The sequence below is a fragment of the Oreochromis niloticus genome, unplaced genomic scaffold (genome assembly GCF_001858045.2).
Source record: "Oreochromis niloticus isolate F11D_XX unplaced genomic scaffold, O_niloticus_UMD_NMBU tig00007510_pilon, whole genome shotgun sequence".
Taxonomy (NCBI): domain Eukaryota; kingdom Metazoa; phylum Chordata; class Actinopteri; order Cichliformes; family Cichlidae; genus Oreochromis; species Oreochromis niloticus.
This window is the reverse complement of record NW_020328614.1, coordinates 336,959-407,948: the sequence shown is the minus strand read 5'-3', so window position 1 is coordinate 407,948 and position 70,990 is coordinate 336,959. Positions and strand designations below refer to the sequence as shown.

General features: G+C 42.4%; 2 protein-coding genes across 2 annotated transcripts; both read right to left on the bottom strand.

Annotated features, from left to right (window-relative positions):
* Positions 1-8,844: 8,844 nt before the first annotated feature.
* On the bottom strand, positions 8,845-13,197 carry LOC109201515 (stonustoxin subunit beta-like). Its single transcript, XM_025904906.1, has 4 exons — positions 12,857-13,197; positions 11,381-11,553; positions 9,642-9,682; positions 8,845-9,497 (listed from the first exon to the last, which is right to left on the bottom strand). The coding sequence occupies exons 2-4, from the start codon at positions 11,434-11,436 to the stop codon at positions 8,953-8,955; spliced, it is 642 nt and encodes a 213-aa protein (XP_025760691.1). The 5' UTR covers positions 11,437-11,553; positions 12,857-13,197; the 3' UTR covers positions 8,845-8,952.
* A 10,410-nt stretch (positions 13,198-23,607) lies between these two features.
* LOC106096657 (protein NLRC3-like) lies at positions 23,608-61,654 on the bottom strand. Its single transcript, XM_019351742.2, has 12 exons — positions 60,712-61,654; positions 60,535-60,627; positions 60,282-60,383; positions 56,521-56,664; positions 56,168-56,269; positions 55,103-55,181; positions 50,183-50,387; positions 48,252-50,031; positions 44,782-44,955; positions 32,162-32,335; positions 24,292-24,338; positions 23,608-24,143 (listed from the first exon to the last, which is right to left on the bottom strand). Exons 1-12 carry the CDS (start codon positions 60,798-60,800, stop codon positions 23,608-23,610), a joined length of 3,525 nt encoding a protein of 1,174 aa, XP_019207287.2. The 5' UTR covers positions 60,801-61,654.
* Positions 61,655-70,990: the final 9,336 nt, after the last annotated feature.

The window sequence follows — 70,990 nt, the reverse complement described above, 5'->3', positions numbered from 1 at the left end:
ACTCTGACTTTTACTGTTTAAATCACCTTCATGTTTTTCTGTTTTATCTTCAGCTACTTTGACACAAAGGCATCTGCTGTGACGCTCACACCTTTGATAAGGTCTTGCGTGTGTCAGCTTCCTTTTTATTGATACAACAATATGTAAATGTACTGATCTGAATTATAATATTTCTGACTCGATTCAATTCAAATCGAATTGAATCGAATCGAATTAAATCGAATCGGAATTGAATCGATTCTAGAAATCAGTGACGATACCCAGCCCTACTGTGCGCCTACTGCTCTTTCCTATTTTAAATAGGTACGTACCCAGGGGCGGATCTAGAGAAATTTTCTTAGGGTGGCATGAGGGTGGCAAAGAAATCAAATGGGGTGGCAAAATCAAAGCCTTTTTTCCCCAAACACATATGCAGGTGGTTACATATGGTTAAAATGATTCAAATTGTCACGGACCCAGCTCCAGGGATTCGGGGTCCGTGAGCAGTGTGGACTATATTGTAATTATTATTATTGTTGTGGTTATTGTTATTATTGTTATTATGGTTGTGTCTGCTGTCCTGTGTTCCGTGTTTGTGTACTGTCAGGTGTTTATGGGTGTGTGCATGTGTGTGAGGGTGCGGTCATGGCAGGCACTTTTAGGCCTGGTGGGTGTGGCCCTGCCAGCTGACCGGTCCCACCCAGGAATCCACACACACCTGGCGCCGATCAAGCCTCATCAGAGGAGCTTCAAAACAGTGTGGCTGAGAGCTCCTCGACGCTGGATCATTGAGTGACTTCCCGTCAGTCTTAAGTTTATGTGCAAGGTTAGTGCAGGTCTGCCGTTAGGTTTTGTACTCACGGCTACCTTTTGTATGCGTGTTTCCCCAGGAGGCATTGCGGCATCCAGGAGGCAGCACACGGATAGTACACAGGGAACGGAGACAGAGCACAGAGCACGGGATAAGGGAGAAGACACGGAACGGGAGTTGGGATCGCACGGGGGATTTATTGTTGTTTGGATTTTCACCCCTGTAAATAAACGCACTGCCTTCAACGTCAAGTCCTGCATTTTGGGTCCTCATTCCTCACATCCCCACGGTCTGCCACACAGACCGTGACAGAACAATCCAGCAGATGGACCCAGCGGACTCAAGGACCGTCTCACAAGAGGAGTTGCTTGCCCAGCTCTGGAATTACTGTCGGAGCATTATCCAGGCGGCAGATCCACATCAGAGACACATACAGGTCGTATTTTTTGATACTTTCCTGTCTTCAACCACTTTTTTTGTGAGCTTTTTGGACATTAAGAGATTGATTTCGATTATAACCATACTGAGGGCAAGTTCCAGCTTTGAGCTTTTGGGTTTGGGCTGTCCGGGTAAGGAGGATGTGGCGACCTCCTTGGGAGCCCTTGCTGCCTTTTTCTTTTTTCATAGGCAGATAGCTTCCCCACCGTCGCTTGCAGCTCACTTGTTGGACCCTCCATTGCGGGGGAAACGGTTCCCACGCTCTCTGCACCTCACCACTTCTCCACTCTACGCTACGGGACTGTTTTGATCACGCGGACTGGGAAATGTTTCACGTGGCTGCTAAAGACATCGATGAATACACAGACTCAGTCTGTGGATTTATCAGAAAATGCGTGGAAGATGTCGTCCCATCCAGAACAGTTAAATCCTTCCCAAATCAAAAACCCTGGATTAACGGAGATGTTCGCACGGCGCTAGCGGCACGGAGCACCGCTTTTGCCTCCGCGAACACATCGGACTACAAACACGCACATTACCAACTCCGGAAGACGATCAAAGCAGCCAAACGTGAGTACAGGGACAGGGTGGAGCAACAGTTTGACAACCCTCGGAGTATGTGGCAGGGACTAAACACGATCACAGACTTTAGAGGGAAAACCAGCACACCGCAGACCACGGCCTCTCTGTGTGAGGATCTAAACGTATTCTACGCTAGATTCGACACAGCGAACACCAGGAGACCGGACAGTGTGCGCACCGCGGATGACGTCAGTGCGCACACTGTGTCTGAGGAGGATGTGCGGAGGTACTTCAGGAGAGTGAACCCACGCAAAGCTACTGGTCCGGACGGGATTCCCGGCCGCGTCCTCAAGTCATGCGCGGCTCAGCTGGCTGGAGTGTTTACACATATCTTCAACCTTTCCCTCTCTCTGTCTGTAGTCCCAGCCTGCTTCAAAATGGCCACCATCGTCCCTGTACCCAAATCCTCCACCATCTCATCATTGAACGACTGGCGACCTGTAGCCCTGACCCCCATCGTGAGCAAATGCTTCGAGAAGCTGGTCAGGGACTTCATCTGCTCCGCACTACCCGACTCACTGGACCCTCTACAGTTCGCATACCGCCACAACAGGTCCACTGATGATGCCATAGCCCTGACACTCCATGCTGCCCTGTCACACCTGGAGAAGAGAGACACGTATGTGAGAATGCTGTTTGTAGATTACAGCTCAGCATTCAACACCATCGTTCCCTCGAAGCTGGACAGGAAACTGCAGGATCTAGGACTGAGCAGCTCCCTCTGCAGCTGGATCCTTAACTTCCTGTCTGACAGACGCCAAGTGGTCAGACTGGGCAGCACCACCTCATCCCCCATCACACTGAACACTGGTGCTCCACAGGGGTGTGTACTGAGCCCTCTCCTGTACTCACTCTACACCTACGACTGCACGGCCACTAACAACTCCAACATCATTGTGAAGTTTGCGGACGACACTACAGTGGTGGGTCTTATCACCAACGGTGATGAGACAGCCTACAGGGAGGAGGTCAGCGCCCTGACCCACTGGTGTCAAGACAACCATCTCACCCTCAACGTCGCAAAGACAAAGGAGCTGATAGTGGACTTCCGGAGGTGCAGAGGAGTACACACCCCCATCACCATCAACGGCGCCGCTGTGGAGAGAGTGAGCAGCTTCCGCTTCCTTGGTGTACATCTGGCTGAGGATCTTACGTGGTCAGTACACATAAACAAGACAGTGAAGAAGGCGCAGCAGCGCCTCTTCTTTCTCAGGAGACTGAAAAGATTCGGCATGAGCCCCCGCATCCTCAGGACCTTCTATCGCTGTGCCATTGAGAGCATCCTCACTGGATGCATCACCACCTGGTATGGCAACACCACCGCTTACAACCGCAAAGCTCTCCAGAGAGTAGTGCGGTGTGCTGAACGGATAATTGGAGGTGAGCTTCCCTCCCTCCAAGACATCTACAGGAAGCGGTGCCTGAGGAAAGCGGGGAGGATCATCAAGGACTCCAGTCACCCCAGCCATAAACTCTTCAGACTACTTCCATCAGGAAGGAGGTTCTGCAGCATCCGGTCCCGTACCAGCAGACTGAGAGACAGCTTTTTCCACCAGGCCATCAGACTGCTGAACACGTCATAGACACCTCACCCTCACTACTGGAACTTCAACATTATGCACTCCATACTGTACATTAATGCCACTGTTTTGCACATACCTACCTCTGTATATTTTATATTTTATATATCTTATTTTATTGTTTACTCTATTTCATTTGTAAAACATGTATATACACACTCACACACACACACACACACACGTAGAAAAACATATTTAGTACACACATTCAGTAATGTATATACCTTTATATATGGTACATATATTTATTACTTTTTAGATTAACCATTTTTATATTTTGCTTGTTGCACGTTATTGTATTTTGCACAACTCTGTTGCTTGTGAAGCTTGCACACAAGAATTTCACTCGCATGTACTGTACCAGTGTACCTGCACATGTGATGTGACAATAAAGGTGATTTGATTTGATTTGATTTTGACTCACCCCCGCGGCATGTGCTGAGTCAGCAGACGAAGGACCGGCAGTTCAAAACAACACGGCTGCTGTCCTGCCCGGCCGGCACGCCTCACCGCCGCCAGATTCCCTGGCTTTCCCTCAGCCGATTGTGGTGAGTCATATGGACAATTCATCTTCACTCGCCTCATCTGTTTATTCACTGGACTGTGTGAACGCTAACCTCGTAGCACAGCCTGTAGCCCTAGCACAGTCTGCTGCCCAGCACGTAACTCAGTCTGCTGCCCAGCACGTAACTCAGTCTGCTGCCCAGCACGTAACTCAGTCTGCTGCCCAGCACGTAACTCAGTCTTTAGTCCGGTCAGCCTCTCATCCTCGTCCTCAGTTGGAGGTCGATATGCCTGCTGGACCAACTCTGCCATCATTTCACCCGTCTGTTGTTCCTGCATCACTGTCCAGTCTACCACGAGTAGCTGCCACACCATCATCACCTCCACCCTCTGCAGCTACTTCTCCGCCAGCGTCCCATCAGACTGCAGCGACCGCAGCACTCTTGGCTACACCATCCACACCACCCGCTCGACCATCATCTTCACCACCTGCAGCTACCGCATCGCCATCTTCACCTCCGGATCAACCATCTATAGCCGCTCCGCAGCCGGAGGAGCAGCTCAGCGAGCGGGAGGAGCTCAGCGAGCGGAGGAGCCAGCGCCGCTGCCGGGGGAGCTCAGTGAGCCGGAGGAGCTCAGCAAGCCCGAGCAGGAGCTCAGCGAGCGGGAGGAGCCCGCGTCGCCAGCTGTGGAGCTCAGCGAGCCGGAGGAGCTCAGCAAGCCCGAGCGAGAGCTCGGCTAGCGGGAGCTCAGCGAGCAGGAGGAGCTCAGCAAGCCCAAGCAGGAGCTCAGCGAGCGGGAGGAGCTCAGCGAGCGGGAGGAGCTCAGCGAGCGGGAGGAGCTCAGCGAGCGGGAGGAGCCCGCATCGCCAGCGGTGGAGCTCAGCGAGCCGGAGGAGCTCAGCAAGCCCGAGCAGGAGCTCAGCGAGTGGGAGGAGCCCGCGTTGCCAGCTGTGGAGCTCAGCGAGCCGGAGGAGCAGCTTAGCGAACCGCAGCAGGAGCTCGGCGAGCGTGGGGAGCCCGCGCCACAGCCGGAGGGGCTCTGTGAGTCGGAGCGGGAATTCAGCGACCAGGAGGAGCGGACACCATCAGGAGAGGGGCTCGGCGGGCCGGAGAGGCGCGCACCGCCATAGGAGGTCGACGTGCAGGATGCATCTTTACGTCCAGCGCGCCGTCCACGTCCAGCGCGCCGTCCACGCCTTCCACGTCCAGCGCGTCGGGGATCCTGGGCCTTTCAACTCTGTCGCCCGCCGGGGCTGCAACGCCGCCGCCACCGGACCCGTGGCAGGCCACCGGAGCTGTCACACTGCCGATACAAGACCCGTGGCAGGCCGCCGGAGCTGCAACGCCGCCGCCACCGGACCCGAGGCAGGCCACCGGAGCTGTCACACTGCCGCCACTGGACCCGTGGCAGGCCGCCGGAGCTGCAACGCCACCACCATAGCACCCGTGGCAGGCCGCCTGACGTGTTCTGCTGCTATTACGGGACCCGAGGTAGGCCACCTGAACTCTGGTCTTATAGTTACTGGCCGCCTGAACTGTTTAGCTCCCGCCACGGTAACTGGGGGGGTTATTGAACTATTTTGTGCCTCCGCTGGAGTCGCGGTTGAGCCTCTGGGACTTTTGAGATTGACAGTTTGGTCGTTTGGGGTTGGTTCCGGCCCTCCGTCCTGTTACCCCCGCCGCCCACCCTGGGTTGGTTTTCCTGTTTTGTTTGTTTTGTTTTGGGGTCGTCGGGAGTCGACCCTTAGAGGGGGGGTACTGTCACGGACCCAGCTCCAGGGATTCGGGGTCCGTGAGCAGTGTGGACTATATTGTAATTATTATTATTATTGTGGTTATTGTTATTATTGTTATTATGGTTGTGTCTGCTGTCCTGTGTTCCGTGTTTGTGTACTGTCAGGTGTTTATGGGTGTGTGCATGTGTGTGAGGGTGCGGTCGTGGCAGGCACTTTTAGGCCTGGTGGGTGTGGCCCTGCCAGCTGACCGGTCCCACCCAGGAATCCACACACACCTGGCGCCGATCAAGCCTCGTCAGAGGAGCTTCAAAACAGTGTGGCTGAGAGCTCCTCGACGCTGGATCGTTGAGTGACTTCCCGTCAGTCTTAAGTTTATGTGCAAGGTTAGTGCAGGTCAGCTGTTAGGTTTTGTACTCACGGCTACCTTTTGTATGCGTGTTTCCCCAGGAGGCATTGCGGCATCCAGGAGGCAGCACACGGATAGTACACAGGGAACGGAGACAGAGCACGGAGCACGGGATAAGGGAGAAGACACGGAACGGGAGTTGGGATCGCACGGGGGATTTATTGTTGTTTGGATTTTCACCCCTGTAAATAAACGCACTGCCTTCAGCGTCAAGTCCTGCATTTTGGGTCCTCATTCCTCACATCCCCACGGTCTGTCACACAGACCGTGACACAAATGCAGTAAGTATACACACTTTTCATATAAATATAGTTTATAACTTAATTATTGTCTGTAGCCCACATAATTACACACTTTAGTTACATGAAACATGTGAGTTTTGATGTTATGTACTCTATAGCCTGTATAATAAATAAATATGTAGCCCAATAAGTATAAACTCCAGAAAGCTACACAACATGGGGCGGTTCATTTACAAACACAAGTCTAACTTAAGTTTCACACTGTTTTTTGTTAGAAAACAATCACATTGTTACAGCTTAAATTACACAAAATGTCAGAAATCTGCACTGTCATGAACAAAAATTTAAACCTAATCTTTTTTTGTTGGATTAACCCACTGAGGTCTGAAATACAACTGCCCATTTTTGACTCCTTTTGAGTTTACGTTTGTATTTCACCCTCAAATTGTTTCATTTGATTTTTTCCTCTTGCCTTGTTTGGTATCATTCTTTTCAGCTCAACTGAATTCAGTTGTTTTTTTCACTGACATACTGCATTAGTATTACTGATCTGAAATCACACAAAGAACTTAAAATCTTAGTAGTATTTTTTTTACTGTAAAAAAACCCCACAGACATGTTGAGTAAATATAAATTGTATATTTTGTAAACATATACAACTATTTGTCTAAAAATGCAGCCAATACACCTTCCATTTTTTCATTTTGTGCAACCATTTAAAAATATTACTAAAACTAAAGTGAGAGAACAATCAGGTGTCACAATAAGATGCCCCACAAATGATGTGTGCCAGTAAAAAAAAAGTTTGTCCACCAAAAGACAGAGGAGAACAGCACAGGGACAAACCTGCAGGCCTGACAGCAGCAGGTGTATCACTCCGCTAGTTTTCTACGTAGTGACAGTGTTTACGTTGCAAATGTGCCTTAGTGACATTCATTAGTGCCCTCACTGACACACAAAACGACTACACAACAGAACAACTACACAAGACAACACAACACACTAAGTATTCACTCCACACTAAACGTCACAAATCTCCCACATCTAAAAACTCTCTCTCTCTCTCTCTCTCACTCGCTCGCTGCCGTTACCGTCACTCCCAAAACTTTTTCCTCTTCCTAAACAGCCAAATCCGACATGTTGACTTTTTTTTTTAAAAATTGGTCGACATGGTGCATTTTTCCACCGATAGGAAAGAGGTGGCTTTTTCCCCTTTCTTTACTGTTTTCGCGCTGTCCTTACAAAACACTTAAAACACACACACACAAAAACGTGACGACAGTATTTAGAAAAAAGCGTGGCTTATATATATTATCATAACTCTGGATTTACTGGCCTGTAATTAAAATTTAAAAACTTTGAAGTCTGAACTTTCAGTGTAGGCTGAAATAGAGACTCAGTGTGGCTGCAGCTTGTTGCTATGTCAGCTTACATCAGTCGTGTGATTTGGAGGTGCAGCGTGTCCGTGGACCACAGAGGGTTAATAACCAGAGTGTAACATCCAACCACCTGTGTAAAATCCGAAATTCCCATGGTGTTGTTCAAAATGTGCTCTGGCACAATCATAAGCATGGCTTGCTACTGAAAACAAGACAAAAGCCGGTCCTGCTATGGGCTGAACCATTTGTTAATGGTGGAGGGGGGGAACACTATGCAATATATTCAGTTTTGCCATTTATATTCACTGTTGACTGTAACTACGCTCAAACTGTTAATGCTATTTTATTTTAATAAACAACACTGTCATATACAAGACTGGGGTGGCACTTGGGGTGGCAAGGGATCATTTTAGGGTGGCATTTGCCACCCCATGCCACCCTTCTTGATCCGCCCCTGTATGTACCACGGGTCACAAACTAACGTACTCATCACAACAGACACAGCAGTGTTTTCTCAATACACTTGATTGCAGAAATGAGTCTAAATGTGCATCACACTGAATTACTGAGCAGCTGAAACAGGTGAAAGTTTTCACATTTCATACAAACTACAGTGATACATAACATATGCACTGCTATACACACATATTTACATGTTTCTAATAATATTATAATATTATAACCATTATAACCTGCATCCTTGTTCACAATGTGCCTGAAAAAGACAAAACTAGTTTAAAATAGTTATTGCAGAAGTTGGTATTTATTATATCAACACGCATTATTGTATCTCAATAAAATCTTTTTGTGGTTATATTGGCATTAGCAATATTGAGCCAATATTTCAGCTTATATTGCAAAAACATTTAAAAAAAAATGAGTGAAGCAATAAGAGCATGTGGAGAGTTTGAAAACATCCTATTAGGAAAGAAAAATCAAACATTTGGATTCATTTTATTGAGCTCAGACTTGTTGAAAATACAGAGGAGCTGGTTGTGAACTGAGCTTCAGAGAAAGACAACATAATCATGTTTACGACAGTCGATTGTGAAGCTTTGAGTAGAAAACGATAGAAAAACAACATGTGGATCCTGGAATAATGGGAGCTTCCATCTTTAAAGGACTCAAGAGGAAGTTTACAAGGAATCATTTAGAAGAGTTTCAAACATCAACTGATTGAATCCATGAATCTGAAAACGTGTTTGTGAGTGAAAGAGACAGACATGTACAGACTGAACTATCTGTTCAACAGTCAGAGTGTTTCTCTAACAGGAGACACTCTTTACACTCCATTCAGCACAGCGACACTGAGGAACCAGAACAGACTCTAAACCCAGGATAAAGAGTTTGAGTGAATGTGGTTTTGAAGGTGTGGAGGTGGATCAGAGTGTCAGAGGAGACTCTGTAGAAGGACAGAGTGCCAGCAGGACAGTCCACATACACTGCTACTCTGTTAGGGACAGAGGAGGAGGAGGAAGAGGAGGAGGAGGAGGAGACAGGAGTGTATGTGGAATTGTGCCTGACATGACGAGGACCATCTTCAGAGCAGTACAGACTCCAGGACTGATCATTGTATCCAAACCCACATTCATCACCGCCTCCATTCCTTCTGATGCTTCTGTAACTCACTGATACATAAACAACTCCTCTCCACTCGACCTCCCAGTAACAGCGACCAGTCAGACCATTTCTACACAGCAGCTGAGGTTCCTCGTCAAATCTGTCTGGATGATCAAGATATGATTGAACCTCCCTCACACGTGTCACCTTCCTGTTGTTGTTAGACAGTTGGAGGTGTTTGTTTACAGTTTTTATGTCGATTGTGAGTTGACGGGAATCTGATGGAGAGAACAAAAACAATCCAGCTGCAGTTATTGATCCATAATATGTTCATTGATTGACACTTTGATGATGACTACTGATATCAGAGATCTGAATTTGTGCTGCTTTGTTTTCATGAATCACATTAAAAATACACTTACAGTTCCTCAGACCTGGTCTTAACCATCCAGCAGGCTCCACCCTGAAAAGAGGAGGGGGGGTCAGACCAGCACAGTCTCTTTCAGCATGCACACATTGACATTACATGGCTATTCCCCAGCTGTTGATTATACACTGCTCTTTTCCAGGAAAATAATTCACAATTCCTTTTCATCTCTTACAGGGTCACCTACAGATCATCCCTTGCCTCTTTCCCCATCCTCAAAGACATGGTTGACAAAAGGCTTCATCACCTGTGAAACCCTCCCCAACACTGTGCCTGCAATAAAGTTGACGCTGAATGACCCCCACTTCCTGTGATACAATCACCAGTTCTCACCATCCGTTTAACTGTGTGTAGTAAAGTGTGAGAAAGTCGGGAGATGTCGGCTATGATGTGTTGCGGTCAGGCAGGGGAGGAGCAGAAAAGATATATCACCTCAACCTCCTTAAAGCATGGAGAGAGCCTGATAAATTGGGCAGTCTGCACAGCAGTGGAAGGATATATCATGTTTTCAAAGAATAGAGTATTAAATTCAGTTCTTTTGAATTCTTTTGGCGGAAGAAAAAAAGACTGGACTCAGAGTGGTCAAAACTCAAAAAATGATCAATGATCAAAAAAGGGAACAAGTATAAAGAAAAACAAAGAGGACCAAGGATTGAGCCCTGCGGAATCCCACATGAAAGGGCAGGTGAGGTGGACAAAGTATTTTTCAGTATTAACAGTAAACATTCTGTTAGTCGAATAGGAATGAAGCCAGTCCAGTGATGCACCTTTAATGCCAACCCAGTGTTCCAAATGGGAGATACAAATACAGTGTACCACAGTATCAAACACTGCAGCAAGATCTAAAAGCACAAGAATCACAAAGCTTCCTGAATCATTTGATAAAATTATATCATTAAAAACCTGTAAAAGTGCTGTTTCAGTGGAAAGTAGACCTTTAAAACCAGACTGATAAACCTCCATTATACCAGCATGTATAAAACCATCAGGAACTCCACTAGAAGTAATACTGCTACTTATAATAGCAAGGGCTGAGGTTCCAATTTTTGCATCTACTACTTATTAGATTATACTTGATGGCCTGGGCCCCAGGAAGACCAGCAACCACTATGAAGCTAATGGGGTTCCTTATAAATAAATACAGCAGGTGTGAGCTGATTTTGGTAACAAGAATTGTCAGAAATGGAACAAACAATAAAACAATTCACAGAGGTAGACAGCAAGCCAGATACACCAGCGCCTTCTTTTCCCACCTGGCCGAGGGTTGACTTATCATTTTCTGTGGTTGTTTTGCAATAGTAATTTAATAAATTGCAGAATAATTTAATTAATCTGCAATTTAATAATGTTTTGATCAAGCAAAGATGATAGTCTTCCCTGCTTCCCATGTTTGTGATAAGATGAGATAAATATGTCCTATTTATCTCTACATAAAGATTCATCTAATCGGCATTAGGTTGAAAGGGAGGAAGAGCATACAGGGAACCTTTCAAATGGTGAATAAATGGTAAAGAAAAGGTCTTTTTTCATTCTTTTATAATCCTGCAAATGTCCTCCTTTAAGATTCCCTATATTAAAATCTATTTTTTTCCCCGCAAGACTACTCTTTTTGTCCCTGCACATGTTAGTTTTCATATCATACCCTCATGAAACCAACAGCAAGTGAGAGAAGGACACATTAAATGTTTCGAGCTGTTCCTTCCAGCTCTCCTCTAGTAGACATTCTCTCCATACCTGGGAGTGTCCAGTCTCCAGTGTGGATCCATCCGTCCAACCAATAGAAGAGTCATTCTTGGGTGTCCTTGATGATTGTAGCTCAGGTCAGCTTTCTCAAATGGTGGGGGTCAGAGCTCAGAGCTGAGGCCAGAGAAGTACAGCCCTTTTCTAGTACAACCCAGTGTAACAGTCTGCAGACAGAGAAAACATGAATCCATCTGTGAACACCTCTGTAGTGTAGATGATTAAAATTATCATTAACCTCCTAAGACCCAAACTCTTCTATGGTATGTATTTTAAATTTCTCTTTGATATTTGGGCTGATTGCCACCTGATGAATGTAAAAAAAAAAAAAAAAAGAATTACCAGACTTATTTTTTTTTACCTAATTTTTGTTTCTGAGAAAAATGAGATCCACATGTGAGGATATTTGTTTAAAATTTCAATAGAACAGAGGCAGTATAATGTCCTCGTACGTGGATAGGCCCTTGCAGAGCAAAATGTAGTATTTTGGTCTAGACAACCCAAAATGCGATGTCCACATATATGGACTGCAGGTCCTAGGAGGTTAATAATAATTCAGAAAGCAGCCTTACAACCCATGGTCAATGGCTCAGTTTTTCAGCCCCATGAATATGTCTTCTCTCCAGAGGGGAAATAAATAAATAAATAAATGGCTTTAAAAAAGAAAGTGTTGTTAGCATTAATGCATTAATGCAGCATTAACGATGCTTAAATGTGTTAAACACAGTCATCATGATTGAGACAACTAAAATATTTAACACACTCATCTGGAGCACAAAATGGACAAACTTTGGGCAAATGGCGTAAAATGTGTTGACAGATACATTTCAAGGATTTTGAGTCAGTCTGCACTTCAGATGGGTTAACTGTTAATCGCCTAAGTTTTTGATGACGGCATTAATGCATTTAAGCTGCATTAACGTCGAGTAACCCCTTACATGGATTGATCTGCATTAACTTGTTAATGCGGATTAGCATGTTGTAACGCGTTAACAGCACAAAAAAATTAATAAATTCTACTATATTTTATATGAATCCAAATCTGAAAAATAATGTTAAAAAAGGCTTGAAACAAACAATGTCTCATACAATTACAAGAGGTGGGGTTTTTCTGTTTGTTTGTTTGTTTGTTTGTTTTTTACAGACTTGTAAATGAAATGTACTTGTGTTTAAACCACTTTGGGTTTAAATAATTCACAAAAAAAAACCAAAAAAAAAACACCTTTCACTGATTATTTATTCTACACTGGTGTTAAGTGTTTAAAAGTTTAGTGAAATATATATACATAGTGAAATATACAAATAAAGGAGAAGAACTTAAAAAGAGCAGAGAAAAAAAGTCCTGGAGAAATTTGTAGTGATTTAAGTTACAGAAGCAGGTCCAACCTTTAAAGAACAACCTGCCTCAAACAACTGAGAGAAAAGGTTAATTTACCTGCTGCTTCTCAAATTCTAGATACAAATACTCACACAAACTAAAAGACAGAAGAGGTTGGCCTCGTTGGTCCAGCTGTAAGTCCGTTACCGTGAACTATGGAGCGGCAGATTTGTGCTGTTTGTGCTGGAACTAAGCTGCACACAGCTGATGTTTGCCAGGAAAATATTACAGACTGACTTTACTTACCTTCGCACGGAGATGGTCACCTGACACCACATTCAGGAAAGAGAAGTGAAACATTAATTCGGAACAAAATCTCCTGAGTTGTGTTTGTGGGAAAGTTTAGCATCAACAAAGTCAGGAAGTGATCCATTAAGGGAATGATTTCAGTTTCATCTTTAGAAGCTTGTGCAAATCTTAGAGGCCAGAAACCATCATTTTCTGGGGCACTAATGATGGTTTCCAGAAGCATCAGTGTCCTGTTATTGAGTGTAGCTTATGAAATGAGCTGTTTGTGGTGTATACTGATGCTTTGAATTCAAACTTGTTTCACTGGATATTAAAGAATTCACTGTTATTTGAATTGTTTCAGCTGAGCTATGTCTGAGTTTATATGTTGAAATGAAGGGACACTCAGCAGTTTTTAAGCCATTAAAGTCAAACTAATGATCAAATCTGTCACACTGAGTAAAATGGAGAAAACATTCCAACTTAAAAATTGCAGGTAAGTGAAACACTAGCAGCAGGAAGTGAGGTTTCTTCTCTCGACACACACTCAACACACTGTAAATGTGTGTGTTGGTGCTGACATGAGACATGAGCTCAGTCAGTGCTTGTATTCCTCTTTCTATCACAGCAGGCAGAAGACTGGATTTCTTCAGGTAAATGGCCTGTATTTGTATAGCGCTTTACTTCATAGTCCCTATGGACCCCAAAGCCCTTTACACTACATTCAGTCATTCAGACAGAGGCGAGGCTGCCAGACACTGGCGCCACCGGGCCCTCTGACCACCACCAGTGTCCTTGGGCAAGGACACAATGACCGAGACTGTCGGAGCCAGGACTCGAACCAGCAACCTTCCGATTACAAGACGACCTGCCAACTCCTGAGCCACAATCACCCCACAGGATCAGATTTCATGCAATTTTCAGTAAATTGTCTGTCACAGACCTTGTAGTTTATGTTTGTGTGATTCATGTGACTCTTCTCCTCCTGAAAGTGAAACTCTTACAAACACATAAGGCCACAACAATCCTTCTGTCCACAGCTTCCAGTCACAAACTGACTAAATCCAGCAGCTTTTTACCATCTAAGGAAGTCTTTGTGCTGCTGCAGACGTCAGTAAAGCTGACCCTAAATATTCCCTTTTTTTTTCACTAGCTGGGCCCATTTCCTCATTTTAGGTTTTTTATTAGATAAAGATGAATGGCTTAAACATGAATTGAGTTGCGGTTTGGGGAAGGCCTCAGAGGGAACTGCAACTGCTGTTACATGGCATGGCTTCTGGGTCCAGCGCTGACGTCTGTTGGCTTTTCAGCTAACTCATCCGGCCTGAATATGCACATGTTGTAGGCCATGATAAGACCAAGATGGCGCTGGAGAGACAGCAGCCTTTTCACGTAGCTCTGCAACATCGTACTTGTTTCTTAACTTTTAACTGTTTTACACTAGTCTTTCAAACTTTTTTTTCCCTCCTTCCTTTAGTTACTTTACTTTCTACCTTCTAGATATAGCATGGATAACACACTTTTTAAAACTTCTGGAAGCAGCTCCTTCATCTACTCAAGAGAAGAGCTGCTGGCAGTAAAGACAAAGACAGAACGGCATGAGACACAACATCACAGCTGAGCTAAAGAGGAGCTACAGAGGATGGAGTGAGGAAAAGCGTATCACTGGAGGCAATTCAAACCATCAATCCCGACAGTGATAATGGGCAATGTGAACTTGTTATGGGTAAGATTGATGAACTGTCTGCTCTGAACAACCACCGACTCTACCGTGAGTGCAGTTTGTTTATCTTCACAGAGACATGGCTAACCAAGCTAATGCTGCAGGCTAACGTAGACCTATGTGGATTCACATCTATGAGAGCCGATAGGGACACACAGACCAGCGGAAAAAGCAGAGGTGGGGGACTCATTGTCTACATTAACAACAGATATTGTAACCCTGGACACCTCAAGAGTTCAGTCATGTAAGCTGTGTGTGTGTTTACATCTCTCTGAGGGCCGACGCAACAGCTGCCTGTGAGAAAATACACACAGTTACAGCAAGACTCCAGACACAACACCCTGAGGCTTTCATTATTATATCTTGAGACTTTAATCATGTCACACCGGATTCTACTCTGGCTGCTTTTCACCAGTTTGTGAACTGTTCCACACAGAGCAACAGAACAATTGACTTACTGTATGCTTATGTGAGATGGATTGTATGCTTCCAATCCACTCCCAGTTTCACTGTGTCCAGTATCAAGAATACACTGTATTGGGACATAATCAAGACACAAGCTGACTTTAGGGACTTTCACATCGGTTTGAGGCCCATTGGAATCGACACAACCCACTGTCTGGGCCGCCACATTGGTGTCATCTAGTTTAACAATCCAGATCTAGGCTTGCTTTCATTGAACCCCACTATGTGGCCTGGCTGGGAACAAGTGTTACAGATTGGACTACCTTGTTCATCATACTTGTTTATATAACAGGTATGATGCTGCTGAACTTGGGGAGCGACTACAATGACTCTTCAACCTCAGCCTGCAACTGGGGAGAGTGCCCGCCCTCTGCAAGACATCCTGCATTGTCCCGGTCCCCAAAAACAACCAGCCATCACCTTTTCAGGGTTAATTCAGTGTTGGAAATGACCTGAATGACTTCCGACCAGTGGCACTAACGTCACATCTTATGAAGACTCTAGAGCAGCTCTTCCTCAACTTCCTTTGACCACAGGTACAACATACAAAGGACCCACAACAGTTAAGGCACAGGTGGTTTTTCTTGTGGTTTTGTTTTTTAATTTGTTGAAATGTATTTGATGTTTTGTTTTTAGTAGTAATTTTAGAAGACCACAAGCAAGTTGTGCAGCAAACATAGTAGTGAGCTGGATGTATGTTAATTTAATGTATTTGACATTAAAAAAGTATATTTATGCACTGCAATGTATCATCACCCCACAACTGAATACTTTTCCCAAAAACAGTTCCTGAGAACTGGGTGTGAGTGGAGCCCTCCAGTGGTCCCCCCCCCCCCCCCCCGAACACCCAGTAGGGTCATCCCCTAGTCCAGAACCCTTGCTTTAATCAAACATCCAGAATGGCTGAACCGGGGAGGTGGAGAACTGGTTGAGGGGAAACGAGCCTGAGGACCAGACTGGCATGGGTGGTCAGTAAAAGCTGAAGATAGCACTGACCCCGCCAGGTGGGGGGTACTCACAGAGGAAGAAGCAGAGTTGTCGGGGTTGGCGGGGAGCCTGAGCCAGCACCACTTGATCATCCAGAAGAACATGTCCACCATGTCCCGGTTTAAGTCTGTCAATGGAAACAACCTACCGCCGACCCTCAAAGTCCAAAAGGAAATGATTCCGACCCACTTGAATAACCCTAAAAGAACTGTCATACAGTGGACGCCTATGAGCGTCATGCCTGATGAAAACAAACTGCGAAGAGTCCAACAACCCCCAGAAAACGAGTTACCTGGGGGACAGAGAGACAGCACAGAGGGATCGAAGAACGCGGGTGGGCTCTCAGACAAGAATTCCCCGGGGAACCACAGGGGCTGACCGAGGAAAAGTTCAGCCAGGGAAACCCGAGGTCTTCTTTAACCGTGCAGGGCAACCCCAGTAAAACCTGCAGAAGGCGGTCAACCCAGTTGCCATCTCTGAGAGAAGCACGGAGCGCGGCCTTAAGCGACCGGTGGAAACGCTCGCACATCCCATTGGCCTGCAGGTGGTATCCAGTGGTTCGGTGGACTTTGACCCCCAGGCAGTCAGCCATGGCAGACCAAAGCTCCGAAATGAACTGGGGGCCCCTGTCTGAGGTGATGTCGACGGGGGGGCCGAAAAGCGAAACCCACGTTGACAAAAATGCCCTGGCCACCGCTGCTGCTGTAGTGGACACCAGAGGCACTCCCTCAGGCCAGCGGGTTGTGCGGTCCACTACAGTCAAAACGTGCGTGAAACCTTGTGACTGTGGCAGAGGACCAACCAGATCCACATGCACATGATCAAAACGCCTCCCTGGAACGTGGAAGGATTCAAGGGGCACCTGCGTGTGCCTATGGATCTTAACGCGTTGGAATAGGATGCACGCCGCTGCCCACTCTTTCTGTCACAATCTGGTAGTAGGAACTCAGGTGCAGAGCGGTTACACGTCTCCAAAAACAGTTTATTTACAGCACCAGTGCACAATATATACAGTGAAGGGAATCCAAAACTCCAGGGAATCACAGGGTAGCTCTCTCACACTCGCTCACGTCTTCTTGCCCACACTCACACACGTTCACACGGCAGGGAGGTCACAGGTCCGGGGAGGAAAGTCTGAAGCAGAAGAGAAGGGAAGTCACACACTAATCACGAATCTCAAATCACCAAGCACAGGTTCACAGGAGCCGTGAGAAACACTAACGTCTGTAGTACAATCATCCAGCGACGAGAGGATCTGTGTTCCAGCCTCAAATAGTGCTCCTGGTGATGACAGGTGATTGTTGTCAGGTGTGTGGGCCAAGGGCGGGAGCCCACAGTGAGCTCCGCCCAGGCAGAGAGGGAGAGAGAGAGAGAGAGAGAACCAAAACAGCACATGTAGCCTTGTGGGGCCGGCCGGGCAGGCACGGAGACCATGACACTTTCACCATTTTATGAAGGCCCGGCCAAACAAACCTAGAGCTGACCAGCTTGACCGAGGCCTGGACGCCTGGATGAGAGAAGGCGCGTACTGAGTCGAAAATGTGACTACGCTAAAAAAGGGGAACTACAGGTCGTGGATGGCCGGTGGAAACATCGCAAGGCAGGCTAGGCCCGCCGTTCCACATAGGTCTGTCTTCCAGTACAAGGCCCGTTTGCGCAGTCTGAGGGCAAGGACATCCGGGTCAGCAGCCATAGCGTCAAAGTCTATGCCAACATAAACGGGAGAAACCAGCACGCATGACAGACAGTCAACCATGCAGTTGGACTTGCCAGCCAAGTGCTGAATGTCTGTTGTAAACTCGGAAATGGCTGCCAACAGGCACTGCTGGTGCGTGCTCCATGGGCCAGAGACCTTGGACATCGCAAACGTCAACCGCTTTGTGAGGTGCAGGGCCAGGAACCCCCTGTCAAAAACACTATATTTGCACTCACTGTCCCTGAGTGTGCGAATGAAAAAGGCAAGCGGTTGTCAGACACCGGAGACCCGCTGTTCTGACACTGCGCCCACCGCCTCATCCGACGTGTCGGTGGTCAACGCAATCCCTTCTGACGGAAACGGGTGGGCTAGCAGGGCATCGTTGGCCAGTCCGGCCTTGGCCCCAGAAAATGCCTGGATGCGTTCAGGTCGCCAATCAACCAGGTACTTAGCTGTTTTACCCTCCTCATTTATTACTCATCACCACACAACTGAATACTTTTCACTCCAAAACAGAGCAACAATACTTCCTCCAGTTACCCACCACAGGGTCACCTTTTAAAACAGATTTTTTTTTTTTATTGTGGGTTTGTTTTTATCTTTACTGGGCTGGTGCAATATTATTTGGGCAATGTGCAATCCCTGAGCTGGGCTCTTACCTTTGGGAGATTAGGTCTTGCAGAGGTGCTCCGTGTGGATTTGCTGTGATTAAGTTTCATAAAGCATGATTGTAGTGCTACCAATTATTGCCTGATCTAAAACACTTAGCGCATGCGATAAGTGCTCTATTGGGCTGGTATTTATTTATGTTTATTATATTTATGGGGTAGACTTGTTTCTTTTAAAGCAACAAGCATCTGAGGCCTCTGGGAGAGAGAAAGCCCTCAGGTGATAGTTGCGTTGCTGGCAGGTTGCACCAATAAGAGTATATTGTGGTCGTTAGTGACCTTCAATGTTGAACTTCAATGTATTATGGCTGATATTGACCCTCTTGTCCTGTTTATTCTGGGTCATTCCTGCAAGACCTTTGGGCCTGAAAATTTGCACAAGTAGTAGAGGCCCTTAGCAGTTACTTGGTGGCTTTTGCTCACTACACTTTGTCCCACACGCCATCAGACTGTTTAACTCCTCACTGGAGGGGTGAGGGAGGGGAAACAGGGGGACAAAGGAGGGTGGGAATAGCTGAGCTGTAGTGCTTTTTTACACTGTGCAATATTTGCAATATTTTTTTCTTAGCCTGTGCAATAATCACTGTGCAATATACTGTGCAATCAAATGTGGAATCCTATTTATCCACATTACTATAATCTGTATTTATATATGTGTATATGTGTATATATGGTATATTTATGCTTATATCCTTACTCTCATTCCCCTTATTGTATCTGTAACATGCAACTTTTGTCGGTGCTGTGCTACTGGAAACTGAATTTCCCGGATTAACCCACCCGAGGGATTAATAAAGTTTCATCTAATCTATCTCTAATCTCTAATCTTCTGCACATTCCAGTTATTTTTCAACTCTCCATACCCAACTGCACACAGGTGAGGAGAGTATTCATCTGCTCTGAACTTGAGGTTCTCCACCATGTGCTTTACAGACTAAATCTGAAGTGGCACAGCCGCCATTTTGCTATCGTCTTTCCCTCCTACTTTCAAGAAAGGCTAAACTTTATTGGTCCAGCAGGTCTGTCCAGTCTTACTGAGCAGTTTAAAGTGCTCTCACAGGTCTGGGCTTTGGCCTTTCTAACAACTGTGCTCACACTTTCCACTATTTTTGCAGCTTTAATGGAAATGATGTGTAACATTTGTGTGACTTAAGTCATGTGATCACCTGCTGCAATGACCTCATCAGCACTCTGGGTCTTCCTGGATCATGTGACTGCCCTGGATTTCCTCCCCTGGATGTGGTGAGCCTGGCCTGTGGTGACTGAGTGAGGAGTGTGTGGGAAATATATCATTTTTATTAAGATTTAAGTAGTGTCTTTTTCTGAAAATTTTTATTAAATAAAGTAGTCATAATCATTTTCATATACACATTGCAAATGTGCTCATGAAGAGTTAGCATTCAGAGGGTTATAAGCTTCATCTGGCGAGACTGTCCAGATGACATATTGTGAAAGGTGACACAGACTGCAGAAAGGTCAATGCAAACACACTTACATACAGACAAGAGTTATATTAGTTTTTAGGTGAAAGGCATATGTGCCTGCACAGCAACAGTATGTGCTCATGATGTTCCAGAGATAAGCATGAAGAAAACAGATCAACAGGAAACACCTGGAGTGTAAGATGGTTGAAATAACTCTGAGTATGTCGAAAGGTTGTCAATAAAGGGATATATATCTAACTGTCACTAACTGTAACTGATACATGTTATTTTATCTGTTTGATGCAAGTAGGGGCGTAAACCCTGACATACAAAAGCAATTCGAAGTGTGCTTTCTAGCAGAGATCTATGCTGATGTTGCCCAGTGTTGGGAAGATTCCTTTTAAAATGTATTCCATTACAGATTAAAGAATACATGCCCCAAATGTATTCTGTAACGTATTCCATTGCGTTACTCAATAAGAGTAACATATTCTGAATACTTTGATTTACTTAATATATTATCATGCTTTTTACAACTATGTGAATGTACTATTGATGTGTGATTTATTACTGTTACCGAAGGTCCGCAGCTCCGAACTAAACTGACCTTGGCTGCAGTGGTTATTATTATATTTACATGCTTCCAGCTCCCGTGTTTGCTCGATGTCAACTCGTACTTTTCAACCCTCTTTTTTCTCCCTCCTTGCACTCACAGACACATAACGTGTATGGCAGTCCATTCTCCCTGCAGCACGGACTACACTGCCCATGAGGCTACATTCTTTAGAGCTATGCCTAATAGGCATTCTGCCTATTAGCTAAGCACAACAACAACAACAAAAAGGCGCTCACTCACCCAGGAAACACACAGTCGCAGAGAGAGAGAGAGTGTCACCCTGTAACCAGGGCAACCGTACATGTATTCCATTACTCCCCAACACTGATGTTGCCACAGTGTACATCGTCCCATGCATGTGTTTAATAAAATCATTGTCTTGACTGAACCTATCTGGATGTTTGGTGATGTGTTCTCTACCTCAAATAAAGAATTCGGGACTTATCATCTGTTCAACACCACAACAATTTGACTTCAATGTGAACGTTTGCCATTAAATAACCTTCTTCATCCAGCTGACAGCATCCTTCATTCTATGATACTAACAGTTCCTCCTGTTGATGACAAACCTCTGACATGATCTGCTTGAGGAGCTTTTTCATGTGAAGCTCTCTGAGCTCAGGGCTAAGTTGCTGTGTTTCATCTTTAAGAGCTGCTGCCTCCTCGCCGGACTTGTTCTTCTCTTCTTCTCCTAATGACACCATTTCTGCTTCAGATCTTTCACTGGGCCTAAAACAGATGAAGAGTAGATCTACTGCTGTTCACTGTTTGTGTCAATATGGAGAAATATGAAAGACAAACACAGCACATACAGAGAAATGTAGACAGAATGTGCAGCCAGTGCAGTAAATGGTCTAAATATCAGCTCTTTAGAAAATGATCCTGATGAACATGAAACTAACATCCAATGAGAAACACAGCTTCCTTGTTTCATGTCCAATAACAATAAATGAAGAGCTAATAAAGAGCTATTCTATTGTAAAATGCTGAGATGATTATTAGACAGAACCCAGCGGCTCGCCAAAAGAATATAATACAGAACAATAACAGGACATATAATCATGTAGCAAACATGATCTTCAACAGGCACACTTCTATTATTCATGATCACAAACACAAAGAACTTGTGCAGCCCTGATATCAGCCCTAATATATGAGTGTGTTTGCCCAAAGATTGAAACAGCATCAACATGACAGCTGTAAGAAATCTTCTCTCAGCCTTGTTTGGCAGAAGATCCCTGCAACAAAGATTGTAGCTGAAAGATGACGTGTGTAAAGTTTGTCTTTGGGAGGGTTGAGGCTGTTTTTAGACCTTTGATAGTTTCAATCCAGTTCTGAAAGACAGAAATAAACCAAAACAACATCATTGGATCTATAACAACTGGAGCCAAACCAGTGGCCTCTTTTCATCTTTATTCCTCTGAAGCAGCTGCATTATAACCAATCTGCTCCTTTGTGGCCTTTAAAACAGCTTAAATAACTGTTGTTATATTTGTTTCTGCTCCTCTTGGACAGACGACTCTTGAAAAGACATTTTTGAATTTCAATGTGACTTTAACTGGATAAATATGGGATATATAAACGTCCCTCTGCAACAAACTGATTCCAGCTTCTACCTCATGATAGGAATGTTTTTGTGGCTCAAGATGACCTGATATCTTTCATGATGGAGACATTTGACACGTTTCACATATTATAGACCAACAAGTTATTTATTGCAGTTTAAATACGGGGAGTCACTTTTGGGCCCAGCAGATAAAACAGAGCCAGTATTTCCTTCTTTATTTAAGTGACGTGTGTCACAGATGTGACAAAGTAAAGTGAAACTGAATATTAGTAACGTTATTCTCATCGCGTGCTTTGAAGTTAGCGTCAGCTAAAGTAATATACCAGCAAAAAACTATTTCCAGGCTTCCATCATACAGATGATGCTCGTGGCAAAAGAGTAACTTTCAGAAGCCTTTTCATTATGAAATCTGTTTCTGTTCATGAGGAAATCATATTCAAACTGATTGAATAGACATTTATCAGTAATTAGCTGCCATGCGCCCGTCTCATTGTGAAGTGAACTGGAGTCTGTCTGTACTGGATCTGGATTCATCGTCGTCCCTCCAACAGCGACACAGTGATCCAGCTCACCGATTGGTGATAGCGACCTACTGAGCTTGCTAGCAGGTGGAGGAGGGCCAATCTGAGCCACAGTTATGGGCTGATAACTGCTAATAACGCCCATTGATGGACTGATAACATGAAGATTAAATGTCTGCTCCCTCCAAAATAAGAGCTTTTTTAAAAACTCAGACTGAGGTCTTATTTTGAAAGCCAGACTTTGTTGAAGCTGTTTTCTGGAGCAGGACCCTGAACAATTAGAAAAAGCAGATTTAAAAACACTTCATGTCATCTGTGCTCATTAAATTGACATCATGCAGTTCATCTTTTCACCAGCAGAGGGCAAAAGATCACCATTAATGAAGAGTTCAAGGAGATGTTAGTGACATCAGAGCTGTACTTATTGATCTGATTAATATGGAAGTTCATGTTTCTTTGATTGGGTCAGTTTTAAAAGCAGCTGTTTTTATAGAATGACAGAAACATGAGAGATGCTGAATGTCTTTAATATTTGATACACTGAGTACTATTGAATGTCCACTTATTCAGCCATGATGGGAACATCCCATTAAGAAAGAGAAATCAAACATTTATATACATTTTAATGAGCTCAGACTTGTTGAAAATGCAGAGGAGCTGGTTGTGAACTGAGCTTCAGAGAAACACAACATACTGAGATTCACTGTGAAGCTTTGAGTAGAAAAAGACAGAAAACAACATGTGGATCCTGGAAAAATGGGAGCTTCCATCTTTAAAGGACTGAAGAGGAAGAAATTTACAAGGAATCATTTAGAAGAGTTTCAAACATCAACTGATTGAATCCATGAATCTGAAAATGTGTTTGTGAGTGAAAGAGACAGACATGTACAGACTGAACTATCTGTTCAACAGTCAGAGTGTTTCTCTAACAGGAGACACTCTTTACACTCAGCACAGGGACACTGAGGCACCACGAGACCAGAACATAAACCCAGGATAAAGAGGTTGAGTGAATGTGGTGTTGAAGGTGTGGAGGTGGATCAGAGTGTCAGAGGAGACTCTGTAGAAGGACAGAGTGCCAGCAGGACAGTCCACATACACTGCTGCTCGGTTAGAGACAGAGGAGGAGGAGGAGGAGGAGATGGATGTTTCTGTCTTTTTGTGTCTGACGTAAAGAGGACCATCATCGGAGCACCTCAGACTCCAAGACTGATCATTCCATCCAAACACGCAGTCATTACTCCCTCCTTTCCTTCTGATTCTTCTGTAACTCACTGATATATGAACCTCTTCTTTCCACTCGACCTCCCAGTAACAGCGACCAGTCAGACCATTTCTACACAGCAGCTGTTGATGAACATCAAATCTGTCTGGATGATCAGGATATGACTGAACCTCCTCCACACGTGTCACCTTCCTGTTGTTGTCAGACAGTTGGAGGTATTTGTTCACTGTGTTTGTGTCGATTGTGAGTTGACAGGAATCTGATGGAGAGAACAAACACAATCCAGCTGCAGTTATTGATCCATCATCTGTTCATTGATTGACACTTTGATGATGACTCCTGACATGATGAAGATGGTTGAATGTGTGCTGCTTTGTTTTCATGAATCCCATTAAAAACACACTTACACTTCCTCAGACCTGGTCTCAACCATCGGACTCCAGCAGGATCCACCCTGAAAGGAGGAGGGGGGTCAGAGCAGTCAGCATGCACACATGGACATTACATGGCTCTCATACACATGAACATTCACAGTGTTCATCAAAGTGAAAGCCCGGGGGAATGAATTGTCTGTGGTGTCTGTTTTTTGTTAACAACACTCTGTATCGTCTGCCTGAAGGAAGAAATGTGAACAGTTTATCTCCATGATGGGAAAGGTCTGTAGAGATGTGTTTGTCCCTCATTCTGGACCTTTACAGGTCCTGGATGGAGGAAAGACAGCACAGATGAGCCTCTCTAAAGACCTTATCATCTGGCCCCATCATGCTTCATGACTGAGGCCAACCAGACAGTGATTGATGGAAACAGGACAGACTGGATGATGGCCGTTTCTCCAGACTGCACAGGGTTATATCTTTGGATTAGTTCTGACACATTCATCAACACCATATCTCCAGTCATTGGACAAAATATCAGAGGAGAAAAAAAAGACATTTTTACTGGAAAAACATGTTTAACCAATCATTTTGTACATTTTAAAAATGATGAACAAGTTTTCCAAACAACTATTTCCCTAAAAATGCAGCTGAGGCCTCTGAAATGCTTATATAAAAACCTCCTAACTATTTACAGAATAATCATGTGTTTGCATCCAATAAGAAGCCACACAAATTATTTGTGCCAGTGCAAAAAATAGTTTGTGTCCACTATAAGACAGAGGAGAATAGCACAGGGATAAACCTGAAGGTCTGACAGCAGGAGGTGGATCACTCCAGTTTTCCATGTGGAGACAGTGTTTACACTGCAATCTGCCTATGTGTGGCTTTAAGGCAGCAACTGTGACATTCACTAGTAGAACTGACAAACAAAACAACCACTAAACTACAGACTAACTACACACCAACTAGACACTAACTGTAGCCTCCAAACACGCTACAACAACATAACAGCAAATGAACTGTACAACAGAAAATACAAATGCTATTTATGGTCTCCTCACAACAATGATAGGAAAAATAATCTGGGCCAATATGGCATGTTTGTTAATACAGGGATACACATGTTAATGTGATCTCTGGTCTCCCACTCAGAGACACAGGTCTCCGAGTGTCCAGCATTCAGAGGCTACCTGTCAATAAGGCCTCTACAATGTTCTGAAGACAGTTAAACTTGTCAGGTAGTGATGTCCAGCAGGTGAAAATGCAAGCTCCATGAACACACACAGCTGGATTCCAGCTGCTTCGATATTGCATTAACTGGCATTAACTCAGCCAGTTAATGCGAGACAAATCTAGATCCTAATTAAAGATATCTGGTTTGATCAGAAAATAAATCATTGGTCCATACACCTGAAAGTCTCAAAAACGCATTGTGAATTCTGTCTCGAGTCTACGGATGTATCCGTGTATCTCCGTGGTGCTGATGCTGTGCTGAGCAGACAGCTCCTGAAGCTTTTGAAGTGTCGCAAGTGATGCAAACTGTCTTGTTGGTATATGTATGATCTCTATACATTTTACGTCAGATAAAAACTTTGGTTGTAAGCTTCAGATAATTATTTAATAACAGCCAGACATTTTAAATGAGAATAAGAAAGTATTTCTTTGTTCCTCCTTTCCCTGTTAATGCCCTACCCTGGACTTTACAGCTGTGGCTCCAGCAAAAATCAGCTGATACTAGAAATGAATATTAAATAAATTCTAACAGCAGCTTATCAAGCTTAAATGTGCTGCTGTTGTTCAGCACGACATCCGCTGGTTTTGTCTTTCTTGCGCAAAGTGGGCGATAAACAAACAAGAGAGAAAAGCCGATCAGCTGATCATTGATCAGTTTCATGATTGAAGTAGCAACAGGAGAGAGAGGGGAGAGAATGAGAGAAGAAGAGGCAGCTGCAGCATAACGACAGAATAACTCCAGCTTTGTGTCTTTTGTCCGATGGTAGGAAATACCATCGGACCATTTTTGAGAAAATAGGGAGGAGCAACGTCATTTGGAGAGGCACACGGTTTAGCATTACACATGTTTCTCTAAATCAGGTAAAACAATTGGTAGAAAAGCAAAGAACAAACTTGAGCAAGAACCATGCATGGATGGGTCAGCAATAGATAGAGTCGGAGGACTCAAACTAGCAACCTTGTCCACAAAATATTTAAGAAACTTATTGCACATAACCACAGACGAGAAAGAAGAAAGAAAATATTCCTGCATGTGTGATTGTTCATGTCTCATCTGCAGGAAACAAACAAGAAGTGAGTGAAGGACACATTAAATGTTTCCAGCTGTTCCTTCCAGCTCTCCTCTAGCAGACATTCTCTCCATACCTGAGAGTGTCCAGTCTCCAGCGTGGATCCTTCAGTCCAGCCGACAGCAGCTTCATTCCTGAGTCTCCTGGATGATTGTAACTCAGGTCCAGCTCTCTCAGATGGGAGGGGTTGGAGGTCAGAGCTGAGGCCAGAGAAGTACAGCCTTCCTCTGTGATCAGACAGCCTGACAGCCTGCAGACACACAAAACAACAATCAATCTGTCAACAATCATTTTCTCTTTGTTACAATTACATCTATCCATTTACATCCATTCAATGTAACGTTATTTAAAAGTGACTATACCCAACAGACACTAACAGTCATCTCAAGCTGTTTAACATTGTAAGGTAACAACCTCCAATATTAGAGAGAAAGCCCCAACCATCAGAAAATCCACTGTGAGCAGCACTTGGTGATGGTGGGAAGGAAGAACTCCCTTTGACACAAAGATCCTCCCAGTGAAAACAGGCTCCAGGAGGAGCATCTACCATGACTGGTTGCAGGGTGAGGGGAAAGAGAAGAGATGAACTCAGAGAGACAAGAACAAAACACAAACTAAGGAGAGAGAAGAAAAAAGTTAAGGACATGCAGCAGTGACATATAAAAGCATCAGGAGTGAAAAGAGGGGAGAAGAAAGCAGAGCATCATGGGAAGTCCACCAACAGCCTGAGGCTGTGTCCCAATCCAGCGACCGCACCCTGCGGAGTACGCAGTTTGAGACCTATTATGTCACAGTGACGCGACAACTGCTGTCCCAATTCCAAGTGTACTCCAAATGTGTTGTTAATTTCCCCAAATTTGAAGTGTGGTCCAGTGAAGACTTCGTAGTCCCATATATCCCACAATTCATAGTGTCGCGGCGGGTGTGGATAACTTTGCCAAAAAATACGGCAGAAGGGAGCGGCCAAAGAGTGAACTGTCAAAAGTAAGTACCGAATATTATGCCACTTATTTATGTGTGAATGTTTAATAACGAAGAACATTAATACATTACTGTTGGTCACATGTCGGCGAAGTTATGTGACATTAGTGATGTTTGTACTAACTTGGTTTTAAAGCCTTTACTTTCAAATATATATATAGTTGACTTTAATCTTACAGAGAATGTGATGATTTTATGGATAATTAAAGTCAGTCATATATCCACAAACACAACAAGCTGAAAGTCAGTGATGCTGCTCGGTTTGCAGTCCTGAATATGACGGCACAAGCAGGATTCACTGCACTGTTAATGTTAGCTATGTTATATTGCTGCCTCTGTTCGGTGGTGTCGAGCCAAACGGACTTTAACGTGTGTTTGAACGAGCTGACGGTTCACTCGTTAAGCTGAAAGAAAGATGCTTTAATCACAGGAGTCACACATGTGTCCACTGGACCATCTGGAACTCTTCTTGTTTAGCACTCGTAATAACACAAACACTAAATCCTCCTTCTCTTGTGCTGTTTTGTAGCAGTGTGTACACCTGAGACTGTCACCTGTCTGTCTGTCCTGCACTCTCTCTCTGTTTCTTTCTCTCTGATTGTGGAATAAAAGTATGAACATGTATTTATAAGTTACACTTGTGTTTGAATCCTGCAGCTTATCACACATTTGATTTCCATGTGTGACAACTACAAGTGTCCAGAGTGAGGACAGACTGAGGGACCCACTGCTGCACATCATCTGTGAGGCTTTGCACCCCTGATGATCCACCAGGACAAACTCAGCAGTGTGTGAGGAAGAGGAGGAGGAAGAGCCAGCAGCAGCTGACAGATGGAGAGAATAGACAGACTGTTCCCTGTTTGTGAAGGACTGCTAGGAAAGTTTAACATCACTAATTGTGTGTGCTGAATCAGTCTTATTAAGTAATGTTCCAATAATGTTATCATTCCAGTGTTTTCAGTGTGGGAGAAAGTACTCAGGGCCTTCAAGTTACACACTATGAAAGGCAGCAACAAGTTTAATATTCAGAAACCTAAAGTATGTATCAGCAGCAGAATGGAGCTAAAAATAAATGTTTGTTTCAGTTCTATGAAGCTTTGAGTATTTTGGATTAGTAGCACTGCTGTGTTTGTTGCATCATATTGCTGTAATTCTTTATATGCTTTATATATTCTGAGGTAAGTTGATCTATAGTGTTACATCATATTCTATAAGGATGTTATGTGTTTGTAGACTTTCTGCCCAGTTTGACCCATTTAGCAGAAGTCAGCCTGTTTATGGCTCTGATATCTATTCTGTGTGACTTAAAGCAGTTATGACATGGTCTGATTTTCTCTGATTTCTGAGCCAAATTAGTAATGCCAACATATTAAACGAACAATATTTGTCTCTTATATATATATAATACATCTGTCAAAGATACTTGTCTTTGAGTGAAGATTTAAGGTGATAGGAAATATAAATAACTGCAACTCGAATCTTTGACACAAAGTTCAAGCTCACTGCTGTAATATATCGTGAAATCTCTCTCTCTCTCTCTATATATATATATAGAGAGAGAGCGAGAGAGAGAGAGAGAGAGGAAGAGAGAGAGAGACCAGAGCTTGAAGGATAAACCGCCCGCAGGGGCGAGATGGGTGTTTTTTTTTATACCATAACAATCTGACAATAAATATAATATTGGCCAAATTATATTTACATTACCAAAGTGAGATGACTTTAGTCTCATGAACAACATTAGCTAATTGTTATTTACTAACTAACCTTAAATGACTGTTCAGTACAGAAATGAAGCCCCAAAATCATGTTTTACAGTCCCGTGGTCTGAGCCTCAGATACTCAACTAATCAAAGTGATGTCACAAAAAAAATGAACTAAGAAAAAAAAAAAATGTTCTCCTTCATTTCTGTCAAACAAAGCTGTATGAAACGTTTCTCGTGGTTAGAATCATGGTTGCTAGGCAACCTGAGCAGTGCAACGAGGCTAGACCGTCCCATTTTACAAGCCTCTCACTTTCGCACTTCTTGTACTTCCTAGTACGCAAACTGTGCGTACCATGGAGCGTGCGGTCACTGGATTGGGACACAGCCTGAGCCTATAGCAGCATAAATAAGGGATGGTTCAGGGTCACCTGATCCAGCTCTAACTATAAGCCTTATCAAAAAGGAAAGTTTGAAACTCATTTTCAAAGTAGAGAGGGTGTCTGTCTCCTTCCATACCAAGTCCAACATAGCCAGGCTGAGTTGTTAGATTAGTCCAAAGTAAAGTCAGAAAGTCATTAATTGTGTCACATTTCAGTGGAAATGTAGAAAAACTATCCAAAAGTTATTTCTAAATCTGATATTAAACAGTTTAAATGGTGAAAAAAGCTGTAAAGAAAACCGAAAGAGTCAATAAAAGCCTCTTTAGAGGGTCACCAGTTTAAAACTCAGACATTTAAACTGGTGATTCTCCTTCTTTGTTCCATTTCCTCTCTAGACTTCCTGTTCCTAGGAGGGATTTGATTGGCTGAACATCCTTTTACCCTGTCTTTAGTTCTTTGGGTGCTAATTAAAGAGGAAAACACAGGAGTCATGTGACATAACATAAGGAGCGCTCTGATTGGTTGGGATTGACAAACTATGGTGGTGTTTGCAAGCTTTGCTTTGCAGTGCCAAGATGATCTCTTAAATAGAGATGAGACGCTCCACACTGACGTTTCCACACTTTGGAGCTTCTGAAGTGCAGACGTTTGGAAACGCTGCTCCAGCGCGTTGTTCAAACACTCAGATCACGTGACCTCAGCTGCCACAGGTGGCATACCTGCTCCTGTCAAGCATTGCCAGGTTCAGGAATTCCCATTTTGGATTGGCTGGTCTTTTGGACTGGGCCTTGTAATGACTGAATGATGCTTTTATAGCACTGCTTCAGTTTATTCCACACACATTCGGTCCTATCAGCAGAGAGAGAGAGCCACACACTGTCTGTAACATCATTAGAAGATCTCAGTAAAAACACCACCTCTGCTTCAAGGACTAAATCAAACAGGCACCAGTTTTCAGCTCTATCTGCGCTCTACTTGTTTCTACTGTACACAGAAAATAGGATGTACTGCATTCAGGGATAACATCCTCACTGTCAGCTGTTACTCACACACTGTGTGTAGAAATACAGAAAATATTGATCCTATAAAAGGGAAAGCTAGAAAAACACAATGATTAATTGATTTCTACTGCAGGCCTCGCAAAATCACTAGCCCGACGTCCCGGAGCTAGCGATATAAGTAGACTGGTTCAGATTTGTCCAACACTTTTCTCTGTCAGTGTTTCACAGAATATCATCAAAGAGTCATGATAGTGACCATTAGTACCACTGTGGAGATGGTTATTCCAGCATCACTGACTTCATGGTTCCAGTTTCCATCACTAAGGACTACATGCAGTGATGCTGCTGTTAGCCATGTTAGCATGTTAGCTCCAACAGGTGGTCAGTGTGAGAGCGGAAGATGATATCAGTGACATCCAAACAAGGAAGGAAGAGACTGTTGAAGGCAGCGAGCTGTGACTGCTGTGAACAGTGTTCTCACACTATTTCCTCCCTGTGTCAACATACGTGAGGTTTTTTTCAGCTGCTTAGTTATTAAGTGCAACACACCACAAACACCTTTATACAACTAAATATACTGAGAGCACACTGCTGTGGTTACCATCCATATATACAGCTGTTTGGGGTCGAGTCTGCTTCCTCATCCTTGGAAAAAAACCCTCAAAGTTTGATGTGTTTTTGACTTGAAGCTTTTTGGGATTTGGCTTTATTTGTTGTTCTACACACTGTGAAACAAAGCTAGAAGCCACTGTGGTACAGTGGGGGACTCAAACCCAGGGCCCAACCTGCTCCAACAACAGTTACATAGATTTTATTAAGTCTCATTTTCTGTTCATTAGGAAAAAATCAATAATGAAGAGCACATGTTTATAGAGGCACATTCAGACCAATGACAACAGTCCATTCACACTGACCTCCACCTTTTTAAAAGTGAGTAAATACATCATGGTTCTGGTGCTGATGTGGCATCTGGGACAGGTGATGATGATGATGATGATTTTGAACTCAGTCTGAGGTTTGATTATACTGAACCTGCACTGCTTTGTCCTGTTTATGACACATGTATACCTAAAGTCTCAGCTGGATAAAAAAGAACGAGGAAAAACACATTTGTTGACAGAATTGTTAACAAATGTGGTGAGTGTTGTAAGTAAAAGTGTTGTTCCTCTGTTTTTCAAACGTGAAGTGTAGTTTTGGATTTTCATTAACTGCTGGTTCAGTGAATTTTGGTTGGACAGTGATGAAACCTGCAGTCTCAGAATCTGTGAGAAGTCTGCTTTCAGCATGCACAGCATTGTTGTGTTGTGTGCTGTGGATTCACCTCTGCAAACTCATCACTATTTTACCATCATGTTTCTACTTACACAATAACAAAGGAAGCAGTTCGCAAGAATTACATCCTGTTTTAGAACTTTTCAACATAAGAGTATATTGCACTCCAGAAGACCTCCACATCCCCTCTTATTAGAGGACTGCCTTATTATTAATTTGCTAATTCTGTCAGTTGATGAAAAAACAATGCTTGATCTCACCTGAGAGTTTCCAGTGTACAGTGTGGACTCTTCAGTCCTTCAGACAGAAGCCTTATGCCTGAATCCTTCAGGTTAATGTTACTCAGGTCCAGCTGTCTCAGATTAGAGGTCTGAGAGCTGAGACCTGAGGCCAGAGCTTCACAGCTTCTCTCTGACAGGTCACAGTGACTCAGTCTGAAAAATAACAGATAAACAATTACATAAAAGACCCACTTATGTTGAAGTGTAATGAGATACTATTATATTTAGCAACATTTAATCTTGTTTTTGTCAGGAAACTGAGCACTGATGCAAACCAACACATGGAGAGAATTAGAGGAGAAGTGAAGCAAGAACAGCAGTAAAAGAACACTGAATTGTTCAGTGTGCTTGTGGTATCAACATAATGTGGCAAATTTCTTTATTTTGCATTCGTTTTAGAAGAATTGATGATTATTAACAACCACAGCCCAGGTCTAGATGGCACTTTGGTAAGAGTTATACCCAGAAATATCTCAGAAATGTGGACAATTTCTGCTGAAATGTTTTTGAGTAGCTTATCTGCTTAGCAATTTAATTAAAAACTTTTAGATACATTCTTTTTTCATGGTACAATCTCCGCGTACTTCATCCGAAGCACACTTTCTGTGCACTCACTACCTAACTTATAGCCAAAGTATTCACTCACTGTCTCTGTACTGTTTCGCTAGCTTAGCTTAGCCCGTATCCGACTCGCAAGCACCATGGCCTCTTCACCTGTCCCTCCTGCACTTTCCTGCTCATTGTGTCAGATGTTTAGTTACTCCTCGGCCTCCTTTAGCAGTAATGATACCTGTAACAAATGTAGCATATTTGCAGCTCTGGAGGCCAGGATTACTGAATTGGAGACTCGGCTTCGCACCCTTCATTCACCCGTAGCTAGCCAGGCCCCTGTAGCTGGTGCAGCCGAAGATAGCGTAGGCCCCGCTAGCTGTTCCCCGGCAGACCCCAAGCAGCTGGGGAAAGAGGGCGGCTGGGTGACAGTGAGGAGGAAGCATAGTCCTAAACAGAAGCCCCAGGTACACCACCAACCTGTTCATGTGTCTAACCGTCTTTCTCCGCTCGGCAACAGGAGTGACATGTTTAGCCGCATGTTCTCCTTAAATTGCTGGCTGTCTGAGTGGTGTCCCAGAAACGATGTGGGCTTCATAGATAATTGGCAAACCTTCTGGAGGAAACCTGGTCTTGTTAGGAGAGACGGCATCCATCCCACTTTGGATGGAGCAGCTCTCATTTCTAGAAATATGGACCAATTTATTAAACCCCCCAAAATATGACTATCCAGAGTTGGGACCAGGAAGCAGAGAGTCTTACACTCCCCCCCCCCCAAAAAAAACACAACATCTCCATAGAGACTGTGTCAGCTCCTAAACAGACAAAAAACAAACTAAAAACCAGCAATAAACAACTTAAACATAAAAAATCACAAAGAAAGAACAATACAGTATCCACATCTGAACGAAAGAGTAAAACTGTGAAATGTGGATTATTAAATATTAGGTCTCTCTCCTCCAAGTCTCTGTTAGTACATGACTTAATAATTGATCAACAAATCGATTTACTCTGCCTTACAGAAACCTGGTTGCAGTCAGATCATTATGTTAGTTTAAATGAATCAACACCCCCGAGTCATTCTAACTACCAGAAACCTCGAAGCACAGGCCGAGGGGGCGGTGTGGCAGCAATTTTTCACACCAGCCTATTAATCAACGAAAGACAGACTTTTAATTCATGTGAAAGCCTGATGCTTAGCCTCGTCCACCCCAGCTGTAAAACTCAGAAACCAGTCTTACTTGTTATCATCTATCGTCCACCTGGGCCTTACACAGAGTTTCTCTCTGATTTCTCAGACTTTTTATCTGATTTAGTGCTCAGCTCAGATAAAATAATTATTGTGGGTGATTTTAACATCCATGTAGATGCTAAAAATGACAGCCTCAACATCGCATTTAATCTGTTATTAGACTCAATTGGCTTCTCTCAAAATGTAAAAGAACCCACCCACCACTTTAATCACACTCTAGATCTTGTTTTAACATATGGCATAGAAACTGAACATTTAACAGTGTTTCCTGAAAACCCTCTGCTGTCTGATCATTTCCTGATAACATTTACATTTACAATAATTGATTACACAGCAGTGGAGAGTAGACTTTATCACATGTCTTTCTGAAAGTGCTGTAACTAAGTTTAAGAATATAATCCACCCACTGTTATCATCTTCAATGCCCTGTACCAACATAGAGCAGAGCAGCTATCTGAACGCTACTCCAACAGAGGTCGATTATCTTGTTAATAATTTTACCTCCTCACTACGTACGACTCTGGATACTGTAGCTCCTGTGAAAACTAAGGTCTCAAATCAGAAGTCCCTGACTCCGTGGTATAATTCTCAAACACGTAGCCTAAAGCAGATAACTCGTAAGCTGGAGAGGAAATTGTGTGTCACCAATTTAGAGGATCATCATTTAGCCTGGAGAAATAGTTTGCTGCTTTATAAGAAAGCCCTCCGCAAAGCCAGAACATCTTACTATTCGTCACTGATTGAAGAAAATAACAACAACCCCAGGTTTCTCTTCAGCACTGTAGCCAGTTCCACGTGAAAGACCAATACAAAGTGGTGTACACGTGAGAAGTGGAACGAAAATCATACATGATTCCAAACATTTTTTACAAATAAATAACTGCAAAGTGGGGTGTGCGTAATTATTCAGCCCCCTTTGGTCTGAGTGCAGCCAGTTGCCCATAGACATTGCCTGATGAGTGCTAATGACTAAATAGAGTGCACCTGTGTGTAATCTAATGTCAGTACAAATACAGCTGCTCTGTGACGGCCTCAGAGGTTGTGTAAGAGAATATTGGGAGCAACAACACCATGAAGTCCAAAGAACACACCAGACAGGTCAGGGATAAAGTTATTGAGAAATTTAAAGCAGGCTTAGGCTACAAAAAGATTTCCCAAGCCTTGAACATCCCACGGAGCACTGTTCAAGCCATCATTCAGAAATGGAAGGAGTATGGCACAACTGTAAACCTACCAAGACAAGGCCGTCCACCTAAACTCACAGGCCGAACAAGGAGAGCGCTGATCAGAAATGCAGCCAAGAGGCCCATGGTGACTCTGGACGAGCTGCAGAGATCTACAGCTCAGGTGGGGGAATCTGTCCATAGGACAGCTATTAGTCGTGCACTGCACAAAGTTGGCCTTTATGGAAGAGTGGCAAGAAGAAAGCCATTGTTAACAGAAAACCATAAGAAGTCCCGTTTGCAGTTTGCCACAAGCCATGTGGGGGACACAGCAAACATGTGGAAGAAGGTGCTCTGGTCAGATGAGACCAAAATGGAACTTTTTGGCCAAAATGCAAAACGCTATGTGTGGCGGAAAACTAACACTGCACATCACTCTGAACACACCATCCCCACTGTCAAATATGGTGGTGGCAGCATCATGCTCTGGGGGTGCTTCTCTTCAGCAAGGACAGGGAAGCTGGTCAGAGTTGATGGGAAGATGGATGGAGCCAAATACAGGGCGATCTTGGAAGAAAACCTCTCTGAGTCTGCAAAAGACTTGAGACTGGGGCGGAGGTTCACCTTCCAGCAGGACAACGACCCTAAACATAAAGCCAGGGCAACAATGGAATGGTTTAAAACAAAACATATCCATGTGTTAGAATGGCCCAGTCAAAGTCCAGATCTAAATCCAATCGAGAATCTGTGGCAAGATCGGAAAACTGCTGTTCACAAACGCTGTCCATCTAATCTGACTGAGCTGGAGCTGTTTTGCAAAGAAGAATGGGCAAGGATTTCAGTCTCTAGATGTGCTAAGCTGGTAGAGACATACCCTAAAAGACTGGCAGCTGTAACTGCACCAAAAGGTGGTTCTACAAAGTATTGACTCAGGGGGCTGAATAATTACGCACACCCCACTTTGCAGTTATTTATTTGTACAAAATGTTTTGAATCATGTATAATTTTCGTTCCACTTCTCACGTGTACACCACTTTGTGTTGGTCTTTCACGTGGAATTCCAATAAAATTGATTCATGTTTGTGGCTGTAATGTGACAAAATGTGGAAAAGTTGGGGGCCGAATACTTTTGCAAGCCACTCTATACATGCTTCACTTAGGCAGTATCATTAGAAGACATAGCATACTGTTAGATTTGTATTGTTGATTGTCATTTATGCTTAGAAATATCTACTCATATATGCTTAGAGCTTTATAATCAATGTCATGTTCATAGAGGTTTGATCCTTAGTAATCTGTGGAGACTCTGTGTGCCTCCCAGAGCACTCTGGCAGGCACACACATGTATATCTGTTTTAGTCTAAGTGCCTTTTGTTTATATGAACTGCTGGACTTCCAGACCAGCAGGTTTAGGGAAGTCAGTTATGGGGTCACACTCTGATTCCCCCCCCCCCACACACACACACACACACACCGCACAGGCAAGGTATTCCTTGTGTGTATGTAGACGTCATATGTTAATGAACCTATGTATATTCATGTAATGTAATAAAAGAACAGTGTTACGGGGGAGCAGACGAGAGCAACTGGGGTCAAGCGAAGGAACGGCGTTTGTCCAGTTCTCTCCCGTGCACAAGAAACATAAAGAACTTTGCCTACTCGTGTCTTGCTTTGCTGTGTAATTAAATTTTCTTCAACGTTCCAGCGAATAGGTTTAAGCTACAAACCTATCACATACATTTTCGCTGCTATGCAGATGACACCCAGCTCTATTTGTCCATGAAGCCAGATAACACACACCTTTAGTTAAACTGCAGGAATGTCTTAAAGACATAAAGACCTGGATGGCCGCTAACTTTCTGCTTCTTAATTCAGATAAAACTGAGGTTATTGTACTCGGCCCTGAAAATCTTAGAAATATTGTATCTAACCAGATTCTTACTCTGGATGGCATTACCTTGGCCTCCAGTAATGCTGTGAGGAACCTCGGAGTCATTTTTGACCAAGATATGTCCTTCAACGCACATATTAAATATATATGTAAGACTGCTTTCTTCCATTTGTGCAACATCTCTAAAATGAGAAATATCCTGTCTCAGAGTGACGCTGAAAAACTAGTTCATGCATTTATTACTTCCAGGCTGGACTACTGTAATTCCTTATTATCAGGATGTCCAGGATATCAAGAGATAGTCAGGGGCAGGACCTCTCTGATTGGCTATGGTCCAGTTGAAAGTGCAGGTGGAAAGAGAGAGGTGAGTAGCTTGAATAAAGCGATATCAATTCATTAAATCCTGAATCTACTTTTAAATATAACTGTGTTTTGCCAGAAACGCCAGATACTCAGATTAAAGCTCACAAAACTATTTCAACAACCATCAAACAGCAAATGAGAGCAGGTACACGGACTCCACACAAAGGCGTAAACACAGAGCGGACCCGACGCATCAGAATCAGCTTTCTCTTCCTTGGCTTTCTCACCCGATGGCCCGTAGACTTACACGCTGTCAGAGCTCACCGATTCTGATGCGTCGGGTCCACTCTGCATTTACGTCTTTTTTGCGCTGATTCTGAGCTGCAGGTTTTTTCTCTCTTCAACCATAATTCACCGAGCCAGCAGCAAAAGAAACAGCAAACTACGCTTCACATTTGATCAATGTCGTCATGAATTCCCTCTGACTTTTGCTGTTTTGCTTCCACCACGATAAAAATCACACTTCATGCACAGCTCCCTCTCTCCCTGTACTTCAAGAACAGTTTCTCATCTCAAATCTCTGTTTTCAGCATCATTCATTCGCTTATTACCCACCAGTCTACCGTTGTTTACAGCGCTGTTGGACGCTGTCTTTTTCTTTTCTATTGTTTTGGGGTTTTTTTTACTTAAATGACCTCAGACAAGAAAGACTAGTTTCTGCTGCTCAGTAATTAAGAAATTTAAACTTTAAAATTATGCAAAATTGCAGAATATTGCAGAATATTTTTAAGGTTATCTGCTATAAAAATCCAGGCCAGGAAAATCTCCTTCATGTTTTTCTGTGTTTTATTCTCAGTTACTTTGACACAAAGGCATCTGCTGTGATGTTCACAATTCTGATGAAGTCTCATGTGTATCAGTACTGATAAATGATCAGAATTATAATATTTCTGACTGTCTGAGGCTAAATTGAATCGAATCAGGACTTTGAGAACCGGAATCAAATGGATTATAGAAATCAGTGATGATACCCAGCCCTAGTGAGCAGCCTAGGCCCGACAGAAGTGGATGTAGCTGTGGGTAATAAGAAAAGATGAAAAGAACTATTGATAACTTTTTTGTTAAGGCCTGATCCGTCTGAAATTCATAGGCAGTGCTCTGACACAGTGCCATCAATCTGTGAATGCTGAAAAAGCACAGTGTATCCAGAAAACACATTATATGCTGCAATAAATGCACTGCCCAAGTGTCCCCTCTCCCCACTGCCTTTCAGCGACAGGCAGCAGCAAACAGGTCGTCAGAAGAGGCCAAGATGATGATTAAGTTTAACATTTTCTACAATATTGCCAAAGAATGCCAAGGCACTTTAACTACAAGATTGTTAGTTAATCATTTACAAATGAATATTGTCTTTATGGACTGCAATCCCCCCCGCCTAAGTCCTCTCACCCACATCAGCTCAGAACTCTGCATTATCTACTGAGTAAGACTCAGAGGATCAGGGACCAGAAGTTCTACAAAGAGCCGAACAAGACTTCCTGTATAAAGGTCTGTGGGCCTACTGATGCACAGTGTCGGCACAACTTTCACATCATATTCATCTCAGCACAACTAAAACATGGTGACTGACCTCAGAGTTTCAAATCGACATCGTGGATTCTCCAGAAGAACACACAGCTGCTTCACTCCTGAATCCTGCAGGTTGTTGTAGTCTCCATTCAGGTCCAGTGCTCTGGGATACGAGGGGTTGGACTTCAGCGCTGCTGCCAGATAATCACAGCTGATCTCTGACAAACCACAGCTCATCAATCTGTATAAAGAATGAAAGATGTAAGTTTATTAGACAAAGTGTGAGCTTGAAATCATTCAGTAATTCATAATCTATTTAGAGCTGAAGAAGGTTCAGAATGTAGAAGTTTAGAAAATGGAACTCACAAATTTGCTTCAAGCACTTTTCACACAAGAGTCAGTCATTATTCTCACTCTCTGTGGATCCTTTATTGTAAATTCAAATGTGATTCAAATTGTCAGGCAAAAGAGGGTTATGAGGAAATATGATGAAATGTTGTGTATTAGCAGGAAATTATTGAATTATTGTCCTCATGAACCAAACAAAATGATTTACAAACATGTTTTTACAAACATATATTGTTGGACTTGAACAGGACGATTACCCTGATGTGTAAAGGCATTTTACGCTACGTTCACACTGCAGGTGAAACCGATCATGGTATGACAGTCTGAAGATCCGATATTTTCAAATCCGACCTAGGTCACTTTCATATGTGGTACTGAATCTCATACATATCTGATGTTTTAGAAACTGACTGCAGTTTGAATGGTCATGTCACATTAAATCTGTCTTTTAAGTAACTCACACAAGACAAACACTAATTATCAGCGCCGGAGAAGACAAATGAGAAAGCATGGTGGTGGAAACTGGAGACAGAGTGACTTAATGGACAGAAATTTGAGGTTTTGGACTTGACTAGCATATGGAGAGACGATTCTAAAGAAATTGATAGACTGCTGCAACAACACCTACTAGCTCTGTAGCCCCATTTTTTCTTCCGTAGACAAAGTCCATTGTGTTTGACATCTTCTTTTGCGCATGCAGGCCACGAACCGTTCACACTAGAGCACGTTTGCTTTCACATTTTATTTGTAGTGTGAACAACCAGACAAAAACAAATCAGATTTGACGAAAAAATCGGGATTGAGCATTAAGACCTGTAGTGTGAACATAGCCTTTGTTTCACTGTATGAGAGTCCAATTATTACTCAGTATTTATGAAGGATGTTTTTAAAATAGGCTCAAATGTGTGACAGACATTTAATCCCATTTCAGTTTTTGGCCTCATCCTGGGCCGGATTATCCAACACACACTCTGACCACAGGCCCAGGGGCCATGCACAGCTGGGCTCCATCTAAGGCTACGTCCACACGTACCCGGGTATTTTTGAAAACGGAGATTTTTCTATGCGTTTGTACCTTTCGTCCACACGTAAACGGCGTTTTCGGTCACTGAAAACGGAGATTTGAAAAACGCCTGCCAGGGTGGATATTTTCGAAAACTCAGTTTTTGCATTTATGTGTGGACGAGAAAAACGGAGAAAACGCAGCGTCAAAGGTGTGCGCCTTTTTTGACGTCACACTGTGCGCCACATTATTGTTTCGGTGAAATGAATTTCTACAATGCTGTTACTGTTAATTGTACTCTCTGCAGTGTTTAAATGCTTACATATACACACACAGTTACTGTCCCTCCACACATACGATTCGGTTCTGCTTCTATGCCCCATCTTTGTTTACTATTTCCTACCGAGGCTTCTAGACTTCTGATTGGCCAACATTTCTACACGGTTAGGAATATATCGCCACCTGTTGCTTTGGCATGTTCCTAGCAGCGTTTTCCTTCATTTCTGCGTTTACGTGTGGACGGGATTATTTTTTAAAACGAAAACGGAAAATCTCCGTTTTCAAAAATACCCGTGTACATGTGGACGTAGCCTAAGAGAAAGGAAACTAAACCAACACAATAATAAACCACCATTTGATTTTCTTATGTTTTAGCTCTTCAAGCGAAATACAGTAAAAAAAATGAGCATATATCTGTTTCCTGATAAAATGATGTGACAGGTAGAATAGAGTAAAGTGGTGGTGTTACAGCCTTTCTCCCCTCTGCTGCCGAGGCTGTTAGTTGTTGCCAAACTCAGCTACAGGACTTCCAAATGAATGAAAGCAGCAGAAGTGGCTTTACAAATGAAAGAGGAAGAGGCGAAGAAGAGGAGAGGGAGGCCACCCTGACCATCACTCCAGCTGAAAACATCACACTTCCATTAAAGTTGCTGAGGAAATGTTGAGCAGGATGAGCTGCTGGCTTTTTCATGAGTGGAAATCCACTGTGATTGTGAGCTGCTGCTACAGCCTCCAGATTAGCTCTGGCTGCTTCATTTCTCATTTCATATAAGAGACTTTAAAGCTTCAGTGAAGCTGTACTGTGATGCTTCCTTTCCATGTTCAGCCTGATGTGCTGTGTATTGTTTTATGCAGGTCACGTAAACAGGAATGAGCAGTTCATTTCACTATAAAAGGTTGGAAATGTAAAGAAAACAAACAGAGCTCATAAACTAAAACAGAACTGATTTCATTTTTTTCAGCTGGAACATTTTAGTTGTTACTTTTGTTAATACATACATAATTATATTTACAATAAGACATATAATTCCCCTTTTCCCTGTCAAGCACCACCACAGTTCACTTCAATAAAACTTTACTTCAGATTTGTTTTCATGTTTTGATCCAGCAATGGGAGCCGTTTCCCTTGTTTCCAGTCCTTGTACTGAGCTAGGCTAAACATGTCCAGTGCCTGTCTCTGTGCAGCTTTTAATCTGATTAGAATAAGGTAGAAATGGAGGAAGAAGAAAATGACTGCACCAATAAACATACAGCTATCAACCCAAATGGTGAGGTGGTGGTTAGTTATTATTATGATTATGATCCCCTACATTCAAATCTGCATGTAAACTTGAGATCTGTGTGGAGCAGCTCACCTGTACGATGTGCACAACAAACATTATTTACCATCAGTTACTGTGTGTTACGGCCCTGGCCATAATGTGTATTGGTGGCTTTTTTTTCTTCTGCCTGTCTGTGTCTTTAAGTCTCTGCAGGTCCCTGATTGGAGAAGCTGACGGCTGTTGATTGGCCCCCTGATCATGTGGTTGCTTTGAAAACCTGTCAACAGCAGTTGTCCCAGGGCAGCAACTGACAGCAGCAGCAGACCCATCCTTGGCCTCCAAACCCTGTGTTACTCGTGTGTGTGTGTGTGTGTGTTCCGGAGGATTGCTGAGTTTCTGTATATAGTGTTGTTACATTATTATATTATCTTATGCAACATTATACCCCTAATTAAAGATTGTGAAATTATTATGTAGTTTTAGTTTGCATTATTCTCCTGAAGAGGTGATAACTATTAGATTTATTGGACTGATTTGTATTACATTAGACTGCTGATTTATTGTGGATGAATGATATTGTTCTATGATGCATTACAGCTGAGAACATACAGCACAGGAAGCCAAGGTCATAACTTAGGCTCACTGAGAGGAGAGAGAGAAAGAATGTGGATGTTTAGGTTTTATGACTTTGGAGGGGGGGCTGAAGCTATAAGAATGTGAGAAACGCTCAGACACGTTGAGATCAGGCGGATACCCTCATGCGCTCATCTCCCCTCCGGATAGTTTATGCTCAAAAGTGTTGTATGGAATAATAAGAATTGTATGGAATAAAAAGATTGTTGATTGAGCATTTATACACCGAGTGCTGTCCTTCCTTCAGCCCAAAGATGAAAGAATTGGAAGAATTTAACAGTGTGTAGTTTAGAGTCACATGTAAATAGTCACTGAAGCCGAAGGGGTGAGCTGCCTTGTTACTTCCTGTATTATTTTCTCCTGTTTATTCAGTTAGGGAGTTAGGGGTAGCATTTGACTTTGGTTTGTTCTTTTCATCACGTAGGGTTTAGGGAGCACCCCCTTGACTGATTAAGCTGGTTTTGTTTATTATTTTGGCCTTTACTCACCCCGGAGTCACGCTTCAGTTTAGGCACAATAAACCACTGTTCACTAAGAAGTTGGTTTTCCTGTGTATGGTTATGGGGACCAGGGCAGGGTCCAGGGCTGTGCGATATGACCAAAATCTCATATCCCGATATAAAACATTGATCATCCCGACAACGATATATATCAGAAAAATTTTACATTTTCTGTAAATTCTGTGAATCTCGGGCAGCTCAACTTGCATGAAGTGTTTTCTGCTGGGCGTCGTGTACCTGGAGTCAAGTGTTTTGACCGATGAATGAAACGATACATTTTTAGACATAATTTGTAACGGCCGCCATTTTCTTTGTGAGTAATCATTACACGGCGTGCTGCGGGGAAAAGCCTGTTCTAACGTTTGAGTCTAAGGTTTATTTTTTAGCACCTGACGGCTCTTTTTTGCTTCTCATCCGTAAATACTCTGCATCTTTCACGTGATTCAGTTTATTTTGAAAAATCTCAACAGGATCTTCACCTTTATTGTGAAAGGTTTATGTGGAAAATAAACAAGCAGACGGCGGAGCCAGGCGATGGTTTTACCGTCGTTGTTGCTAACGACAACGCATAAAAACAGTCGCTTGTCCGTCTGTAGTGTGGTTATTTAAATATAAGAGAAAGAGAGAACTTTAAGAAATTAATATAGCCACTGCAGTGACCATCAAAACAGTGAAAACATATTGCTGTAAACAGTTTATTTTGCGACACCACGAAACAAACGATAGCGTAAAATGAAACGATAGACGTTTTCATATCGTCATCCGATATATATCGTTATATCGAACAGCCCTAGCAGGGTCAATTTTCTTTTAACTTATGCTGCATTCCTGCACCCCTAGACAGGGGCGTAACATAAAGTGGGGGCTCGTCCGCTCTTTCTTTTGCTCATTGTTTTTTTTAGGTTGTCTACAGTTTTTGGTTGGCGGTTTTTCTTGTAGTGTTGGGGGTAAACTAGTCACAATGACTTTTGATGTGGATGATTTTGCACTGCGACCCACCATGGATAAGTTGGATTGATGCACAAAGGCAAGCAAGCAAATTGCTTCAGTGCCACCTTTCAGAGAAAGTGAGGTTGATTCTTACTTTAATGCATTGGAACGCATCGCAACCACTTTAAAATGGCCCATGGATGTGTGGGGTTTGTTGTTGCAGTGTAAATTGGTGTGGAAAGCACAGGAAGTGTGTGCAAGCTTATCCATTGATGAAAGTCTGGGTTATGAAACTGTGAAATCCACTATTTTGAGGGCTTATGAGCTAGTTCTTGAGGCATATCGCCAAAAGTTTCCGTCATCACGTAGGGTTTAGGTAGCACCCCCTTGACTGATTAAGCTGGTTTTGTTTATTATTTTGGCCTTTGCTCACCCCGGAGTCACGCTTCAGTTTAGGCACAAGAAACCTGCTGCATTCCTGCACCCCTAGACAGGGGCGTAACACTCTGTGACTGAACCATGTGGGTGTACGAAGCATGGCTTTTAGTTTTAATACCACATGGCAACATTAAAACATGAATCTATACAGTAACACTTTGATTTGTTACAGTGGGGAGACTATTGAAGGGAACAATGAGGGGATATTGCAACAGCAGCAACAGAAATCCAGGAGACAAAGCTGAGGTCTGGGTTCCTCTATACTACACATAACCTCCTACTCCTGTACTTTAGTAAACACATAAATATCACTTACTTCAGAAACTCTATTAAACTGTAAAAAAATCTTCAGACACTAATTAAGAATCTCCTAAGCCATCCAAAGATAAAGAAAACGTCACCTGCCAATTCTATAAAGCTTGGTTGTTTATACAATAATATCATTCAATGATCAGCAGTGGGGATGTTTGGATCCTGACCTGAGAGTTTCCAGTGTACAATGTGGACTCTGCAGTGCAGCAGACAGAAGCTTCACTCCTGAATCCTGCAGGTCGTTGTTACTCAGGTCCAGTTCTTTCAGACTACAGGACTGGGAGTTGATAACTGAGGACAGAGCATCACAGCTTTTCTCTGAGAGGTTACAGCCACTCAGTCTGGAACAAAACAAACAAACAAATTAATTAAATCAGTCAAATGAACCCTTTTTTAAATGCCAGCATGCAATACAATTATTGGTTAACTAAATAGCTTCATTAAAACACAACTGTGCGTCATATCAGCACTTACTCCTTGTAAGCACCACCTGCTCCACCTTCTGAGTCAGAAGACATGAAAACAAACTGTAAAACTAGTAGAAACATAATTTCTGACTCATGGTTGGAAATGTAATCTTCTCAGATCCATTTGTACATTTTGAGCCTGATACTGAAATATAGCAACACGGACATTCACAGCAGCAAAGGGTTCTTGCTGATCGGAGCTGGCTTGTCCCGGGCTTATCGGGACAAGCCTTATGTTAGCCGTATCATTTCATACGACTAACATACCGGCGCCAGTTGTGGTCTCAAGGCTGGTGCTGAACATAACAAATCTCACCCTGATAACAGAGTGTTTAGACTGTTCCATCCCACCCTAAGCAAGGCCACCTGGGTTGGCTGGAAGACTGTTTACTTAGCCTGACAGGGTGAAGGACACTGTCTCAGCTGAACTCAGGACACACACACATATACACATGCAGATACACACTCATCCTCCCTCCCCTTCCAAACGCCTTCAAAGCTTATCCCCTCCCGATGTAGACGGTGGGTCAAAGGGGACCAGCGCATAGGCTGCAGGCCCAGATGTACTGTCTACACCGGCTATCTTTCTCCTTTTACCCATCCCTGTTGCTTGCCATGTGTTTCTATGGTGTATTAAGAGTTTTCATGTGCTCTGCGCTGAGGTGTTATTTTTTCCGTTCTCAAACTGATCTCCCTGTTGGAGCTCAGTCTGGGGGGAGTTCTTTTTTCTTTTTACTTCCCTGATGTTGTGCATTTTCCACTGTCCGATTCCGGGTCGCTGCTTGTGCAGCTGACCGGTCAGCTACCTAGCCTGACCTGTCTCCACAATGTAATGTATTTGTGTATTGTATGTACGATTGGCAAGGTCAGTATCCTAATTGCCCCTTGAAAATAAATACAGTGTTCTGAATCTGAATCTGAAAACATTACAGAAGACGACTCTGTTCAGTAAATATTACACTCATGCTGTCAAGAAATACCAAAGGTCAGTAAAACTCTGGTCGTTGCAGCTATTCAGTATGACATGCTTTGTACTGTTCTGCTGCAGTTTGTGACACCTGGTGGATGAGTTGTGAAGGATGATGAAACAAACACTTCAATGTTTTTCTTCTAAACTGGATGTAATTTTGGCAGCCGAGAGTTTTTCACACTCTATCCCAGCTGCAAATAGTAACACAACAAATAATTAACTTTACCCACTTGGATCCTTATCATTCAAGATTGTTCTAAGATTCTCAACTCAGAGAATACTGCTGATTTTAGATGAGAGAGATGATTTGGAAGATGATGAAGGGGAAGAGTTTTCAGAACTTGAGGCCTTTTGTCTTCACTGTATAGGACAGAGAAGACAGGAAGGGAGGGAGAAGTGGGAATATAGACACACAGGAAATGGTTTTGGGGAGACTCAAACCAGGCCCTGGAGTCACGACTCTAACTTTCAGTACACGGTTCACCTGCTCAGCCAGGTAAGCTATAGCAGAAGTCAGCAGTGTGTGAGTTAATGTGAAGACAATGATGAGAATGAGTATAAGTCAGATAACAAATAAAAAAAAAACTTAACATCAGCCAACAAGGGGAAAAACGCTGAGCTTAAATGACCAAGCTTTGATCAAGGGTGGCTCACTCCTCGGTCTTCTTGCCCAAGAATTGAGCCACCCTGTATGGCTATCAATGTGGTGCAACGAAGACCATTATATAGTACAGGCCATCCAAGCTGATTTTTGACCTTTCGTCCCAGATACCACCTTAAAAATCATCTAGATTAGGATATGATGGCTGAATTGTGTTCTAGATCCAATCACAACAAACAGAGGGCTGTTGTGTGTCCAAGGTGAACAGGAAGAATATATACATGCATAAATCCACAAATAGATATGCAACACACAGAGGAAAACTCTGCTCATCATGTGTTTTATAGACTGCTAGGAAAAGGTTCTTGTTTCAGTGGTGCTGAACTATAGATGCGGTTCCTGAATTTGGACACAGCTACGATACGGGACACAGCTTCTTCTTCTTCTTCAGGGTTTAACAGCAGCTGGCATCCTTGTACATGCAGTGCTGCCATCTTCTGTTTCAGTCCGTTATTACACTCTTAAATCCTACTACTCATTCGTGCGTCTTTTGGGATCTTAAAAAGCTTCAAACGGCGCGTCGACTATTAAATTAGTCGTCGACGATTTTGATAGTCGACGTAATCGTGACTAATCGACTAGTCGTGGCAGCCCTACTAAAGGCTGACATTAATCTGTTTAACTTCTAATTAAGATCAATAAAATAACCAATAGTGATGAGAAGGTTTGCTTTAGAAACTGTGGTGCAGTTTATCATTCAATTGTTTTCAATTTCAATTCAATTTTATTTATATAGCGCCAAATCACAACAAAAGTCACCTCAAGGCGCTTTGTATTGTACAGTAAATCATCAAAGGCTGACAAACAGGCACCATGCTGCCAAATATGGCATGAAGTTAGACTTGAGTTTTTTTTAATCAAGATTACATTTTATAGCAACCACAGCAGAGATGACCAGGGAAGGTTTGCTTAAAGGGGAAGAAGCTAAAACAGCTGGTTTCAGATTAAAGATGAACTGAGGTGCTGCAATTCTGTACCAACATTTTGACAACAGTAGGAAAGAAAAACTGGAAGAAAAGCAGATTCAGGGAGAGACGACCATCCGCTGCAACCAGTTTGGAGTGATGGGAGAGAGCAGGCCAAAAACAACAAAGAAACAAAAACACACTGTGGAAGACCGAGGCATAGTTTAGTTTAAAGTGTAACTAAAGATGTTTCTATGGCTGCAATGATTCACTGAGTAATTCAAATGCTTTCTTTAATGCATGTAAAAGCAAGTGTCTCACCAACATTTGTGACTAAAAACTAGACCTGCAGTAGAAATGTATCAAGGAGAATGCGTGTGAATATAAAGTATTTCAACATCAGGCACATGCAGCCTAAGTTTTTAAACAAAGACTGATAACATAACAGCAGCAGTGATGATCAGAGTTTATGGTGGATTCAGCATTTCGAGTGTACTGAGTTCTGGAGTCATCAAGGAGCTTACAGTTCCAAAACTTTACGAGAAAAAATTTATGCAAAGACAGAAAGTCTGGTGAAATAAATTTCTGACACAGTTGGATGTTAAAGTAAAGACATGAGTACAAATGTACTTACGCAGCTTTGTTGGAGGCTTTGACCACTGGCAGCAGCCTCAGAAGAGCCTCCTCTGAAGCAGAATATTTCTTCAGGTCAAACACATCCAGATCTTTTTCTGATGACAGTAAGATGAAGACCAGAGCTGACCACTGAGCAGGAGACAGATTATCTGTGGAGAGACTTCCTGATCTCAGAGACTGTTGGATCTCCTCCACTAGAGAACGATCATTGAGTTCATTCAGACAGTGGAACAGATTGATGCTTTTCTCTGCAGACAGATTCTCACTGAGCTTCTTCTTGATGTACTGGACTGTTTCCCGATTGGTCTGTGAGCTACTTCCTGTCTGTGTCAGCAGGCCTCGTAGGAGAGTCTGATTGGTCTGCAGTGAAAGACCCAGGAGGAAGCGGAGGAACAAGTCTAGGTGTCCATTTGGACTCTGTAAGGCCTTGTTCACAGCACTCTGGTGGAAAGATGATTTAAACAACACAGACGTTGCCTTTTGTTCTTCCAGCAGATTGAGCCCAGAGTTGATGAAGGTCAGATGGACATGAAGAGCAGCCAGAAACTCCTGAACACTCAGATGGATGAAGCAGAACACCTTGTCCTGGTACAGTCCTCTCTCCTCTTTAAAGATCTGTGTGAACACTCCTGAGTACACTGAGGCTGCTCTGATATCGATGCCACACTCTGTCAGGTCTGATTCATAGAAGATCAGGTTTCCTTTCTGCAGCTGATCAAAAGCCAGTTTTCCCAGAGACTCCATCATCTTCTTGCTCTCTGGACTCCAGTGTGGATCTGTCTCAGCTCCTCCATCATACTTGACCTTCTTCACTTTGGCCTGAACCACCAGGAAGTGGATGTACATCTCAGTCAGGGTCTTGGGCAGCTGTCCTCCCTCTCTGGTTTCCAGCACATCCTCCAGAACTGTAGCAGTGATCCAGCAGAAGACTGGGATGTGACACATGATGTGGAGGCTTCGTGATGTCTTGATGTGGGAGATGATCCTGCTGGTCTGCTTCTTATCTCTGAATCTCTTCCTGAAGTACTCCTCCTTCTGTGGGTCAGTGAACCCTCTGACCTCTGTCACCATGTCAACACAGTCAGAAGGGATCTGACTGGCTGCTGCAGGTCGTGTGGTTATCCAGAGGCGAGCAGAGGGAAGCAGTTCCCCCCTGATGAGGTTCATCAGCAGCACATCCACTGAGGTGGACTTTCTAGGGTCAGTTAGGATTGTAGTTTTGTGGAAGTCCAGAGGAAGTCGACACTCATCCAGACCATCAAAGATGAACACAACCTGGAAGTCTTCAAAGCTGCAGATTCCTGCTTCTTTGGTTTCAGTAAAGAAGTGATGAACAAGTTCCACCAAGCTGAACTTTTCCTCTTTCAGCACATTCAGCTCTCTGAAAGTGAATGGAAATATGAACTGGATGTGCTGGTTGGCTTTGTCTTCAGCCCAGTCCAGGGTGTATTTCTGTGTTAAGACTGTTTTCCCAATGCCAGCCACTCCCTTTGTCAGCACTGTTCTGATTGGTTCATCTCTTCCAGGTGAGGCTTTAAAGATGTCTTCTTGTCTGATTGTTGTTTCTGGTCTGTCTGGTTTCCTGGATGCTGTTTCAATCTGTCTGACCTCATGTTCATCATTGACCTCTGCAGTCCCTCCCTCTGTGATGTAGAGCTCTGTGTAGATCTGATTCAGAAGGGTTGGGTTTCCTGCTTTAGCGATCCCCTCAAACACACACTGGAACTTCTTCTTCAGAGCAGATTTAAGGTTACGATGACAAACCGCAGCTGGAAGTTCTGAATAATAATAATAAAAATACAACTTCAATAATCCTATTTTGCAAAATGCTGATGACATTTTCTGACCCACTGAGAAATGACTGAACACGCTGGTGTCACAAGTCTCTCATTTATTTAGCAGCTTAAATCTTTAGATAAATCCTCTTACGTCTCTGCAGACGGTCAGCCAGCTCCTCCTGCTTCATTCTCCTCAGGAAGTCCACTGTGATCTTCACAAATGCCTTTCTGCTGCTGCTCCTCTGATCATCATCCTTCCTCTGAAACTCCAAGAACTGGGGCTTATTTGGATTCAGAGCCTTCTGGATCTTCTTCAGCTCGTTCTTCACAAAAGTGATGATGTTGTCCTCCAGCAGCTGGAACAGAATATTTATGAATGACCCCCCACTCTGAACTTCAGTCTACACAACATCCACTTCTATGCGATCAAGGAGCATATCATCCACGATCTCTTCACCAGTTATAAGTTTGACTTTATCTGATTAACTGAGACATTCTCCACAACTCCATGATCCCAAACGTTGATTCTGTTCATATGAATGCAGCGATTTCAGTGGGAGAAACATTTCACTGGTGTTCAGAGCTGAACTATCAACAGGTTGATGATCGAAGCCAGAAATTTGGAGATGTTTCAGGTGACTGAGTTGTAGTGCTGGGCGATATGACGATATATATCGTGTGGACGATAGAAAAGTGTCTATCGTGCCATTTGTCTTCTATCGTTTCTAACCCTGATTTTATAAATTATTACATAAAATATATCATTAACCCTTTACAACCGGTCGGAGCAGGCACGCTCCGTTTTGCCTAACTATTTTTAAATCCCTGTAGAACTGGAACCACGTAAGCTAGCGCAATAATTTGTTTTGCATATGAAACCGTAGGAGTTGTACTTACATCTTATTCCATTAGCTTGCCCTAGGTCACGGTTTCCTTCCACATATAGCTTTGCAAAAATTGCAGGAAAAGCACTTCCAGCAACAAAAGCATAATATTCCAGACTTGCAGCAACACGCTTTGCCGATCCGATCAGCTGTTCATAACACTTCCTACGTTGGAATATAAGTCAGCGCAAACTATCGCATGTCCGCCATTACCTGTCCGAAACCGGAAGTGGCGTCATTTTCACGGAAAATATCCGGTTGTTCAGTGATGACGCGACGAATCCTACTTCCGGGCCTAAAGTAGTCTGCGTTTAATATGGCTTTTGTGTTGTTAACATGTTTAATGTTTTGTATTTTCTTTTATTTAATCTCAAAAAGCTCCTAAAAACAGTCAGTGATCACCGTTGACCTCCCTCGGCTTTTATTACCGCTAATCATTTATTTAAGCTCAGTTTTTAAAACCTTACGATGTAACTACAGCCCAGCCCATGCAGCAGTATATGAATAACTAACCTCGTATTGTGGATGGATTATCTCAGTTGTTCTCCTGGCTGAAGTTTGGTCCGTTTACAGCATCCTGCCATGAGATTACATTTGTTCCTGACCACTGAGAACCCTCACGTTAACTTTTATCGAGTGGGAAAAAAGTTAGCGTTTATATTATGCTAACATAGCTGTGTCACTAGCGGTCACGTAGCACATCATTATATACCAGCTAGCCAAACTTCAGTAACCCTACAAACGTCACTGCTGTTTAGTTTTCTGTCTTCATTTATGTTGGAAGTGATAGCAGAGCTGTACGTTTGAATTTGTTTCTAAACCCCGCAGTCAGGACGTGCTATATTGTATTTAGATGGAAGCTAGCGAGCTAACTTCCTGCTAACTTCTAACTCCGTTAAATGTCATAAATTCCATTTTCATGGATGCCTGGATGTTAAACTCAATTGTTACACCTGGTAGAGCAGAACACTGATCATTTTATTAATGATGAAAGACTTTAGACAGTGTTTTAACTCTCAGTAATGCCACAGTGACCATTTGATATATGGACCTGCAGCAGAGTTTAGGCCCAGACACGGCCAGTGACGTCAGACTGAACAACCGGATAGTTTTTTAGCTTCAAAGCCTATGTTGGTGTTTTTAAAAGTCATGTTTGACTTTATGCTTTTCTGTATCATTTCTGGGATGCTTAGAAGTCAAATTACACTGTTGGAAATAGTTTATTTTGATGCACATGGTGTTTCTTTTGCAAATTTGCATTATAATATTTATTTTCATTTTTCCTGTAGTATATAAAAATTAGTGTATCTCAAAAATAAAACTATGAAGACACTCAAAATAAATTTGTCGTGGTTGGAAACTATTTTTTTCAAACCTTTTTGTATTTAAAGTTTTGAGGGATAAGCCTCTTAAATTTCTCTAACTAGAAATATATGTAAAAAACAAAACAAAAACGATTTTCAATTTTTTTGTAGTTTATTGCACTTTTTTGCAATTTATGTAGTTACTATGGACTTAATGCATACATATTATTAAAATTTGGGCTATAATGGTTGTATTGATGTATAGCAACTTGAAATGCTCCAACAAATGGCTCCACAGCATGTAAAATGTAAAGATAAGCTCTGGCGGACTTGGTTCTATGGTAGGTCTTAAAGGGTTAAATAGCCTGTGGCAAATATATTAGTGTTGTCTTCTCACTATACATACTCTTAACTTTATGCAAGAGAAAATAAAGTATAAATAAAAAAAGATATTTTTCGCAAAGAAACTCCGTCTTGTGGTTTTGCAACAAGGTGCTGCTTTACGTGCACCCGGATTTGCGACATGCTTTACGGCAACTCAAAACAAAGACTGCGCCCTCTCCACTCACTTTTTACAGACTGCATACTTTCCAGATGACCACAGGTCAGGTGGTATATCGTGATATATATCGTTATCGTGATATAAAATAATTCATATCGTGATAAATATTTTTTCCATATCGCCCTGCACTACTCAGTTGATCGTACAGACAGCTGGTCTTAAAGGTTCACTCTGTTTACACATACAGATCAGTGTTTAAGGTTTGACTCTCATCATCCACTGGAGCACAAACTGGGCGTCATCAGGACGCTACAACACAGAACAAACACCATCCCCACAGACACAGCAGCCAGGGAAGCAGAAGAACATCACATAAAGAAGGCCCTGAGTAAATGTGAACGCTGGTTTGAGGGCGGAGTCAAGGAGGCCATTTATGTGAAAAGGGAAAGACCATCTCTTAATGGAGGAGGGGCCTAAGGGTACATCTGTCACCATCTTACAATGCTGTGATTGCAGCCATTCCCCAACTCTCTGTGAATGGGACTCATGGCCATTGATCAGTGGTTGTTGATCAATGGTCCTGACAATATGCGTACCAATGATCAATGAACTGACCTCCCAGCCCATTGTTCCCTCAGTGCTGCTGGTTTCAGTCATTGTGCAAATGTCATGTTTATAAGGTTGGAAACCTGCAGTCAGCTGAGACTGAAGAAGTCACTGTGATGATGAAACGTTTCTCCCACTGAAAACGTCCAGATGAACAGAATCAACCTTTTTGGGATTCACTTTTGTGGATGATTGAGCATCAAGACACAACTCTGTGACTTTTCTCAGTTGAATAAATCCTCTCCTCCAGGTTTGTTTACATCTACCAGCCCTGTGGCGCTGCCCAGGGACAATAATCTATGTGAGAGGTGGAAAGTCATACAGTTGTCTGCTCCTGCCTTCAGTTATTTTTATCTACTGTGTGTCAACTGGCTGAACCTACTCCAGCTGTCTACCATCCCCCTAAACTCAACAATGACTTAGTGATCTATCCATTCTCTGACCAAACACATCCTGCTGCAGGATGTTAACATAGCAGCACACTGATGATCCCACTCACTGTGAACAACACATTTGGACCTGATTTGCTGCTCTGGTTTACACGTGAACTTTGACTGCTGTCACCAACTTGAGAGGCTCTACAGAAAAACTGGACTTGTCCAAAAACAGATGTATAAAAATCATAAACTACATTACAAGGACAGCATTGCTCCATCAACTCTAATTACTATGGCCATGTTATCTCTTCTAATTAAGGTACAGACACTCAAACTTTCTGCTTTCAGTGAGAAGTCAAATGTCTGAATATGAGCTGGAAGCTGCTGAGAGTCCTCCTCCTTCCCATGGGGTTTACTTTCTCTACTACTTTCACTATAAACACGCCCCTTTCATGCACCTGCAGAGGGCCACCAGCAGATGGAGCTGTCTTAAACAAATCCACTTGGATAGTTAGCTGTAGATGATTTTCTCAGTATGATTGTAGGATTTTGAGTTATTCTTTAGATTTATTTAAACTCTTATATTGTGCACAAGTGTTGAACGCCCCACAATTTCTCTGTACTTTTGATAAGAGCAGCCAGACTTTCAGCTAGTTTTTCTTTTGCTCTGCAGGCTTTATGAAGGTGTGTCAAAGTTGTTCTTTGGCTGCTTTTTAAATCATTTTCAGTCCTCGTACAGGAACATTCTTCAAGCTAAATCCAAGTGTGTTAGACCAGAGTTAACTTGATAGATATGCGTTGGTGTGTAACTCTTAGAAGCTGATTGGCTGCTTTTTATGGGGGCTGGGTCTTTGGAAAGTGAGCAAACCACAGTTGTAGTAACACACCCTGAACTGCACACTTTAACAAACAACATGAGATTTTAACAGTAATGTAAAAATCTTGTGATTCATTGTTATTAAGCACAAACACATCTATGGCCCCGTTTCCATTAGTAGCTGCTCAGATCGACTCACCACAGGTCGCCACGACTGGACTGGATCCACTGGTTTCCATTACAGTTGAGGACCACCTAATGTGGTGGTCTCAATACAGCCGAGTGTCAACTCACATCATTAGTGCTAATGCTGCTAATTTCCATCATATTTGTCATTTACAAAGTTATTGAAGAAACAGTTATTCAGCTTCATTCCCACTGATCTCAACTACAAACTGTTTCACTTTGTTTTTTGTTTAAAGCTTCGATGTTTAAAACGTTTCCTGTGATCACATTTGACCGTCTGATTTCAAAGTTTGTTTTCTTTTGGTCATTTAGTCCACAGAGTCTGACAGGGACCTATAAATAAATGTATTATTATTAATATTAATAATAAAAGTAGTTGTTGTGCATGTACAGACCATAAATATGGAGTCCAGCTGTGTTTGATGCTGCTGGGCAGACTGACCACTGGGAACCTCTGAGCTCTGCTGGTCCACTCTGTGGAGGAACCATGAAGGATTAGATCAAGCACAGGATAAAGATCCAGCAGTTTCTGCTCAAATAACTTCATCTGAATCAAGTTTGTCAAGTTTTAGACTCTCAGATTGTGAAAATATGGGTCATTTTTAGTAAGTTTATGGACGTCCTTTCAGTGGTGATGTCAGGGATGATTTTTGAAGAAGCTCATTAAACTGAACCATCAGCAGATCACTGCTCCAAAACCAGAACATGATCCGAGGTCTCCCTCCACCACCAGAACACCAGCTTTACTAACGTGGTAGATCAGTGTAGTACAGATCAATAACTGATGAGTCATTTTATCAAAATCACTGAGTGCTTCACATCTGACCCTCTGATGCTTCTGTAGACATTTTGTATATTTAATGAATGTCTGAAAGTTTTACATTCATTCTATGAATACAGTGGAAATGTTGTGTTAGTCTTCATGTTTTTTCCAGCATCATAAATTCTGAAGTTCAGAAAATTAGATTCTTTTTTCACAGCTGAAAAACAACAACATTTATTCTCTATTGAAATCTGCATCGTCCACTCCAAAGGTCACAAACTGAAGATAACATCTGGTTTTGTTCCCTGTGATTAACTCTGAGCATCAGTATGGTGGGATTTATCCACTACATCCACACCACTGTGGTTCAGTGTTGTCCTGATGGAGTAACAGCAGCCAGTATGATCCAGGCTTTAGCTGCTGGGTCTCTGTGTGACCTCTCAGACTGTTTAACAGATCAGACACAAAGAGAATCAGAGCAGCTCTTTAAAGACAAACATGAACCCACTCAGGTCACACGTTCCCCACAGATATGAGCATCACTGTCCTCAAACAGCAAATGACCAAGTCTAACATTTGGATCTTTTCTCTTTCATTGTTTTCTTTTTAATGAATCTTTGTAACAATCTGAGGATGTTTCAGGTCAGATTTATCCAGGAAACACAAACATGTAAAGGAGTCATCACAGCTCTCTGACCTCGTTGGTCCAGGTTCACCACTGCAGTATGGAGGTTCATCTCTGGACATGTCACTCCTCACAGACGGACATCTGGACCCTGCAGACTGTGACCTCTGACCTCTGCAGACACAAACATGATTGAAGCAGCTGTGATCACACAGACTGCAGATGATGCAGCTGTTTCCTGTCAGTAACATCCTCTTAGATTAGAGTTCAGCTTTTTACAGGAAAACTGGACAAAACTGATTTTTGTTACAAATTCATTTTCATTTCCTCTCAGCTCACAAACACAGAAAATCAAACAGAATCAACACTGATTATAATGTCAGTGCAGAATTATTTCTGTTACTCAGTGAGTTCAGCTCTCTGACCTCGTTGGTCCAGGTTCACCACTGAAGGCGGGATGTCGACCTTGGGACAGGTCACTCCTCACAGATGTAAAGCTGGATCCTGCAAACTCTGCTCTGTCCTCCTCTTCCTCCATCATCATCATCTTCTTGTGGACTTCAGTCAGTCTGAGAGGTAAACCACAAACACTCAGTGAGTTCACATTAACAGAAGTAACTGAGTTACAGTCACTGACCTCTGACCTGTCATATAACCTAGAAACCAGGTCACATGATCCACATCAGGGATCAGAGAAACCTGATCTCACCTGCTGACTCTGAAATTTAAGACCTTCCAATATATATATAAAAAAGCAAAAAATGGACAGAATATTAGGAACAGCTCTGAGTACAATGCAGTCAGCTCACTGCCGACCTCAGTATCAAACTTTATTAAAGCTCTTTTATGTTCACTCAGACACTTTAGGACCACATGATGTTCATGCATGATATCTGTGACTGTCAGAGTTTAACATGTGAACTTCACACATGTAACATGTTCTTGTGTTCATGTAACAGGCCTTTATCTTTGAAATGCTTCAGTGTGCAGTAATTTGTGCTTTAGCCGTGTGTACACATAGTTCACAGCAGGATGTGTTTGAAGCATTAAAGCGTTTAATGTGCTCCACTTTTACAGCACCGTCCAAAGTGGAACACACACTTGATTTAACAAACACTATAAAACATTGATGTACCACCATGCCTAAAAACCTGAAGGCCACCAGGATGCAACAGCTGTGGTTCAACAAAGATTACTTTACAAGTTCAAGGGAAATACGATTTCTTTTCTTACCACTTTGCTGCTGAACTGTTTGTCTTAGTCACTCAGTTTGGTCACACTGAACAGAAAATTAAATCCTCGGACAAATTAGTACGCTCCAAAGTCTTTGTGTTTCCTGTTGAACATCAGTAACAAACAAATAATAAACACTAAAACTACCAGGCAATAAATATTTGATAATCCTGCTGGGATTATCACTCTTTTACATTTGAATCTGGAAGAGTGCATCTATTGTTTTATTTACAGTGAAAAGAATATTAATAAAAATATTTTATATAAGAAAATATAAAACGATGAAGCTAAATGAACTGTTTGTATTTAGAGCGTTACAGTCAGTGCTGTTCTTCTATACTTTCATATTAAAAAAGGACAAAAGTCCATTTAGCTTCATTTAAAGCTTTTAAGAGTTATACTTTATACTCCTGTAGGGAGACAAAATGCTTTAGACTGATACAACATCTATATGCTAACTGTTATTCCTATTCAAATATGTTATTAAAATTATTATTACATACTGACAGCACATTACTGTAATATTAAAACTTTGAGAGAAAACAAAATGTATTTAAACAGGTTAAAATAAACACCTGATTTATTCTATTTAAATATAGACTGTGATATAAAATCATCTTTAAATGTTTTGAGCGGCCAGCCCGGGTTCAAATCCGACCCACGGCTGTTTGCCGCATGTCTTTCCCTCCGCTTTTCTGTCAGTCTTCTCTGTAACTATCTAATAAAGCCAGAAAAAGGCCAAAAAATATATTTAAAAGAATGTTGTCAGTGACTAAAAGTCTGAGTGACATGACTCTGCTCTCTGTGGGAAACAGTCAATGTCACTTCCTGTTGGAGCGGAGTCAACAGGACCTTATTTTCCTGTTCACACACATAAAAACAGGAACGCATGAACAAAGAATTTATGTTATCATTTATGTTAAAAATGTCAACTGACTCAGTAAAGTGTGATTCACAATCAAAATATAATTTAATCAATGATTTATGGGAATGAGAAAAATGTTATTTTAGAGAAGACAAATTGAATCAGTCCAACATTTTCATAGATCCTGATCACTGTGCAGATTTTTTGTTGTTTGTTTCATTTCCCTTCAAAATAGTCAGACTGGTTCAGTGTTGAAGTTCACTGAGGCAACCTACAGGAAATGTGATGAAACATTGTCACTACGAATGTGAACCAATACCAGCTCAGCTCTGACATCCTGTGGAACAAAACTTTTTTATACTACAAACATTTACAGTCAGTTTCTCTGTTTCCAGTCTATAGATCCAGTCACACTTTCTACCTTCACCTGTGCAGTAAAGACTGAGAGCAGAGCTGAAACCAACCGTCCAATTCAGACTCTGTTACTGAAGATGTTGTTGGTACAAAGTTCATCTGGTGCTCACATGAATCCTGTGATGAAAGATTTATTTCACTGAATGTTTCTTCAAAGCTCATTTCAACCTGTTGAAGTCATGAATGAAAGTGCAGACTGAGAGTGGATCACATGATGTTTAAGGTGTGTCATGTGACATGTTCAGTATTGTCACACATGTCTAGATTGTCCCTGATATCATAACTGCTCAAACACTGATGATTATATTTGAAGAATTATTACTGATGGCAGCAAAGTTTGAATGGAGCGCTCTGTCTGTGCTGATTTGTCGCCCTCTGGAGGTCAAAACACAAACTGCATGATGTCACTGTAACCACCACAGTGACAGGAAGTGTTTTTATGACTGAAACACTGATTACTGGGAAATGTGATCAAATATCCATGTACTAAAGATTCTGGCTGCTGCATTTTTTTAAACAGCTGGAAAAAAAATAAACTCTCATGCAGATTTAAAGATTATTTTTTATAATCCATCAGATAATCTCCTGTCTTAATGATAAAATTGATCAGCCTGATAATTAACACATTTGGTATTTTTACCAGCTTTTCTTCCTGCCTTCAAATAAACTTTATTAGCACAGCAGCTTTTTTCCAGCCAAACATTTAAAGCTCACACACATCCATTCAGAGCTTCTAACACTAAATACTGCACACAGATTTCCTCTTACACCATCACTCACCTTGATTCTGGATCATGTGTGAACATCTCCATATGTTTCTAATGTAAGATTGGATGTTTTTGGAAAATCAGCTGCTGATTTTTTCAGATTAACTGACACATTATTTTTGCAAAGACTTTGATGCAGGTTTACCTGGTAATGATTCAACAGCCTCTCTTCATTTCATGGATGAGAAAGAGGAAAATCAACCAGACACAACAAGGTAACACATGTTGCCTAACGTAGATATTATCAAGAACTGAGCTCTTAGAGAAAAATATTTTGGACGTCTCTACATGAGCCTGAAATGACTGTTTACACCTTGTCAGGAACAACACTGAAACCTGCATGAACGTGGTACAGAGAACTGCCAACAACACTGATGAAGTGAGTGAAGTAATCTCTTCCCTGACCACCTCTGACTCGTGACCACGACTTTAATTTGACTTCTTATGGAATTACATTAATATCAACAGCTCCATTGGAGAAAAAAACAAAAGTCCATTAAATTACATAGTAAACTAGATTCAATTAAAAGAAATGACATACTTTTAATCACATATCACTTTGGAGACATTGAGTCATAATGTGGGATAAAAAAAAATAATTTTTTAAATTTAAATTTTATTTTCTGACAATATTTACTTTTACTCCCTACATTTTTAAACTAATATCTGTACCTTACATTTTCAAAGGGCCATTGCTTTAACATGAAATGCATTTGAGGTGAGTCGATGTTATTGATGGTCCTACTGTGAGGAGTTTAAATGTTGGACATGTTTTACAGAATAAAGGAATCCCTCACTCAGTGACTTCCTTTCAGATGCAGATTAGAGACCAGGAAACACCATCAAACAGTTCATTTAAATCAGACAGCAAAGTGACATCAAAGAGTTCATGTTACTAACAGCTCACCTCTCTGCAGCATAGACTTTAAAATTAATGGGACGATCTTCAGACTGGTCACTCTTTAAGGACACACAGCTGGGTCCAGGTTCATGTTTGCGTTTAGTTCCTCTGATTAAAATAGTGAAAAACAGACAATTCTGTCACAAAATGCATCTTAAAACAGATAAACTGACAGTAACACCTGTGCCTGTGTGCTTTTCAGAAACCAGGAAACATCAAAATCATTTAAATCAAAGACACAATGTTACTAACAGCTCACCTATCTGCAGCATAGACTTTAAAATTAATGGGACGATCTGCAGACTGGTTACTCTTTAAGGACACAGAGCTGGGTGGAGGTCCAGGTGGGTTCCTGTGAATAATGATGGAGCAGTGATGTGAGTGCTGAGCTGTGACATGGAGAAGAGTCATGGACAGTTAGAGATGGTCATCTCACCTCTGAGCTTTGGTCTGGCTCTCATGTTCCCCACACAGAGTGCTTTTAGAGGGAGGGACTCCCTCCTCTCTGTCCTCACACTGATCCATGCTGCTCAATTCAGCTCACACACACTTTCTACCTTCACCTGCAGAGGAAACACAAATCATTCATGTGCACATGTTTACTAACATTTACAAATGTGTGCAGGGATTTGAAACCTCTGAGGACTCACCAAGTCCTGTTTCAATCCACACAACACAAAAAAATCCGAAAACAGTAAAACTATTTTACAAATGCACACATCCTAACGCGAATAAACACTGATGATTAATGCTCATTTTATTAAGTTCATCAGTGACACTCTTACACGCGTGTCTTTACTATCAACCAGACTCGCACATGCAGGACATTTTAGCAGGTTTCAGCACGTTCTTTACTTTTCATGGTTTAATGAAATCTTTTACCAGGTTGGGAGCCACCAGTGTCTCCCTGTCGCCATGGTTACTCTCTGTCCTCTGTATTACAGTCTGAGAGCAGATATGAGCGGTGCTTTTATTTTCCCTGGTAGCCTTTCTATTGTCTCATCAACTTATGGTGCGCCATTTTCCGTTTTGTTGTTCTTAATAAAGTTTGAAAAAAGAGAGAAGCTGTGCTGCTGTTCAGCGCTGACGTCACTGTGAGCAGCTGCATGACTTCATGAATCAGTGTGAGAGACGTAATGACCTGTGAAGCAATGCGTGTTTCCAGATGTATGAACACAGATTTACTTTAACATTTCATCCGAGAGAATAATGGAAAACTTTTCTTTTTCTCTTTAAAGTAAAGCAACAGAAGAGCGAGCAGAGCATGAAATGACATCTACAGACCAAATATTCGCTGCATATTTTATGTTTGTCGCAGAAACATCTGTTTCCACGTCACTTATATGGCGTTATTTTTGTGCCACTATTCTGAGCGCACGTAAAAAATTTGCAGGTGCAAGTGTTGCATTTTGAGGAGAAATTTATTTTGAGCGAAGAAAAGCTGAATTTGAGTGAAAAAAAAATTCATTGCTGCGTGCAAAAAACGTATTTCAGTGTTTGCTATTATCCACACACACAACAGCAGCCCCTCTCACTCAGTTTTTGCATTTGCGCTCGCTCGCAATGTGTTGCTCGCACTCTCAACATTTCTGCTCCTGCGCGCTCAACTCTTTCTGTACACCATCATATTTCTGCCACAAAACCAGCCAATAGACCCTGTAGACTTTAATGGAGAGACCGGAAATAAAAACGCACACAGTTTCTTGTGTGAAGAAATCAAACATGAACATTTACATTACCTGACAAAGACGATCAGCAAACTTTACGCTCAGAAAAAAAGGGATAAGGGAAGTTTGAGCAGGAAGGAAACGCGCAGAGAGGCGTTTGAGGACAACTTCAAAATAAGGACCATCGAAACACTGTGCGCTGCGTTCAGGTGCACCTCGGGAACTTCCTCCTCTCTGGCAGGCTGTGATTTATTTCTGCTTCCTGTTTGAAGGACAAACATCCGTCATCACTTTGTTGTTCTTCTTCCTGCAGCGTTTAAATATTTCAACACTAAACTGATGTTTGTATTTGAAGAATTATTACTGATGGCAGCAAAGTTTGAATGGAGCTCTGTGTCTGTGCTGATTTGTCGCCCTCTGGAGGTCAAAACACAAACTGCATGATGTCACTGTAACCACCACAGTGACAGGAAGTGTTTTTAAATGACTGAAACACTGAAATGATGCTAACGGCTGTCGTTAGGCTCACTGATAGCAGTGCTGATGTGTTCATGTCAAACACTGGCTCAGGTCAGACTCCTTCATCCTTCTCCAGCGTGAGGCCGCCCTCAGACCCGCAGGAGCTCTGACCTTTGACCTCCTAACACTAACCATTTTAGTCTCTTTGCATCTTTACATGCAAATCCATCCAGACTGTAGCCGGGCAAAAGAAACTGGAAGCTGTTTTATGAATGATGTTCATACCAGAGTTTCTGTTCCCAGCTCAGACGTGTTAAACGCTGCTGCTGTGCTACATTTGTCATTTCCTGCTTTCACTACCATCCATGTCAAAGTGCTGAAGTCATCTTATTACTTTAATGCAGTAAAACAGGAGCTGTAAGTCTGACATTTATTTACTGTCATCACAAACACGCACAGCTGGATTAGCACCCAGACAAAGGGCTGAAAAGCTGAAAATCAGCATTTGATTATTATTATTATATGTCCTGTTTATGTGGAGGCACTTTTCTATCTGTCAGTGCTGAAGCAGACGTCACTGATCACATGACTCTGAGGGATGTTTCCAGCACCTCGCTGAATCTGAGCCACGAAGGTTTAAGGCAGCTCCGAAAGCAAAGCAGGTCTGAGCCTGTGTTAGCAAGCTGTACCTAATAAAGTGGCAGCAAGGACTCAGTCAGTAATGATAAGAGCCAGCAGGGGGCAGCACAGAGAGGTGAGGCGCTGTCAGAGAAGCAGGCTGACATCAGACTGGTCATATTCCATCATCTATACCTGAAATAATCATCAAACACATGCAGAGCAGAAACATGTGGAAACATCTGGAGCTCAGTCTCAGTTTGATCCCCCAGAGGTTTACCTCAGTCCTGCTCCTCTGCTTCCTGTTTACAGCGCACACATCATGCTGTGTACTGAGAGTCATGTGGTCAAAGCGAGGCCCTGGTACTCTGACAGAGAGCGAGCACAGTTATCCTAATGTGTGACATCACTTCTAACCAGAGAGCATTCAGCTTTCACAGCAGCCAACATCCTGTCACACTGAGCATGTGCAAACACAGCTCTCAGCTTCTATCACTCACAAGCTCCAGCCTCCACTTAAAAGCCCAGAACAAACCTTGTGACCAACACCGCGCAGACAGAGGTGATGTTCATGCTCTCTTTCTGGAAGGACAGAGGGACACTGTTAGAGGACAGATGTTGCACATGTGTGTGTGAAGCTTCACTTAGTATGTGTGTGGCTGACAGGATGGAAATGTTGCACTGCTGCAGTCAGAGCACTCAGTGTCTGTGGAGGCTGTTCCTATGACAACAACAACATCACATCAACATCTGTGGATCAGTGTGACAGACTGACACCTTTTGCCCTCACACCAAAGACACACACCAAGAAGCTTTGCTGTGCACACAAACAGCAACACAAACGCTCAATCAGGACCTGCTGATAGTTCAGTGTTTGTCTGTGATATCTCTCACACTGAGTCCAAACATGGGCTGCTCAGTGCACAACCTGGGGGGGGGGCACCTGGCCATTCAGCCATCAAATCTGCCCCTCACTGATGCAGTGAGTCATTATAGTCATCGATCTAATTCTAATGAATAATAAACAGGTGTCATATAATTCTGTTTGTAGTTGTGTTCATGTACATTTGTGTTTCTACATGAGACACTTTGGCACCTTTACTGCGGATAAAACGCATCAAGCTGCAGGAAGTGGAGGTGAAAATGTGCCTGAATGGTCACAGCGGACATTTCTACATGATGCAGTTAAATGCTGCTGTTTCTTCATGTGTGTGTTGCTGTTTGAATCCAACAAACAGTAAATGTGATCAGCTTCATTCAAAAACAGAAAACTAACATATTTGCTGATGTTCTGTCCGGGTTCACAGCTGCTGTGTCTCTGTGCTCTCTCACAGCTGTGTCCTACAGAGGAAACACAGTCCAGTCCCTCCAGTGGTTCACAGACTGGATCTGATGTTACTGTACACGCTGTCTGTACCTTCAGACCAGAACCTGCCAACAGAAAAAGACTCAACATGTTTCATGTGTTTGTCAGTGTTTCATTTATGATTTCTGACTGAAAACAGCTCATTATGACCTGATCTTTAGGAAACATGAAACATGATTATCTTTTATTAGTTATTAGCTTCACAATCAAAATCTGCTTTTCAGCCCTCAAACATTTCCAGTTGCTGTTAATCAGAGCAGGAATTTCTCACACATCCTTTCCAAACATCCTGCTTTTGGTTTGGATGCTGACATCATGTGACTTTAGAAACAAAAACTACCAGGGTCACATGATCAGTCTGGCTCTAAGCTGGAACTTATGCACAAGTTGAGTTGATGTTAGTCTGAGACCTCTCAGTCCATCTGTCCTGGGTTACAGGGACGTCTTTCCTGACTCAGCCAAGTCATTCACTCGTGTCTCTGCAGCTGTTCCGGCTCTTTAGACACATCTTTCACTAATTTTCTTTCCAAAGTCTTTAAAATCTTTGATTTGTGCCTCTGCCAGGTCTGTGTATAGAAGCATGTGTGTGTTACTGTTTGAAGTCTGTTCATGAATCCAGTCATGTTTAGTTCAATATAGTGACGTGCTGATCTTTACCATGTTGTTCTGTTGTTTTGATCCCTCTGGATTCAAATGATGAACAGATCAGTCCTGTGTTTACGGCCATGGAGCTGACACGTGTCACACTGACACAACTCTGAAAGCACATGAATGAAAAGCTCCACCAACAACTTTTCTTTCATCTAAATGCAGATTTGTTTCTGTCTGTGTACAAACTGATGTCTGTCTCACTTCAGACTGGGTTTTAAATTCAGCTTCTTCAGGTGAAACCTTCATGCATTCACTCCAAAAACAGTGTGAGATTGTGATAATATCTTATGCCATGTTATATCCCTGATTAATGATTGTGAAATTATTATGTAGTTTTAGTTTGCATTATTCTCCTGAATTAGAAGAAGTTGATAACTATTACAGTTATTAAACTGATTTGTATTACATTAGACTGCTGACTCAGTGTGAATGAATGATGCTGTTTTATGATGCATGATACTGCTGAGTTAGAAGAAATACTGTTTTCAGAGAGTCAGGACTTTGCTTTTTCTGATAGTAGAGGAGACAGAGAGCACATTCCACGGGAGCTTCACTCCCACCGTTGTTAAAGGCAGACAAAATAGGGAGCCAAGGCCATAAGTCAGGCTCGCTGGGAGTTAGAAAGAATGTGAATGTTTAGGCTTTTACGACTAGGTGGGGGTCAACAGTGGCTATAAGAGTTTGAGTAACGCTCCACCATTTGGAGATTTGCTGTGTCTCCCCATCCGGATGGTTTGTGCTCAAAAGTGTTGAATTGTATGGAATAAAAGATTGTTGATTGAGCATTTATACACCGAGTATTGTCCTTCCTTCAGCCCAAAGATCGAAAGAATTGGGAGATTTTAACAACAGAAAAGTCGTCTGACTCTCAGTCTGAGTAAGGTTCAAATGCTGACATACAATGGGTTGTCACTCAAAAAAAGTGATGTATCACAGAATTACTTTCATACTGTTCTTAAAAGTAATGCATTATCTTTATCAATTACTGGTTGAAGAAAGTCCTCTCCCCTGACCTTGCTGAGCCTGGTTAGTGAATCGAATCAGTGCTTCTTCCATGTTTGTTACAGCCTCTAACATGACAACATGCTCAGCAAATGTCTCTGATATGGAGAACACATTTCAACATCTGCAGCAGATTTGGGATTTTTGTGTCTTGATAATCTTGTGAGAAGTGTTTGAAGATGATGAAGCAAACACAGACAGTAGATACAGAAGCACTGAGAACAGAGTGGAGGTTAAGGTTAACCCAAAGACACAAGCACAGCTTTATTTACACAGCACCAAATCACAACATCAGTCGACTCAAGGCGCTTTATATTGTACAGTAGACCCTACAATAAACCATACAGAGAAAAACCCAACAATCAGGCTACTAGTTACTGAAAAACTGTTTGTGCTTAAAGTGCTTTGGCATTCTTTGGCAATATTGTAGACAATGTTAAACTTAATCATCACATCGGCCTCTGACGACCTGTTTGCTGCTGCCTGCCATCTCACTGCGTCCTGTCGGCGCTCTGTGTTTACGTATTTGTGTACAATCCGTTTACCTGCTCTCATTTACTGTTTTTGTCACGGTTGACACTGGCCAACCGTGGGGATGTGAGGAAGGAGGACCCAAATGCTGGACTCTTTAATGAAGACAGTGCATTTATTTACAGTGAGGTAAATAACCAGTACACAATAAATCCCCGTAGCTCCCTTGACTCCCGTGTCATGTCTCACTCAAACATCTGTGCTCGTGCTCTCCGCTCCCGTGTTTCCTGTGCATGCTGTCCCATTCTGCTCCACGCTCCTCCTGCAGGTAAACAACAGAGGCAGCCATCAAACACAACTCCCACGGGCATACACGACCTGCACGACACTACACTAGACACCAGAGATGTGGACTCGAGTCATTAATTTTATGACTTTAGACTTGACTTGAAAAAATGTTGTAAGACTTGTGACTTGACTTGAACCTGTTTACTTGAAAAGACTTGATATTTTACCCAAATCTAAAATTTAACATACATATTATATAAAAAGTGCGGACCATTAATTCTCTTCATTCATTCATTCATTCATTCTTACCGCACTCCGTATGTATGTGAGTGTGAGCTGTAGCACAGCCAATCAAATTAACCAGATTTAAAAAAAAAACAAAAAACAAAGCCAAAAATGCTTCCAAGAGTAATTTCTTTCAGGTACATAACAAAAAACAAAATGCAATATACAAAACATGCAAGAAGAGAATCACAGACGGAGATGGAACAACTTCCAACTTTGTCCGACATTTGAAGTTGCATAAAGAACGGTAGGTGGTGCTTTTTTTTCTTTCTTTTTTGCTACGATGAGACAGCTGACTTAGCTAAATTCATCTTATTAGCAAATGTTCTTCGGGCTACGTTGATGATACTGTTTGACTTTAACAGGTATGATTTGTTTGTCATGCTATTTTAAATCCGGTCCTACACATCCAAGAATAACATGCAACTTGTTAGCTCAGAATTGAATTGAATGGTGAGCAGGGTCCGTTTCAGAAAGTGGGTTCTGTAGCTGTACTCAGGGAAGAGAGTCTCTCTCCGTCTCCTCCCCATCATTAACCCCGTAGATTTAACTCGGTTTAGACTGACAAATATTTATTTTGCATAACACATCACAATTCAAAACAACTGTGTTTAATTTGCAATGAGTGCATGGTCGTGTTTAATGTCTAAGCCAGGGAAATGTTTTTTTGGTTAGAAAATCTGGCCCACCTCAGTAATTGAGTAGTCCTGCTATACATGGCCTTTTTCTTCTGTCTTTTATGTCAATACATTAAATAAAATACTTTGATCTTATGTTATTAGCTGTTGTTTATTTGCAAAGGTCAGTTATTCTTAACAGAGAGTCTAAACATTGCTTATTAGAACTGTATGCAGAGTTTTGAGAAATGTGTTTTAATAAATAATTTTTATATTTTTTTATTTATATTTTTATTGTCTCAAAACTATGAGGGTTTAAGTGTTAATATTTATTTAGGATTATTAGGATCAACTTAAAGTCAAATGCAATTCATGAATGGCTGTAATGGAATAATCAATTTACTTGATTCTTGGTTGCAACCTGCCCCTTTCTATTGTGGAAAACAAGAATTTTCGGCACTTTCTGACGGTAGTTGACAGAAAATACAGCCCGGTATGTCGCAGAACAATTACATCAAAAGCTGCTGAGAAACGTTCAATGTTAAAAACTCAGTTGAGCGAGACTGATCATGTTTCAGTCACTGTGGACATTTGGTCGGACCGAAGGATGAGGGGTTTCCTTGGTATCACTGTGCACTGGATACAGAGAGAGACAGAGAGGATGCAGCTAAAATCCAAACTGCTGGCCTTTGACCGCTCCAAAGGATTACACACTGGTGAAAGAATCTGTGAGAAATTTGAAGCTATATGTGACGAATACAACATCAAAGATAAACTAAACTATATTATTAGTGACAATGCTGCCAATATGCGGAAAGCATTCACTGTGTGCTTCCCCACTGAGCAAGGTGAGGAACATGATGATGATGGTGATCATCTTGATGACCCAGAGCTCTGGCACGACTTAACCTTGGAAGATCAGGAAACAGTAGGTGCTGCTATGGCAAAGACACAGCGCCTGCAGTGTTTTGCGCACACACTTCAGCTGGTGGTGAGAGATGGTTTGTCAGAGACCAAAGTGGCATCTCCTTCACTTTCAAAGTTATCTAAGCTCAGCTCTCTACTGCACACAAGCACAACATTCAAACATGTGTTTGAAGCTGAATTTGGTGAACAGAAAGCGATCCCTGCTGCTGTAATCACAAGATGGAATTCAACACTGAGACAAGTAAAGGCAGTTCTCCAACGTGAACATCTAAAACTCTGTGCTGTTCTTGAAATGGCTGGGCACAAGGAGTTATTATTCACAACACGAGAGTGGAACCTGTTGAAGGAGATGGTGGACATCTTGAAGCCTTTTGGAGAAGCAACAGATTTGACACAAGGTGAGAAAATAGTCACGATCAGTGCTGTTGTTCCATCTGTGCTGTCCCTCAATCACCACCTTGAGAAACTGAAGCCTCAAGTCCGTTTCCTGAATGGTCTGGTCAGGAGCCTCCAAGCATCTTTGAACAAAAGATTTCTTGGAATCTTTATCAGTGTGCGAATGGCTAGAGCAGAAGATGGGATCACTGCCCCCTTTTCAGATCCAGTGTACCTTAAAGCAGCTGCTTTGGATCCAGCATTTTCTCTGTTGTGGGTGGAACACCATGTGTTGGGCAGTTGTGACATAAAGACAGAGGTGACACAAAAAGTTAAAGGTAAAGATTGAATATAGTGTATATTTTTTCTGTATTTTTTGTCTAAAATTGTAATAAAGGCTCTTTTGCTGTTGTTAATTTGTTTTGCCAGATCTGATCCTGCAAGATGCAGCAGATCCTGCAAAGTCAGAGCAACGACTCCTGGTGAGGAACACCAAGAGGCCTGTGAAGATGGAGGACTCTTTGCTGCTTACTGTAAGAGGCAGAAGAAGGATGTGGGGAAGAGTCGAGCTCTACAGCTAAGTCACTACCTGGATATTGCTGATGGACAGAACGCCCTCTTGTTCTGGGCAATGAACATGCAGACTCTTCCTTCTCTGTTTCATGTGGCCACCAGAGTTTTGGCAGTACCTGCATGTAGTGCTCCTGTGGAGCGAGTTTTCAGCTATGGTGGCATCATTCTACGGCCTCATCGTGCACAAATGACTGACAGACTTTTGGCCAATTTGGTCTTTTGCAAATTTAATGCAGAATAGTTAACTGAAATAACTTAAAGTGCACATTCTTGCTCATAGTTCATTTATATATATATACACACATATGTAATGTTTTGTTTTGTTTTCTTTCCTCTGTCACTCACACATGGACACATACAAACACATGTTCACACCTGTTCACACAGAGACTAGATGAGAGAGAGAGGACAAGCTAATCACACTGCACTAAATTTACTGTGATGGCTCATTGTTTTGTACATAAGGAAATCTCAGCACTTTTTGTTTCAGCAGGAAGTTCTGCTTTTGCATTTTTCACTGAATGTTTATTCTGTGAATTTGTAATTGAGAGGAAGACTATTCTTGCAGCAAAGTTTAATTGAGCTGTACATTATAAAGGTGCAATTTCAGAATTAGTTGGTGCATATTTTGTAAGTTGCTTGTTTCATCAGATGATGAGATAAATACAGATTGAAAAAAGAACACATGGTCTATTATTTACATTTAACATATAACTGCAACATTGTTTAAAAAAAAGACTGAAAGAACTTGAAATTCAAAGTTTCAGACTTGGGACTTGACTTGAAAGTTGTCTGTCTTGGCTTAAGACTTGACTCTGACTTGAGGATAAAGACTTGAGACTTACTTGAGACTTGCAAAACAATGACCTGGTCCCACCACTGCTAGACACACACTAACTTGGAGTGTAACTCAACAATTCTGCGCCGGTGGGAGCTCCATCACTCTCCTAAATAGCTCCCCCGACCAGCCGAATCAGCTGCAGATGCGTGGCATGGGCCTTAGGTGTGGCCAGTCCTCCAGCAGAGCCACACCCATCAGGCCTGCAGGTGCAGCCACACCCGCAGACACACACATATACACACACACCCTGCCTATACGTACAACATGTGGAACACAGACATGACAGCATAGTGCAGAAGAAACGCACATTAAATAATAATAATAATGATAATACTAATAATAATAATAATAATAATAATAATAATAATAATAATAATAATGATAGTCCACACTGCTCACAGACCACGACTCCCCGGAACCGGGTCCGTGACAGTTTTAGCTGTTTGATTTAACCAGCTTTAAACTGAGATTCGTTTCTGCTAAAATACATTAATATTAAAAAGTCAATTCAGGATTTAATGAATCGATATTGCTTTATTTAAGCTACTCGTCTCTATCTGCCTGCATTTTCAAAC

Coding starts and splice junctions, on each gene's coding strand:
- LOC109201515 (XM_025904906.1), bottom strand. CDS start 11,436: ATGACTCTTCTATTGGTTGGACGGATGGATCCACACTGGAGACTGGAC. Junction 9,683..11,380: donor TGGAGACTGGACACTCCCAG/GTATGGAGAGAA, acceptor TCCTCTTTTCAG/GGTGGAGCCTGCTGGATGGT. Junction 9,498..9,641: donor AAGACCAGGTCTGAGGAACT/GTAAGTGTATTT, acceptor TCTCTCCATCAG/ATTCCCGTCAACTCACAATC.
- LOC106096657 (XM_019351742.2), bottom strand. CDS start 60,800: ATGGATCAGTGTGAGGACAGAGAGGAGGGAGTCCCTCCCTCTAAAAGC. Junction 50,032..50,182: donor GGCTGACCGTCTGCAGAGAC/GTAAGAGGATTT, acceptor ATTATTATTCAG/AACTTCCAGCTGCGGTTTGT. Junction 44,956..48,251: donor AAAGCCTCCAACAAAGCTGC/GTAAGTACATTT, acceptor GTTTTGTTCCAG/ACTGAGTGGCTGTAACCTCT.